We start from the raw sequence: 67,742 nt of genomic DNA, 5'->3' as shown, positions 1-67,742 counted from the left end.
CAGATTCATGCGGGCGCTGTGCGAGTACTACAGGGTGGAGCTGCACAACTTCGGCCCCAACTCCATCTCGCAGGCGGCGGTCTTCGTCGCTGTCTGCGAAGGGTATCTGGGGATCGAGGCGCACTGGGATCTATGGATCCATTTGTTTCGCGACGAGCTCTTCATCGAGAACGTGCTGGGCCAGCCGAAGAGGTTCACCCGCGCCGGCGGTCTGATGCTTCACTTGTGCCCAACCCGGAGGAATTTGTACATCCCCAACAGGATGATGACAAACAACGCCGGTGGACCCGAGGGTGGTTTTACCTGCGCAACTTCGGCAACCGGCTCCCGGCGTTCACCAACAAGGTGCTCCGGGAGAGTCCGGAGAAGTGGGACTGGGGTGTATCACCCCGACCACATCAGGCCAGGCTCGAGGTGCTCACCGATGCGTTACGGCATCTGGCGAGGAGGGGGTTGACGGCGGCAGCCGTCATCGCGAACTTTCACCGGCAGAGGGTGATTCATCTCACGGATAGGAGCCTGCCGATTTTCGACCTCACCCCCGAGGCCAAGGCCTCAGGCTCGAGGACGTCGCTCGTGCTGCTCCCCCGTGATGTCGCTGCCCGGAGGGCGAAGAACGCGGTGGCGGAGTTCCCCGATAACCCAAACAATCTCTGGGAGATCAAGATGCGCCCCGAGACAGGGTACCTTTCTGTGGTAAGTTCCAGTTTCAATTCGTTGCTAATTTGTGCTACTCCTCTCACCACTCCCTGATTCTGACTTGGTTGTGCTTCGCAGGGGGTGAGCCGCAGGGGCTACACCTCGAGGCCTTCGGTCCCGGAGGAACGCGAAGTCAACCGCCTGCACGCAGAGGTGGTGAAGAAGCAGAAGGACGCGGCAGAGGTGGCCGCCGCCAGGAAGAGGAAGAGGAAGGAAAAACACGATAAGGCGTGCAAAATTGCACACGCGGAGGGAAAGCCGCGGCTCGCCATGCCTGTGTCCACCGAGGAGGAGGAGGGCTCCTCGGATGCCGAGGTCAACTTCTCGTAGGGGCAGGGCAGAGGTCGCCCATGCCAGCGGAGGGACGAAGGTCGCCCCCGCCGGTAGCGGGCGGGAGATCATCTACGCCCGTGACAGGACAGAGGTCGTCTCCACCGGCGATGGGTAGGAGGACACCAGCACCCGTGGTGTCGACGGGTGGCGACGGGTCCGCGGCAAGCGCGGAGACGCCCGCGCAGACAGCTTCGAGGCTCTAGGCCGATCCGAGGACGATGCTCTCGGGTCAGTCGTCGAGAGGCGTCAGTGTGCCGCGGGCCCGAAGGAGCGGCTCGGGCAAGCGCAGCATGAGCGCCCGGTCAGGGTAAGTGATTTTGATTTTATTCTTCGCATTCGTTTAATCGACCCCCCAATCCTGCTGACTTCAGCGCTTCTTCCCCGATTACCAGCTCCAGGGCCATCGCCAGGGATGCAACCCAGCTTGCGCCGACCAAGGCCCTCAAGACCGGGGCACGCGCCACGCCGCACACGGCTCCGCAGCCCCTGCCCGTCGTGGCCATTGTGGCGGAGGCCTCGAGGCTTCAAGAAGCGATGGCTCGAGGGGCCCAGAAGACCCAATAGGCTCGAGCGCCGGAGAGCAGGGGCGACGCCAGCCAGGGCAGCGCTGTAACGGCCGCTCAGGCTGACGCCGAGGGGGAGGTCGGCCGGGGCGGCGCAAATGACGCCACCCGGCCGGACGTCGAAGTCGAGGCCGGTTGGGGCGACGCGGATAGCGCCGCCCGGCCGGTCGCAGGAGAAGGAGAAACTGGTGGGGGCGTGCAGTAGCGCCCCGCCAGCCAAATAGAGGTGGAGACCCTCGTCCTTGAGCCCCCGAGGGCTGGGGTCAAGGGTGTCGCGGAGGAGGAGTCGGCGCCAAGGGCACCGGCAGTGGAGGAAACCTGCGTCCCGGGGCCTGCGGGGGCCCGGGACGACGGTGTTGTTGCAGCGGTGACGGCGCAAACGGCGTCGAAGAACATGGTGCCGGTGGTGCAGCTGCAGGAGAGCAGCGAGCAGTTCGGGGACTCGATGGACATCGACCCTGCTGCTGCGGCCAACACCTCCGACCGGATTGCCGAGTTCACGTCGGTCTCCGAGGAGGTACTCAACGTGGGGACGTCCGAGGGGCCCCGTCACGTTGCGATCATCCAGTCCGGGGTCCCCTTGGAGTTTCTCCGCAATGAGCAGGAGGAGGAAGCCGTCTGGAAGGCGTAGTTCGAGGCCGGCTCTCAGATTCTGGGCCACCTCGACCGCGCCTTGGAGCTGCATAGAATGACAGATTTCCAGATCAGCCAGGTAGGTGGCTCCCTCCCCGGAATCGTTTGTATTTAGCCTTGATTTTGTGCGTTTTATTCACGCTCTTCCACTTGCAGCGGCTGAGGGGCATTTCTCGCAAAAAGAGCGACGAGCTGACCTGGCTGTACTCCCAAATACGCTAGCTTGGGCAGCACAATGCCGACTTGGTGCTCCAGAACATCGATGACAACACCAAGATGACAGATCTGGGGGCGCGTCAGCGAGCGCTAGAGGAAGAGCTGGTGCGGACCGCCGGCGAGCATGACATCCAGAGGGCCGCGGCGGAGCAGAAGGCTCAGGAGGCCGAGGCGCAGACTGCCGAGCTGCAGCGTGTTAGGACGGCGCTCGAGCAGAAGGAGGCTGAGCTCCAGCACAAGGAGGCCGAGCTCCAAGGCAAGGAGGTCGAGCTCCAGCGCGAGAAGGCGACCGTCGCCACGCTCTCCGGGACCCTCGAGGAAAAGGACAAAGCCCTCGAGGAAAAGGAGGTGGCCATCCGGAACGTGGAGGCCGTCCTCAAGGAGAAGGAGGACTCCTTGTCCTCACTCGAGGAGGCCGCCCGAGTCCAGCAGGAGGAAGCGCAGAAGAATATCGCGGGTGAGTGCTCGAGATTTCGCTGTTGTTGAATTCTAATTTATCACAGCTTATCTTGGTTCCTTTGATCAGAGCTGAGGCAGAGAGTGACAGACGAGACTGCGGCGAAGGAGGCGGTCAACACCGCGCTCATGGCAGCGCAGGCTGAATACACTGACCTGGAGCGGACCGCTGTGAGCGTGTGCCAGGAGCTCGAGGGGGAGGGCGCCGTGTCTTGTAGCTCGGTGATCAGCCGCCTGCGAGCGCTAGGTGGCCGGATCGCCGAGCACGCCAAGTGCACCTTCCGCCTTGGTGTCCTGCGAGCCCTCACCGTGGTCTCGACGCACTACATCATGGACCTCCAGAGAGTGTCGTCGGGGTGCGTGGTCCCCAACGTCGCCAGCCCGGACACTGTGTCGGCCATAATGGACGATGCCGACGCCACCGTCGAGGGGTTCGCCACCATCCTGGCCGCGAAACTGGAAGCCGACATCCCCTCATAGCCGAATTCGATGCTGTAGAAGATCCGCAAGGGGGGGATGATAACCTGTAGGTAGTCTGGGCCTCGGAGCCCATGTCATAAGTTAGTACTTTATTGTAATAGTACTCGTGGATGTAAGAAATTGGTAATTGTAAATCGATAGTGTGGCCCATCGAGGCCTTGTGCGTTCGAGCCCTCGTTTTCTTTACTCTATTTCTGTGTTCTCGTATGCGACTTTGGTAAACTTCTGCGAGGAATTTCGCGTTCATAAGAGACTTAGGCGTGAGGTGGTGAGCGGGGTGCCGTATCCCGGAGGCGTAGGCGGCCCCATGGCTCGGCCGGACCCGTACTGCAGTTGCTTATGCCTCGCGTCCGTTTTTTCCAAGTATACGAGAAACTTATAAACAGAAATTTTTCGAAAAAACGTTGGCGATTTTTTGGGGACGTTTGGGGGTTCCCCCCCGTAGTAGCCCCCGAGGGAGGCTTGGCTTTGCCGAGGGTAAAGTCAGGCGTACCTCAGTGTTCGTGCGCCTCCGAGCCCCCGAGGGTCCGGAAAGTTCCCAAAAAGTAAACAAGTAAAGCATACTCCTTTATTGTTTCGGGAAATCATAAATGCGAGTACAAACGATGTACAAATAGCTTGGAACTCTAAGGATAGAAGCGACGTAGCTGCTGTATGTTCCAAGCATTGGTGAGGACTTCGCCGTTTTCGTTCGCCAGCTTGTACGTGCCGGGCTTGAGTACCTCGACGATTATGTATGGGCCTTCCCATGGTGGTGAGAGCTTTTGACGGCCCCTGTTGTCCTGTCGAAGCCTCAGCACCAAGTCCCTTTTATTGAGGTCTCGGCGCCAAACTCTCTGCGCTTAATATCTTCGCAAGGACTGCTGATAACGCGCATAGTATAGGAGCGCCACGTCTCGAGCCTCGTCCACTTGATCCAGCGAGTCCTCGCGGGCTTGCTAGTTCTGCTGCTCTTGATAGGCCTTGAGCCTCGGTGACACGTACTCCAGGTCTGTGGGGAGCATGGCCTCGGTGCCATAGATGAGGAAGAACGGGGTAAAGCCCGTGGCTCTGCTTGGGGTCGTCCTCAGGCTCCAAATAACCGAGGGTAGCTCTGTGAGCCACCTCCGGCCAAACTTGTTCAGCTTGTTGAAGATCCCTGGCTTCAGTCCTTGGAGGATCATGCCATTAACACACTCCACTTGCCCTTTCATCTGTGGGTGCGCCATAGCCGACCAGTCCACGCGTATGTGGTAGTTGTCGCAGAATGCCAAGAATTTCTTGCCTGTGAACTGGGTGCCGTTGTCGGTGATGATCGAGTTCGGGACCCCGAACCTGAAGACAATGTCAGTAAAGAACAGAACAGCTTGCTCGAATCTAATCTTGACGATGGGTCGAGCCTCGATCCGCTTGGAGAATTTGTCTATTGCCACCAACAAGTGGGTGTAGCCCCCGGGCGCCTTCTGCAGCAGGCCAACGAGGTCCAATCCCCACATGGCGAACGGCCACGTGATGGGGATTGTTTGCAGAGCGTGGGCCGGGAGGTGCGTCTTTTGAGCGTAGAACTGGCAACCCACGCAGGTCCGCACGACGTCGGTGGCGTCGGCGATCGCGGTGGGCCAATAAAAGCCTTGTCGAAATGCGTTACACACGAGGGTATGTGGTGCGTCGGGGGGACCATAGATGCCAGCGTGGATGTCACGGATCAGCTCCTTGCCCTCGGGGATGGGGATGCATCGCTGCAAAACGCTCGAGGGACTGCGTTTATACAACTCGTCGTCGATTAGGACAAAGGACTTGGCCTGCCTAGCGAGGCGCCGCGCCTGAGCGCGGTCCAAGGGTAGGATCCCTCGAATCATCCAGTTGAGGTACTGGGTGCGCCAGTCTCGCGAAGTTGGGGCCTCGTCGATCTCTTTTTCTTCTGCCTCGTCCATGGAGGAGGTATCGAAGTCAATGTCCATGGGCTCGGCCTCGTCCGCCGAGGGGTTCCCGCCGGGGGGGGGCGACGTTCGAGGGGCCTGGTTCCGCCGAATCCTTGAAGTCGACGGAGGGCTTGGCGATGTCGCGAGCAAAGATGTTCGGGGGACGGTGGTCCGCCCTGACGCGATCTTGGCTAGTTCATCGGCATCCTCATTGTACTTGCGCATGATGTGGTTGAGTTCTAGGCCGTCGAACTTGTCTTCGAGGCGGCGTACTGCATTGCAGTATGCCTCCATCTTTGGGTCGTAGCAGCTAGACTCCTTCATCACTTGGTCGATGACGAGCTGAGAGTCATCGCGTATGTCAAGGCACTTGACGCCAATCTCGATGGCGATGCCGAGGCCACTGAGGAGGGCCTCGTACTCCGCCATGTTGTTAGACGCAGGGAAATGCAGGCGTATTATGTAGCGCATGTGTTTTCCGAGGGGTGAGAGGAAGAGGAGTCCAGCGCCGGGGCCGGTTTTCATCACCGTCCCGTCGAAGTACATGGTCCATCATTCAGCTTGGATTTGTGGTGGGAGTAGCTGAGTGTCCGTCCACTCAGTGACGAAGTCGGCCAAGACTTGGGACATGATCGCCTTGTGAGGGGCGTAGGTGAGAGTTTCTCCCATCAGCTCTACGGACCACTTGGCAATTCTACCCTCGGCTTCCCTGTTGCGGACTATCTCTCCTAGAGGGAAAGATGAGACCACGGTGATGGGATGGGCCTCGAAGTAGTGGCGCAGCTTGCGCCGAGCCAAAACCACTGCGTATAGCAGCTTCTGGATCTGCGGATAGCGTGTCTTGGTTTCGGACAACACTTCGCTGATGTAGTACACCGGCCGTTGGACAGGTAGAGCATGGCCCTCCTCTTGTCTTTCGACAAAGATCACCGTGCTGACCACTTGGGTCGTCGCGGCTACGTACAGATAGAGGGGCTCGCCGTCTATGGGTGGTGCGAGAATGGGGGCGTGAGTGAGCGATGCCTTTAGCCTGTCGAGGGCTTCTTGAGCCTCGGGGGTCCATGTGAAGCGCTCAGTTTTCCTCAGGAGTCGATACAGGGGCAAGCCTTTCTCGCCGAGACGCGAGATGAATCGGCTGAGGGACGCTAGGCATCCCATGACCCTCTGTACCCCCTTTAGGTCTCGGATCGGTCCCATCCGAGTGATGGCCGAGACTTTCTCAGGGTTGGGTTCGATGCCCCGCTGGGAGACAATGAAGCCCAAGAGCATGCCTCGAGGGACTCCGAACACACACTTCTCAGGGTTGAGTTTTACCCCTTTGGCCCTTAGGCAATCGAATGCGATCCTGAGATCGGCTACCAGGTCGTCCGCCTTTCTGGATTTTACAACGATGTCGTTGACATATGCTTCTATGTTCCGCCCGAGATGGTCCCCGAATACATGGAGCATACACCGCTGATATATAGCTCCAGTGTTTCTGAGGCCAAAGGGCATCGTGACGTAGCAGTACATGCCGAAAGGTGTGATAAAAGAGGTCGCGAGCTGGTCAGACTCTTTCATCTTGATTTGGTGGTAACCGGAATAAGCATCAAGAAAGGATAAAAGTTCACATTCCGCAGTTGAATCTACGATTTGATCAATACGTGGCAAAGGAAAGGGAACCTTCGGACATGCTTTATTTAAACTAGTGTAGTCTACGTACATCCTCCAACTTCCATTCTTTTTCTTCACTAATACAGGATTAGCTAGCCACTCAGGATGGAATACCTCCTTGATGAATCTGGCCGCCAGAAGTTTCTGCAGCTCCTCGCCGATCGCCCGGCGCTTGAGCTCGTCGAAGCGTCGCAGGCGCTGCTTCACCGGCTTGGAGTTGGGTCGGATATCAAGGGAGTGCTCGGAGGCCTCCCTCGGTATGCCAGGCATGTTCGAGGGGCTCCACGCAAAGATGTTTGCGTTGGCGCGGAGAAAGTCGACGAGCACCACTTCCTATTTGCTGTCGAGGGTGGCGCTGACCTGCAATGCCTTGTCGTCGGGGTGATTCGGGTCGAGGGCAACCTTCTTGATACCCTCGGCGGGTTCGAAGCTGCCCGTGTGTCGGTGCGTGGAGTCCAAAGCCTCGCTTGCCATCTTATCGAGGGTGGCTGCGAGGGCCTCGTCCTCCACTTGAGCCTCCGCGTGCTCGACACACTCGACGTCGCACTCATAGGCGCGCTCGAATGAGGAGCCGACGGTGATGACACCCCTCGGGCCCGGCATCTTCAGCTTGAGGTAGGTGTAGTTGGGGATGGCCATGAATTTGGTGTAGCAGGGGCGACCAAGGATGGCGTGGTAGGCTCCCCAAAACCCCACCACCTCGAAGGTGAGCACTTCCTTGCGAAAGTTGGCTGCCGTGCCGAAACAGACGGGTAGGTCGATCTGGCCGAGGGTTTGGACTCGCTTCCCCGGCGCAACGCCATGGAATGGCGACTTGCTTGGGCGGAGCTTGTTCAATCCGATCTCCATGAGCTCCAAGGTGTGGGCGTACATGATGTTGAGGCTGCTGCCTCCGTCCATGAGCACCTTGGAGAAGCGGGTGTTGCCGATGATGGGGTCGACAACAAGCGGGTACCGTCCCGGGTGTGGGATGTAGTCGGGGTGGTCCTCGCGGCCGAAGGAAATAGTGTCCTCCGACCAGTCGAGGTAGGATGGCGTGGCCTTGGTGACGGAGAAGACTTCCCGGCGCTCACGCTTGCGCTGCCGAGAGGTCATATTTGTCGTCGGTCCTCCGAAGATGAAGAAGGCGTTCTCCACCGGGGGGAACTCGTCGTCTCCACCTTTGTCGCCAGCATCCTTCTTTTTGTCCTCGTCGCGATACGCGACGCGATTGTAGTATTTCCGGAGCATCTCGCACTGCTCTAGGGTGTGGTTGACCGAGCCCTTGTGGTAAGGGCACGGCTTCTTGAGCATGTCGTCGAACAGGCTGCCACCGCCTCGAGGGGGGCCTCGAGGTCCTTTGCAGTCCAGGGCAGCGACGAAGGCCTCGTCGGAGTCTTCCGCCTGCCCCGGTCCACGCTGGTTTGGTGGGACCGGCTTCTTCCCTTTCCTCCCCCGCTTTTGTTTCTTGGCGGGGGCGTTGGTCTTGGCGTTGCTGCCCTCTCCGGGCGCATCTTCCTTGCGCTTGTTCGGCTTGTCGTCGAAAATGGCACCAACGGCCTCCTCGCCGGCGGCGTAGATGGTGGCAGCGTCGAATAACTCGTTGGTGTTGGCGGGACGGCTTTGCGCAAGCTCGTGCACCAGGTTCCTGCACGTCGTGCCCTCGAGGAAGGCGTTGATGACCTCAACGTGGGTGACGCTGGGGAGTTCGGTGCATTGCTTGGAGAAACGCCGCACGTAGTCGCGTAGGGACTCATTGGGCTTCTGCCGGCACCCTTTGAGGTCCCATGAGTTCCCAGGGCGCACGTACATGCCCTGGAAGTTGCCCACGAAGATCTGGACTAAGTCGGCCCAGTTGTGGATCTGGTCCGCGGGCAAGTGCTCGAGCCACGTTCGTGTGGTGTCAGCAAGGTGAAGGGGAAGGTTGCGGATGATGACCGCATAGTCCGTCGCACCGCCCAGCTGGCATGCTAGGCGGTAGTCTTTGAGCCAGACTGCGGGATCGGTCTCGCCCGAGTACTTGACGAGGGTGGTGGGCTGTCGAAAGCGAGGGGGGAAAAGGAGCGGTACGAATCTCCCGGCTGAACACACGGGTGCCCGGAGGCTCCGGTGACTCGCCCCTATCATGTTCGGGGTCGAAACGTCCACCCCGTCGAGGGGTGTACTTCCTGCCATTGATGATGTTGCAGGCGTCGCCGTCGCCGGTATGTCCGCGCGTGTCATGGAGTCGCTCCCTTGCGGGAGTCTTTCCGATGCGGTCGTGCACCGAGGGTGCCTTCGCACCGTGCGCTGCGGCTGCCTTTCCCTTCCCTCCTGGCAGAGTGTGCACCAAAACCTCGTGGTCCTGCCGTGCAGTCCCACCGGGCTGCTTCAGGACTATCGAGCGCATGCGAGACGCAGAGCTCTCGGCCTGCTGCACAGCAGCTTGCTCGATGAGCGCCTGTGCCTCGCGGCACAGGTTGCGACCCGAAATCATCGACGGCTCGGGCATTGCTTGGAGTAGGTAGGCCGCAGCGACGAGTTTTTCGCCAGCCATTTTCAGTTCCGGAGGTTTGTCGACGTTGTCATCAGCTAGGATCCGCTCCCGGGCAACGTGTGCCGCCGCCTGGGCATGTGCGCCACGCGCGGTGCACTGCTGCTCGAGTGCGGTGCGCAGATCCTGTGTCTGCCGTTGCTGCTCATCGAGTTTGGCTTGAAGCTCCTTGAGCTGCGCCAGCTGTGCCTGCCGCGCCGCCGAGCATGACGAAGAAGAAGGGGTCACGACCGGCACCACTGGTTGGTTTGCCTGTGCGTCTGCCCCGCCGTTCCTGTCATTGCCCGGAGCGTTGTCGTTTTGCCCGTCCGCGAGCTCGGCCATGAAGCACTCCCGAGTGGGATCGTAATCCCCCTTGCTGGAGTCCCCGGAGCAGGTGAGGCAGTAAGCCGCCGCAAGCTGGAACGAGCGGAAAGCGTCGGGGTCGCGGACCCCGGAGTAGTTCTCGGCCTTCTCGGCCGTGAAGTTGTCCATGAAAAAGCTGATGTCGTCGGCGATCGAGCTCGCCGTCTCGGGGTAGGAGTCGTCAGGAGATGATGCGATGAGGTTGCGGATCGACAGGAGGTGATGACCCGGTAGATCCTCGTACTCGGCGAAGTCGGTGCTGGACGAAGAGGCGTAGGTGGCAGTGTTGCGCAACCCGAAGGGAAAGGGTGACGGCGCAGTCGCACCCCCCCTGGGAGGCACTGGGGCTGCAGTCGATGATGGTGCCGGCGTAGATGACGCCGAGGCACGTTATGACGAAACGGTAGCCCTGTCGGCCGCGACGCTGAGCTGCGACATGGCAACCTCAACCCACGTGGGGGAGCTGAGGCGTGCCGCCCGGCGCCGCTCCATGCGCGCTTGTCAGGAGTGCTGGCCCGAGTGCCTGTTGCGCCGGGCTGGTGAAGTCGGAGTGTCAGGGTTGCATCTGGGCGAGAGGAGCTCCACGAGGTAACCGTTGCCGGTTGCTCTGAACTCAAGACTCCCGAACCAAATCACGTATCCCGCTGGGAGCGGATCCGAGGAGCCCATGGGGAATGGGTTGGATCTGCTCGCCATCCCTGGAGATCAAATGGGAACAAAAGAGAAATGTCATGCAGCGGCCCCTACCTGGCGCGCCAACTGTCGGTGTCCTGACCCAGTGGTCCGGATCCAACCAGTGATGATGCTGCGTGTTCCTCGTCCCAGATGTTGATGCAAGAGGCAATATAGTAACGCACAGATTTATCCTGGTTCCGGCCGTGGGGCCGTACGTCCAGCAAAGGGGTGTGCGAGAGCACTGTACTGTCTTGCACTGGGGGTGCCTGTAGTAGGGGGTACAAGCGAGGCGAGAGAGGGAGGGAAGCTCCCAAGTCTCTGCTAGAGGTGGAGTTGATTGAGGCGAGTGCCAATATCGGGGCTCAGAAGAGCGTATGTGCTCTGTGAGTAGTGCTGAGCAATGTGTTCTACCGAATGGGCCGACCCCCTTAAGGGAAAGCCCGCTTGCTCCTTTTATAGACACAAGGAGGGACGGTGTACATGCACATGGGATCGTGGAAGTCGTCATCTTCTCCCCGAATCGCGGGGGTGCAGTGGTCGAGTACTGTGGGAAGTACACTGTGGGGAATGGCGCCGGGCGTGGCAGTCGTCCTGGGCATCATCCTTGGTCTTGCGGAGATCGCGCCGGCATCCTGGCGGCTCCAGCGGGCGGTGTGATCGTTGCTGTGGGGGGTACCGTCCTCCAGGCGTGGCGTGGCGGCGTTCCGAGGGTCCTACAGGCCAAGGTCTTGTCCTGGTCAAGGCCGGAGCCGCTTCCGAGGGTCGTGCCCATGCCATTCGAGGGCTCCGCGGAAGGGAAAGTACGAAGGAGATATGGGGAGTTGGCAGTATAGTAGCTGGAGCAGTGCCGAGCACATCTTGCACTGCGTCGCAGGTTCCCACAGTGTCGCCACAGCGTCCGGGATGGCGGAGCATTGACCGGAGTTTGCGGACGAGACTTCGGTCACAGCCACTATGGGGAATGGCGGCATGGCGCCGTCTGACCCGGGCGCTGTGGAGGAGTGGTTGGCATTTAATGCCTCCATACGCCAGGTGGGTGAGCGGAAGGACCGTTTGTTTTTTCCGTCGAGGGGTGGCCTCGAGCGAGGCGGAGATGATTCGCCCCTCCGAGGGTAGGCTCGCTACCCTCGACCGAGGCGGAGATGATCCGCTGCCCCGAGGGTAGGCTCGCTACCCTCGAGCGAGGCGGAGATGATCCGCTCCCCCGAGGGTAGGCTCGTTACCCTCGAGCGAGGCGGAGGCGCGGGGCGCAGTCGAGGGCTTCGGCGGGGAGCCCTCGAGCGAGGCGGAGATCACCCGGTGGGTCCGAGGGGGGTGCGGATGGGCCGCACTGCGTACGTGGGCCGTGTGTTGGGCTTCTTTGAGTTCTTTCCTTTCTTCCAGATTGGAAGGAGGCTGTAGGCCTTCGTGGGTCCGGTTGCCCAGCATGTGTTTGCGTTTTTAGGGCGGTTTTAGTCCCCTGATTAGGGTGGCCTAATCATGGTACCCGACAGGCAGTAAGGCATGCTCCCTCCATTCTAAAAAGAATGCAACTTTCGCTTCTCGAGAAGCCAAATACTTTTAAATTTGATCAAATTAATAAAAAAATTACTAGCATTTATGTCTCCAAATAGATTAAATATAAACATATATTACATAATTAATGTAATTATACTTATTTTGTAGTATAAACGTTAATACTATTTCGTATAAATCTGGTTTGAAACAATTTCGATCCAGAATGGCCATACTTTGTAAACTGGATGGGTTCCGAACTGCTGTTGAGATTGAGCGTTTGAGCTCAATAGAGCCAAGGCGGGAAGACACCAATCCATGGAGGCCAAACGTGTTTTGCAGCCGAACTCGACCACTTGCTACGACTTGGAATATATATGGGTAACCTGATCCGAGGCCTATGATGCACTCTCTGTAACCAAAAACAGGCTAGCCATCGTCTAAGGCTAATAAAAACCATACATATTCGCTGATTTGGCATGTCATGTAAGCGTGCCACATCAGATTAGAGGTGAAATTGCATCGAAATAAGATGTTTGAAGACTTATACTGGGACCAATTTGATAGGTGAGGGACAAATTTGATCCTTCGATAAGGGAAGTTGAGAGTAGTTCAATTGGAAACCCATTGGAACCATTGCTTTCAAGGTGAACCGAGTTGAACCGATACTGCAAATAATCAACCAATCTAAGGTCCAAAAAATATTCAAGATTTAGTACATTTCGGTTTAGTTTTTTCTTTGGGAAATTCTGTGAAGCAACTAGCCCGGACCCAAGTTGTTTTCGAGGCTCATCTTTTCGGCCCGCATTTCGCTCGGTTCTTGGGCCATACAGGCTTTGTCTTTGTTGGGCCGTAGGGGCCCGAGGGCCACAAGCACAACGCCGGCCTACGTCCAGGCCCCCGGGCCGCCCTTCTCTCCTCTTGTCAGTCCGGCTCTCCCCGGAAATCCTATACATCTTCCGAAAGATTTTTTCTTCTTCACCTTCCAATGCTTGAGATTCGTGCAAACTTTCTCAACCATTAGATTTTTTCAATCCCAACCTTCTTCCTCTTCCTTCCTCCTTCCTCGCAATGCCCCGCCGCCGCCCCGCCCGCCGCTCCTGCGCGCTGCCGCTGCGCCATGCTGCTGCTCCGCGCTGCTGCTGCTGCCGTGCATGCTGCTGCTGGTCTGCTGCTGGTCTGCAACGCTGCTGCTGGTGCCGCGCATGCTTGCTGCGCCGCCGCGCATGCTGCTGCTGCCTCTGCGCGTGCTGCTGCTTTGCTGCGCTGCCCGGCTACTACTGCTGCCGCGCTGCCGCCGCCACCGCTGCGGTTGCTGTGCTGCTGGTGCGCCGCACACCGCCGCCCCCACTCAACGCCGGCGCCGTTGAAGATGAATCGAAAAAAAATGTTGATCCAAATTTTAGTTTGTTGAATCTATATTTTTGAGATGTTGAAATAGTCTGTAAAAAATATTGAATATACTATTTTTAAATGTTCAACTATTTTTTCAACATGCTCAATTTGAGCCTAATGAGCTTTATACACTACCGGACTCGCATACTTTACCGAGTGTCACAGACACTCGGCAAAGGCCGAAAAACACTCGGCAACTTCTTTGCCGAGTGTAGCACTCGGCGAAGTGGACACGGCCTTTCTTCTACCGGCGAAACCGGCTTTGCCGAGTGCCTTTTCTCGGGCACTCGGCAAACCTTCGCCGTGTGCCAAGCCGCACTCGACAAAAAAAGTTGAAACGGGACGGACGAACAGGCGAACGCGACGAACGGGACGGCCGAACGGGACGGGGTCCAAAACTTTGCCGAGTGCCAGACGCGTGGCACTCGGCAAAGATTCAAACTTCGCCGAGTGCCAAGCTAGCAGCACTCGGCGAAGTTTAGAGCTTTGCCGAGTGCTGCCACACTGGCACTCGGCGAAGTTTTGCTCTTTGCCGAGTGCCACGCGTATGGCACTCGGCAAAGTTTCAAACTTCGCCGAGTGCCTAAGTAAATGCACTCGGCGAAGCGTTTTTCCAGTAAATAGAAAAATAGTTGCTTTGCCGAGTGTCCGGGTAAAAACACTCGGCAAAGCGTGCTGTTTTTTTATTTATTCTGTTTATTGTGTAATAACCACATTCATCATCACAAATACAGCATATATACATTCCAGACATTTAATACAGCATATATAAGGCACGTCCATCACAAATATCACATAATAACACAAATATCTCACGCTACATCGCACGAATATCACAAATAGCACAAGTCCAACATCGATGCCATAATTTTAACGTTCAACAAGCACAAGTCCAACAAATTAAACAAGTCTAGTCCAACAAGCACAAGTCTGTAGAACAAATACCATGAAAAACTCTAAATTAGCTAGGTGGCCACTGCGATGCCGCCGGTGCCGGTGAGTTCTCGTCCGGAGGCTCATTTGCCCCCCAATCGATTGATTCTGCAAAAAAAAGGACATATGATTACATCTTGAGAAAATTGTAAGAGTTCATGTCCCTCTTGATAGTATGACATTCCTAAACTCAATTTGAAAAGATAAAATATGAAATGAATAGCCGCTTTTCAACTTTCATATCCTTGACTTAGCTCATGTATATATCAGCTGTGATACCTTCTAATCATTCTTATTAAAGCATATGTCATTAATCAACCAACCACTAAGTGAGTCTAGATGTTCTTTCAGATATAGCACATGATATATTGACATAAAGTATCTCAAAATTTGAATATGTATGTGCAAGCAAAGTAAATCTATATATCATACTCACAGGAGTGCCTGTAGCGCCAGATGGAGGAAAGATAGAAGGAAGGCCTAGCGGTGGCAGCGGTGGTGGAGGCCAGGGCATCGTTGGCGGCGGTTGATAGTTGATTGTCGCGCCAAGGCCTTGGAGGTATGAGAACATGGTCTGCATCTGTTGTTGCGCGGCCTCTCACTCAGCAAGAAGCGCCTGCTCCATCCTCTGCCGCTCTTGCATCCGCTCTTCCTACCACCTGCGCTCTTGCTCCTGCCTTAGCGTCCGCTCCTCCTCCAGCCTCGCCTCGATCTCCTCCCGCCTCTTCGTCTCTTCGTCCATCCGGGCCTATAAGATTTCACCCAAATGTTACAATGTAAACAAAAGATAACTAAAAGCAACGAACGACAAATGGAGCAGAAATAACCTGGATTGCACGCACGCTGGCCACTGAAGTCTCAGGCCGTGGGCGTATTGGCGGGGTCGAGTCAGTGGTCCTTGCCCGAAGCTGGGAGAGAGTCGGCGTACTGGCTGTGTCGACAAGGCTGTTGGCGATCCAGTAACGGCCGTGCTTCTTCCCTCCTCCTGCCCTCATGATGGCTTCTCCAGAAAGGGGCTGGGTGGCCGGATCCCATGTGTCCCCATGGAGCGCCTTTCCCATCTCCGTGTACTCAGTGATGCGCGTGTGGACGCTCGGGTTGTAGGAGACGTCGGACGTCGCCCTGCCCTTGTGCGCCATACAGTATGCCTGGAAGTCGTTGCATTCCTGGTCTTCATGTGACTCCGACTGCAAGCAAAGCGAAAGAATACAATGATTAGTGAGAATGCAGAATTTAGAGTTTGAAAGTACCAAAAAGTGTAATGACTTACCCAAACATCCCTGTACTCGGGAAGGCCTCGGCTGCCTTGATGGTGTGGTGCACCTTGCATCAACAAGCGGCGCTCCCGGCATAAGTTGTGCCGCTGAATCCACTCCTCGCTAAGCCACCTGTCCAGCATCATTTCCCAGCACGCACCCTTTCCGGCGCACCAGTTCGGAGGCACCTACACGTAATGGAAGTAAAGTGGATGACATTTTCGAAAATGAAATTCAAAAGAAATGAGTAGTGATTTCATCATTTACCCTCAAGTATTGTTCCCGCGTGAGGAACATATTTCTTGCTACGTCCTTGCCGACCTTCCCTTTTTCCACATCGGCGCAGTAGGTAATTACGGCCTGAACACGTGCCTCGTAGTGCATGTCCTTCACTAGTTTGCGACATGCTGTGTCAGCCACCTGAGCCGCTATGGCCTCATATCCTGGCTCGCACCTGTAGAAATCCTGCATATAGACTCGATAATTGCAGTCAATATTCAAAGAGTTTCAAATATATGGTAACTATTCACCAATATAGTGCGACGACTTACCCAGAATTCTCCCACCACCCATCTCGCCTTGTTGCCGAAGGATCTCCCTTCCCGATCTTCTGCATCTGGGACGGCGATGTAGTGGTCCCACGTGTATGCCGGCTCCAGGATCCCGGCATGCATCACCAGCCCAGGGAAGAGCTCCAAGTATAGGGTTCCCAGGATGCCGTTGGGCTTCCTTTTGTGGGCACCCGCCTGCACGCGCATCCAATACCTATAAAAGTGTATAACAAAAAGTATTAGTGTCTTGTCATTTTGAACATATGAATTGAAAAATAAATGCCATTGTGCATAACATAAAGTATTACCTGTCCGGTACCGGTCGAATCATCGGGCGTCTCGCAAGAGGTATCGGCCGCTGCGGCAATTGCGACGGTCCTCGCAACCACACCGCCCTCGTATCTCCTGCTGCCTCCTCCTCCTCCTCCTGGTCCTCCTCCTGTCTCGGCTCCTCCTGCTCCTCCTGCTCCCGCTCCTCCTCCTCGTCCTCCTCCTCCTCCGCCGCCGCCGTCGTCGTCAAATCTGGAGGTGTCCTCTCCCTCCTGCTCCTTCTCATCCTCCCCTGGCCTCCACCACCTGTCTTACCTCCTCTCGTTCTCCTTGGCCCTCGTCCCCAACGCCTCCTGGACCCCTCTGAGGCATTGGACCCCCCTGCTGCACTGGACCCCTCAGGAGCCTCTTGCTCTCCACCACTACTCCTGTACAAGGCGCTCAGGAAACCAATCTTGCCCCCGCCTGGCATTTCGAATCAATAACCTGTAATGAATAATTGTAAACGAATCAGCAAAAATGAACAATATGTACTCAACAAATTATAGAATTAATAACCTGCAATGAATAAATATATCTACAAATATGCAAAATCAGTTCATAGAATTAAACAATTCGGTTCATAGCAAATTAAGCAAAATAAAATAATATATATACATAGAATTAAATAATTCAGTTCATACATGTACTAGAAATAGTCATCATGATCGGGATTAGCTGGATCATAATCCTCATCATCACTATTAGGCTCCTCGACGTAATCCGCATTATTCGAAGGAGGAATGTCATCTTCACTGTCTCTGCCCAAACGCAACCGCTCGAGTAATTCTAAGTCATGAGCATTTTCAACCTCGTCTCCAACTTCCTCGTCAGCAATCATTTCATTGTCCACTTCCATTCCCATCACGTCACTTAAGTCTATCTCGGAACTCCCTTCTAGTCCTTTTTCTTGAAAGAACTCTCTGCCATTGTTGTAGTCTTCATTGTTTGGGACAGGAAGTTTGCCGTGTGGCGATACCTTATACACAACATCCCAACCCTGAAGACGTTTGTCGGTTTGGCATGGATATGAGAGATAATAAACTTGTGTGGCCTGTTGAGCCACAATGTAGACATCGTCGCCTGGTAACTTTGAATCCTGACGAATTTCGACTAGGCCAACATTTGGGGTCTGCCTGGTTAATGTAGGATCAAACCAATGGCATTTGAAAATAACGGGAGTCAGTGGTACGGAACCTTTAAACTTGAGTTCATATATTTCTTCAAGTCTTCCATAATACTCGACCCCATCTTGGCCTAGCGTAAAGACTCCAGTATTAGTGGTTTTTCGATTAGGCCGACTTTGCTCGTATCCTGTTGTGTGAAAGCGATATCCATTCACGTCATAAACATTAAATGACTTAACCCTATAGCTAAATCCATCAGCCACTTGTCTCAACTCGGCACTCATGGACGAATCGGTTTGCCCCTGAAAGCGAAAGGGACAAAGTTCATCATATTGTTCGAAACGTTAAATGACTTGAACCTATAGCTACAGCAAAGATCCTGTGAATCGGAGTTTACCTTTTGTTGCAACCAATAAATGAAATCGGGCTGAGAATTTCCGGTGCCATTTTTAAGAAGAGAATCCGATTCGTTCTGGGTCGGAGACCTTGAGCGACGCCAGAATTGACGAAGAAATTGCCTGTGTGAAATATGATCAAGGGGTTGGATGCTGCTTAGTGCAAAAGCAAGAAGATGTTAAATGAGATGCTGAATCGTGGAACATCGTGAACACATTAAATGAGAACTTACCCTATGTGCGGCTCCACCTCAGAAAGGTTGGTCAACAAATAAAGCATGATACGGCGCCACTCTTCATGGTTCAGGGTCTTGTACCTCGCATCACTTGCACTTCCAAGTTGCCCTCGGAAAATGCTGAGACTCGATTCATTATCTCCAGCATTGTAACGAGGAGGTGGATTATGCACGCTGGGAAGCTTCTCACCATAGTATTTAGTCGTGAAGTTTGACACCTCCTCCAAAATATATGCCTCAGCAATCGAAGCCTCAAATTTGCATTTATTCTTACATTTCGTTCGAAGAACCTTCTGGCATCTTTCAACTGGATAGCACCAACGGAACTGCACAGGCCCTCCCATTCTTGCCTCATAAGGCAGATGCAGAAGCAAATGCTGCATTGGATTGAAGAAGGCTGGTGGAAAGATCTTCTCCAACTTACAGAGCAACACGGGAGCCATTTTTTCCATGTCCGCAATAACAGCCCGAGATAACTCCTTAGCACAAAGCTGACGGAAAAAATTGCTCAACTCTGCAAGCACGAGCCATACATTATTAGGTAAGTAGCCTCGAACCATCACCGGAAGAAGCCGCTCAATCCATATATGGTAGTCATGACTCTTTAGCCCGTTGATTCGCATAGTAGTCAAGTTCACACCCCTCCTAAGATTCGCTGCATATCCATCGGGAAATTGTAACTTTTGGATCCACTCTAGTGCTTCTTTCTTCTGGGCCCTCGTGAGGACGAAGTCGGCCTGTGTCTTCTTCCATTTCCTCCCGAGTCCAGGAGTCCTCATTTCGTATCTTGGTCTATCGCACAACTTTGCCAGATCCACTCTTGCCTTTACGTTGTCCTTCGTCTTATCAGAAATGTCCATGACTGTTCCAAAAAGTGCCTCCCCCCAATTCTTTTCAGTATGCATCACATTAATGTTGTGTGGAAGCAGAATATCATCAATATAAGGGAGCCTCCACAGCCCAGACTTCTGAGTCCAAGCATGTTCCTCGCCGTACCCAACAAAACCACCGCCATCGTTGACTCGGAGAGCGTCTATCTGAGCATGAATCGCAGCACCCGTCATGATCAGCGGTGCAATTTCTATAACTTTTACACCTTTCATGAAGCTCTTAACGTCTTGTCTAAAAGGATGGTCAGCGGGGAGGAATTGTCGATGTTTGTCAAACGATGAATACTTACCCCCCTTCCTCAACCAGATGAACTGCAGAGCTGCCTTGCATGTTGGACATGGGAACTTCCCTTGAGTACACCAGCCGCAGAATATGCCATACGCGGGTAAGTCATGCAGAGAGAATTGGTACCAAACATACATTCTAAAATTTGTCTTTGTTGCTCGGTCATAGGTCCACACCCCTTCGTCCCATGCCTTGACCAAATCATCAATCAGAGGCTCCATGTAAACACTCATTTTATTCCCCGGGTGCTCTGGAATAATCAATGACACGAATATGGACTGTCGTTGAAATAGGACCCCTAGTGGGAGATTCAGAGGGATAACAAACACATGCCAGCAAGAGTACGAGGCGGCCACCATCCCATAAGGATTGAACCCATCTGTTGCAAGTGCAATACGTACATTACGAGCTTCATTAGCCTTGTCACGATGAATCCTATCAAAATTCTTCCATGACTCACCATCGGATGGATGCACCATCTTGTCAGGGTTGTATCGAACACCTTTCTTGTGCCAGGTCATCTGTTGCTCGGATTCCTCGGTCATGAATAGTCGTTGAATCCTCGGAATGAAAGGAAGGTAGCGTAGGATTTTCACGGGAATCGTGAGCTGCTTCTTAGGCTGACCATCACCAGAGTCCACTTCGAGGAACCTAGAGGCTTTACATTTTGGACAGTAAGCGTCTTTCTCATGCTGCTTCCTAAATAAGATACACCCATTTGGACAAGAATGTATCTGCTCATATGGCATCTTAAGTGCACCGAGAATTTTCTGTGCCTGATACATTGACTATGGCAGAATGTGATTTTCTAGAAGCATGCTTCCAAACACGGTCAACAGACTGTCGAAGGCGTCTCGGCCCAGGCTAAACTGAGACTTCAAGGCCATTAGCCGTCTGATGCCGTCCAGCTGAGAAACCTTTGTATGACCGTGAAGTGGTTTCTGTGCAGCCTCCAACATCTCGAAATACACCTTTGCGGATGCCTCTGGCTCCTCCTCCTGCGGTCGTTCACCGAAATGTGCTTCATGATAGTCATGTAACATGTCTCCAACCCCACCATCAGTATCACAATCATCGATGCGTTGCCTCACGACCTCGTCCCTCATACGGTGGCCTTCACCATGAAAGATCCACCGGGTATAGTCCGGCGTAAATCCATACTTGCAAAGATGTTGGCCCATAACCTTCTTCATTTTCCGTTTCTTATTTCCACATCTATTGCACGGGCACCACAAGAAACTCGATCCTTCAGCCTGACTCCACGCGGCTTCCAAAAAATCATTGGTCTTTCGAATCCATTCATCGGTCATGGTAGCCTGACTTGGACGGCCCGTGTACATCCAATGACGGTCATCCATCCTCTAGACCGGAGTGAGTACAATAAAAATCAAATGCATCTACATGTTGTCCCTACATTCTAATAGGTGAAGGCAGGTCCTAATCCCACCCGAGGATGCGTAGATATGATCAGTTTTCATGATCCACTACCATCCGAGACAAAATTTCAGCAGCACCTCCCCGCTGTTCTCCAGATACACGTCCCGAAAGGGAGATTGTGTATCCGGAGAACAACGGGAAGGTGATGCCGAGACTATCTCAGATAGAATTGGACCATGAAAACTAACCGTATCTATGCATCCTCGGGCTGTCCAAAAAAAACATGGACAATTCGGAAAAGATACAGTTATAGATATGCAAAAAACCGCATATCTTCAACTGTATCTCTTCCAAACGGGAGACATCTAACTGAGTTGCGGTTGCATGATCTATGAACATTATCAATAATGGGAGTAGTTGCATTGCTTACCGAGAGTCGGCGGTGTAGTCGTGGCCGGCATGAAGTGGACTCGTGGTTCCGGCTTTTCACCGAACACGTCACGGGCGGTTCCGGTGCTCTCGATGTGCTCTCGCCGAACACGCAGTTCTGGCGCCGGGGGCGGGGACGGAGCCCGATACCCCTAAAGCCCAAAACAGCACACTGGTGATGTTTCACGTCCTTTTCATAGCGAGATACTACACTAAATGGAAACAAACTCATCCAATCTACCACAGGCAAAGCAATCTGTGCCAGACCATCTAATAATTGCCATCAGGGGGAGGGCACGTACCTTGAGCAGGGAAATCACAACCTGCCTTGGGCGGGGGCAGGCGCAGGGACCGGGCGGCGGGGGCAGGCGCCGGGGGCAGGTGCGGCAGGGCCGGGAGCCGGGGCGGCCGTCCAGGCGGGGACCGGCACTCCGGGTCGGGGGCGGCCGCCGGGGGCGGGGCGGGCACGGAGGCCGGGAGCCAAGCGTCGGGGGCAGGGGCTTCGGGAGCCAGGGGCGCCGCTGCTACTCGTGCCGGGGTCCGGGGGCGGGGCGATCTCCGCTCGGACGGGGGCGGGGCGAGCGCCGGCCGGGAAGGGAGGTGGCGGCCTTGCGGGGGTGTGGCGCGCACCGGGGCGGGCAGCTCCGGCCGTGGGCGTGGAGGCGGCGTGGAGGGGCTGCGGCGACGGGGAGCTGGCTCGGCGGCGTGGAGCGGCGGCGCGGCGGCATGGCTGGCCTGTGCGTGGGTGTGTTTGTGTGTGTGCGGGTGTGGCGGCGCGGCTAAGTTATTTGCGAGCTGGCGCCTCTATGCCGAGTGCCGAGATGTGGCACTCGGCAAACACTGGCTTTGCCGAGTGCCGTGATCTGGCACTCGGCAATTCAAGAAAGCTATGCCGAGTGCCCTAATCTGGCACTCGGCAAAGTCATTATTTGTTTTAACTCAACTCCTTTGAATACAAATTTTGTTTTCACATATTCCTTTGAATGAAATTCGACATTTCATTTCAAAATTTATATTTCACGAAACAATTCTTATTTCATGCTTTAACGAAAAATATTATATTATTTCAATCACTATTAGCTATATTTCCATTTATATAGACTAATTCTCTACATTTGACAAAATAAATTAAAAATTATGAAACAATTTAAATACCCAAAATTTAACAATAATTAATTTATGATGTCTATTGCATATATAAAAAAATGTAACATGTTTTAGCGAAAAAATTCCATTATTTCATGTAGTATAAGTTCATATTGATATTACATACATAGATGCAGCGGAAAAAAAATCTAATATTATCAAATGGCCACAAAAATAATGAAAATTAAACATACATCATTCCATCATGATCATTGCCTACACAAAAAGTTTGAAGTCAAAAATCAATTTGATTGTCACTTGGACTCAAAATCTTAACTCTACCATTCACAGCTCTCTTGAACCTTTTACGAGAAACTTCATCTTATAACTAACATATGTGATAACTTTTGTGAAATGTCCTCAATTTTTTTCACAGCATCGACATATGATATCATGATTGCAAGACAAATTTCAAAATTTTAGGACAACGTTTGAGTTTTATAGAATTTAAAATCTATTCGGCCACAAATACATTGCCATATCTCCTGAATAAGATGGTCGAATTTTCCTTGGAATTCTTGGACAACGCATCAAATTGGACTCAATAACATGAATATACTTTTTCCATTAATTATCCACGAATTGCACTACATTTTGTAGTTCAAATTTGAATTATCCACAAAATACGCTTTTAATGAAATAAATAATGTAAATATGGTAAACTTCAAGGATAATTTACCAAAATTATATATGATGTCCATCACATACTATAATAACAGAGAAAAAAGTTTGGAGGGTAAATGAAAATGTTTTTCTCTAACTTTGCCGAGAGCCAAAAAAGACACTCGGCAAAGGTGACTCGATGCCGAGTGCCAGCATAATGCACTCGGCATTGACAGAACGTTGCCGAGTGTCCTACACCTCGCACTCGGCAACTAGTAACTTTAACGGACGTGGTAACTGGTACAGGTCGGGGTAACGGAGTAACGGTCGTGGTAACAGTCGTGTACGGTGCACGTGACATTGTTTGCCGAGTGTTTACTGTCAGGCACTTGTAAAATCTGGGTTTGCCGAGTGTCCCGTAGCCGGCATTCGGCAAACAATAACGGCCTGAACGCCACCCCACGGGAACGGGCGCGTGCAGGGCATGTGAGGATGTTTGCCGAGTGTCTCATCAGAGGCACTCGGCAAAGATTGATTTTGCCGAGTGTCGGATGAGCGGCACTCGGCAAACATTAATTTTGCCGAGTGTCAAGTTTTTTATGAGGGCTTTTTGTGAAGCACTCGGCAAATGTAAACTCTGCCGAGTGCTCGATATTATGCACTCGGCAAAGTATCTGGCACTCGGTATACGTGTTGTTTCCGGTAGTGATAGGAGCATACTAGGTAAAAGGCGCGCTGCGCTGCGCGCGTTTGGGAAAGTGAACTATATGGGCTGCAGGTTTTGCTAGGATGGGCCGCTGTATTCCATGTGGGCTTTGTTTGTTGTTCGTCGGACGCTGCTATCGGTAGAACAGAGGAAGGCGGTCTCAAGAAGGTCGGTTTCATGTTAGCGTCAGAGGAGAGCCGGTTCAATTGAGGTCGGTGCGCGCCGGCGCTTTCGTCGCGGCCAAGGCAGCGTACGCCATTTAAATGACTGAGCCCTTGCGTCGGTAAGAAGCATGCGTTCTTTTGTGCGTGGCAGCGGCGTAAGTTGTTTTTGCAAAGATCGTTTGCTTGGAGGCGGGCACTGCTTAGGAGATGGCTGGTTTGTTAGGTGCAGATATCGTGCGTTTTCCTCGGCAAACAGAAGGTGAAACGGTTACATGCTGCTTTTTGATTTGCCAGCCATTTGATGTGTTCTTGTTTGGGTGTAGGAGCAGGTGCCGTTGCTTTTGTTTCTGCTCGCATGATTTTGGATGGTGTGGTCAAGGCTTTAGAGGGTTCCACGCCTTTCTATTCGCTCAGTACCTCTGATGGGCTTTATGTTGCGACTGGTTTCGTGGTTGTGGTCTTATCAGATGAGGAAGACGATTTTTCTCTTCTCGAGGCAACTGGCCAACCATCGGCAACGAAGGATGGAGCAGAGGAGTCTGCAGCGAAAGCGCTTATCTTTGCAGCACAGCGCGATTTTGGTGTCGTGGTTAGCGATTTCAATCTTGCCGAGGCAGAAGCTCTCCGGAAGGAGAACGAAGCTCTACGTAGGAAGAATTCGCTTCTTAGTTCTGGTTGGGTTCAATCAGTAGATCATTTGGAGATGGTTCAGAAGACTTTGGAAACCATCACAATCGACGTTCTTGGTGGTTGTTCAAGGATTTCGATTGGCCAGCTTGCTCACGATGCTGCTGTTTGGGCCGAAGAGAGTGTTTGGGGTGCTACTGCTGCAGTGCAGGAGTTGGCCTGCGAGGCCATGACTGAGAACTGAAGTTGTTGGAGCCTGATCGCCGTGTTTGTGTTTTTGTGATGGCCTGTTTGTTAAAGGCAGTAGATGCTCCATTGTTTTCTATGTTCCAGATTTCCTAGTCAGCTTTAGCAGCCTCTGTATTACATGTTTCCTATATTATCATGTAAGACTCTATGTATATGTACCTATGTGTTTCGCTATCCGAGCTGTTGTTTCAGGGCATGCTAAAATGATCTTGAATTGCAGGCACACAAGATAGATAGTAGGCAGCACCAAGCTGATAATAGATAGATACATAGGGTAATAGAGGCTTAGTTAGAAATTTTCAGGTCCATGGAATAGTGACAGAGTACATTAACTGTGCTACAGAATCACCTAAAAATTTCTAGCCGCATCCAACAGCCATAGCTGCGATGATGAGATAATATATGGCAGCACAGGCAACGTTCCCTATAACACATAGCTGTAACACCATTTCCTGTCAACTAAAGGCACACAAAGGTGAAACCAGCAAGTAGTTCACTACCATGTTCAGGTTAGGAGTCTTTTGAGATGGCTTGATCCAGTATGGTTTCATGATTTTGAAGCTGGTTTCCGAGACCCTGTCTGCAAAGTTGACACAAAGATGTGCTCTGAATCCTAGCTTGGATCAGTGCTATAGGTGGTGTCCCATTATGGAACACCCAAAAGAATATTGGTTTACTTGCTGTGGTGCTTGTTGAGTTGCTGCTAGCAGACAAAGGCCACAGCCAAAAGAATTGCTATACTTTGCTTAGCATCCATAGGAGCTTAAGCAGTCAAAAGTATTCGGTCTTAGGTAGTAGGAACGGTGGGGTATATACAATGGCCGGCGGTCTGCCTCCTCCTGCAGGGACAGATAATGTGATAATGGATTAGGTAAATGTGCACAGATCATATAAGTATATAAAGAAATGCTCTTGGATAAGTTCAGCAGCATACAGAGCGGAGTGGTGTCGTGCTTGATCTCATTGAGCATTCCATCTCCAAGGATCTTTAGGAGGGACAAAGCAAGCTCATCAACGCGGGATGGATTGTTCTGGTTGCCGGTGAAGCTGAAACCAGTTTGAGTGTGTTCAGAGAGGGTCTGCTCAGCTTTAACCTTTTTCAGTGGCAGAACATCACCAAATTTGTCACAGACACTATTTATGTCATGGATCATGCTGCTGTAGCGAACTTTCTGAACACTACGATCCCTAAGAAGAGTAGTTATCTTGTCCTGCAGAATTTCATAGTAGCAATCATTGTTGAGTTGATCTTGTTTCTGTTTGATGATTGTCTCACTTAAAGGCTGAAGCTTGACATCTATGTTCTGAGCGAGTTTTTGAACAGCATCGACAGCAGCATTCCTTTCTAGGACCAGCCGAACCACTTTATCTTGCATGGCAGCACAAAAGAATTTGCTTGCATCCAACCCCTCTTGCTTTTTCTTGAGAACAGTACTACTAAAGTCATCAATTTTCACATCTCTAGCACTGCAGTAGTAGTCAAGGACTGCCTGGCATGCACTCTCAGCAGCCTCATTGCGAGAAGGCTTTGGATTGCCAAAGATCACAGTGCCCGAATCTGCACCACCCTTGTTTCCGCATGGCAGATCAACATGCAGCCACGCTGTGTTCCATGTTAAGGGTTTCCAGGGTGGAGTCAAAGCCTGAGCCGTGCACTTTCAGTTTGAGATCATTCATAACTTGTTTGAGGATGAGCTGTCTAGAGATGTAAACAGTACCGCGCACCTGCAATAGGGGCTTTTTTTTCAGTTCCCCCCTAGCATTTCTATAAGAAAATGTAATGCGAAATGTGGAAGTTAACAAATAAAACATGTTTTGTATGACACTACCAAGCAGAAGCTACCAAACATCTATAAATTGTGTACTGTAAAGGGGAGCACATACCTGACAAACTGCAAGAGAAAATGACCAACGGGAGCGCGGCGAACAGGCTAAGCACCCAGACCTAACGAAGCGCAAGAGGAGATGACCGACAGCAACGCGTCCACCAGGCTGGACACCTACTGATAGCAGGCACAACTATCAGGAACAAAGAACACAGCTACAGGAACAAAGGTGCAGAAGCAAGAAACCGTAAAGTAACAGGTAGGAGATTGGCAGTAAACGCTCTGAGATGAACAGGGGCAAATGAAGAACACAACAGGCAAGGTAGCAGGACGAACCCGATGCAGACACCACAGCGGTCGAATCAGGGACCCCAGGAAGACGAAGCAAGTCACAGGAGCGCAGACGGAGCCGGCAGCGAACAGAAAGGCACAAAACGGGTACACGAAATAGGAATGCAAGCATTAGCAAGAAATAGGAGGACAAACGCAAAGGCCGACGGATTCGGATTTCGCAAAAACGCACAGATCTTGAGAGATTTGACCTTACCAGTGTGAAGAGCTTAGACGGAGAATGCAGGGATCGTTTGGGCTGCGGGAGCGCAGCCGGAGGACGGAGAAAGCGGCGGGGCCGGCGGGCCGAGGCACCAGCCGCGCGCTCGCCGCCGACGGGCTCCCCGAACGAAAAAGGCCCCGTTCACGGCGACGGCGCCCTCTCCCGAAACCCTAGCTCGCCGCCGGGAGATGGGCTGGAGAAGGAGAAGTGGCGCAGCAAAAAGCCGCGGCGCCCGTGGAGGCGGGTGCGGGTTCACGGGGCCTGACCTGCGGGCACAGGAGCGAGAGGCGGTGCGGCTGGAGCACCGGGCCCGCGACGCAGCGACCGCAAAAGGCGGTGACACGGAGAACAGGACCAGTGTCGGGCGTCCCCCACCCGTGGCGCCACGTGTCGCTCGCTGGGCTACGGAGCGCTCCCAGTGCGGCATCTTCACGGTGTATAGGGGTTAGAGTATAGCTGGTACATCTTCCAGAAGTTATATAGCAGCGCCCGGCTCTCCCAGACTCCCATCACCTCGTGCCCGTCGCCGCCGACTCGCCGACCCGTCCGTGCGTGCGGCCGCCGGCGCCCTGACCGATCGACCCACGCCGCGCCCCGCCCCGCCCCGCCCTGATGGAGGCGTCAGCAGCCGAAGGTGGGGGAGGCAGCGCCGCCGCGCGGAGCAGCCCCGCCGCCGTGCAGGCCACCAACGACGACGCCGCGGCCAGCAAACTGTAACCCCCCATCCTTTCCCCCGGAGAAACTGTAACCCGCATCCCTCCCCCGTCTCCGCGAGGGATGGTTTCCGCTGCGCGTTGTGCGCCTGTTTGTTTCGTTTTGTTTTTCCCCTTTCCAACTGCCTGGTGCGTAGCGTAGAAGAGGCACGGCTGGTTTGTTGTGGCGATTGGTGCGTAGCGTAGAATAGGCGCGGCTGGTTTGTTGTGGCGATTGGTGCGCAATTTTCCCCTTTTACAATGAATGGAGGTAACAACTAAAAGCACTAGGGACAGGTTAATAAGCACGCAGGTTCGCAGCATGATGCGCAGTTATCTTCTTAAAAAGGCGAAGTAGGTTTGCACGTTGATCCAATTTTCGTATGAAGTTCTATATGCCTCTTTGCTGCAAGGGATCACACAATCAGAGTGTTATAGAAACATTCCATTTTTCTCCTCAATAAATGAATGCAAAGGTAAGATTCGTAAGAAAGAGTGATACCCCAATTACCAATTTGTTGCCAACTGAACTATATCTTGTCGTCTGGCTGGCTGACTGCTTATATAAAGTTTCTGAGTGAATTTATGTTCAGCGTAACAGCTAGTGGATAGCAAGCTAAAACCAAAGCTTAAGTACTTGTATGGGCTGGCCTTGGCCTTGCTAATTGATACGCAAAGTGGCTAGAATGTCAACACTGAACACTTCAGCAGGCTAATTTGCGGCTGTAGCTGTTGCTATTGAGATAATGAGATGAAATCAATCTTACAGAACCCGCAAATCCTCTGCAACCTATGCTAAATGTGGGATATCTGGTTGTAAACTTAGATGCCATTCTAATGGCAAATTTGGTATTTGCCAGAACATCTGTTACTAACATGACATATTGATTTGCGTTGCAGGTCTTGTGTTAACAAAGGATACATGAAGGATGATTACGTGCGCTTTTTTGTTAGGCGTGCAACAAGGAGGGCGCCGATAATCAATCGTGGTAGGGACTCTGTATTTTCTTTGGTATGGTGCTCTGAAATGTCAAGTATTTGGGAAATCTGAACCTTTTCTTTTCCAAATTTATGCAAAGGGTACTTTGCACGTTGGTCTGTTCTTAGGAAGCTTCTGAATCAGTTCCTTAATGCTGGGAAGAATAGTAATGATGAGAAGCCGAAGCAAGTATTGTCTCTTGGCGCAGGCTTTGACACAACATTCTTCCAGTTGCAAGTTAGTCTGTTAGTTACATGACTCCTGCAGCTTATAAAATTCGATTGGTGTTTATGCGATTGATTGATCATTTTTTGTTCTTGTGTTGTATTTGTTTCTGTAGGATGAAGGGATTGCTCCACACCTTTACGTAGAGTTGGATTTCAAGGAGGTACTGGAATTTCTCATTTCTGAAATGTAATGCCTGTATTGAGATTCAGAATGCTTGTTATTCAGAATCTTCCCCGCATGTGTCCCTTACCTTTGTGCACGCTAGTAATGTCTGTTAACTTTTAATGTTTGGCAGGTAACCAGCAAAAAAGCCGCAATCGTTAACCACTACAGTGAAATGAAGGAGAAGTTAGGCTCAGAAGCTTCAATTTCGATCGGTACTTCTCTCACTTATTATATTTGTACCACCAGTTTTTACTTCTTGGGCCTATTTGTAATGGAATTGACCTGTGTTTAAAACACAAGCAAAGAGGTGTTTACCGACTAGTAGTAATAATCAAGTCTTACATTCCTTACAGAAAGGTCAACTTTTTGTCATGTTTTCTATAGCAGCTTCTCAACATTCCTGTCAAAGCTCTTGGATCTGTTGTAATGGCCCATTGGCTGACATGTTTACATTGATTTGTAGCATGTAAGGGTTCTTGGATAAGGATGCCATGTGCGATAGTAGAAAAGTTTCCATTTCATTTGGATTTAGAGGTGGTTGTTCCATCCTGTTTGGAAGAAAACTCTCTTTGGCTCTTTGCTAGAAGTTTAGAAGTTAAACTGAAGGGACAATGGGCTTTTCCAAATACTGCTTCAGATTTCAGATGGAGTTGCAACTTGGAAGTGATGATTTCATGTTACAGAATTCAGCATTTTTTTTCTCTCGATCTGACTGTAGCCTGTGCAATAACTGATTCATATGTTTCAGAAAAAGGTGAAGTGATAAGTACACACTACAAGCTATTTCCTGCCGATATTCGTGACATACCAAAACTGGATTCAGTTATTCGCATGGCTGAAATGGATCCTAGGTGAGCTTCTTTTCTACACTATGTATATCTTTAATTCAACTCATCTGATATGAAAATACGTTGAACTAGAAATTATGCTGCATGATATAGGAGCACCATCAAGTAGGATACCGGCATTATGCATTTTTTATTTCTTATATAGTTTGATGTAAACCAGACTTTCAAATGTTTGATATAACTTTCTGTTGTCATCAGCTTGCCGACCTTTATAATTGCAGAGTGTGTACTTATATACCTGGACCCAACTGCCACGGGTGCCATTGTTAGTTGGGCTTCTGAAAAGTTCTCCACTGCCGTCTTTTTCTTATATGAGCAGGTCAAATGATTCCATAGTGCTCTATTTTGCGTCCTATATGTAGCCTTGGAATTGCTGACTATGTTTTGATGCAGATTCATCCTGATGATGCATTTGGGGAGCAAATGATTAGAAATCTTGAGGTACCTGTTTAAATCTGTATTTCCACGAATCATTTTGAACTTTATTTCGCAGTGGCACACGAACCATTTGGCTTGAGGTTCATTTGAAGCCTTAGGTTCATTTTGCATGATCCCGGCATGATATTTTACACTGTTGGTGCTTGTATTTGATTAGCTTCTGTTCTTACCTGCACTGTTCATTATAGATACAGGGCTGCCTTTTTACTCATAGCATTAGTATATCTTATCACCTAATCCCATCTTTTGTCCTTCTGACGCAGAGTAGAGGATGCCCCCTCCTCGGTATAAATGCTACACCGACCCTGAGTCACAAAGAGAAGCTTTTCCTTGACAATGGATGGCAGGTATTCCATTTGATCACTCATACTTATTCGAAAGCTGTTATTGTTCTTAGGGTTCGGATCTTCTATTCATTCAATGGAACCTCTTGTTGAATATTCACCAGATAAACTCATAAAAATCAGAATATGATTATTATGGGTGGTTTAGCAAAAGATATTACGATCACCTTAACTACTTTTTTGTATCTTTAACATGAATAAAATATTAACATGTCAAAACATTAGTTGCTGGGGTTCTTATGATCATTTTTTCAGAGAGCTGTTGCATGGGATATGCTGAGAATCTATAATGACTTCATTGACAGCCAAGAAAGACGCAGGTAATATTTCTGGTAATATCTGAAAATGTACTGAGATACAAAATAATGTTCCGAATTCTGAGTCTAAAGTAGGATCGATGTTTTTTGTTACTTGAAATATTTTGGTTGGGTGATCCCAATTGGTACGATTATGTGAACTGAAAAGCATGTTACCTATTTAATGGAATTTTCACCTCCATTGAGCAATGTTCTAAGTGCTCTAGAGTTTTGAATTTTGAGCTTCCTGGATGAAGCAGTTTCCAGCTTGTGTTACGTTGCACCTTTCATTCATGTCACAACTCACAAGACTGCCTGCTCTGGATACAGGATCGAACGATTAGAATTGTTTGATGAGTTTGAAGAGTGGTACATGATGCAGGTGAGAATTATTGTTAGATAATTACCCATGCTCATGCTTGCCTTTCTTTCCTGGTAGTAGTAGTAGCACTTGCACTTTGACCAGCCAAGGCTTGCCACTTGAATTTGGGCGGCAAAGACTGGTGCATATAGTTGCAGCTGCAAGTAGCAGCATGGTAGCAGTAGCAAGTAGTAGCAGTAGCAGTAGCAAGTAGTGGTAGAGGCTGCAAGGCACTATAGAAGCCATACCTTGTAATTTAACTCACCTTGACTGGCTTGGCTATATAGAGAAGAGCAGCTGCAGCTCAGAAGTTTTTAAGCAGCAACACTCCTCGTGTCTACCCCTCTGCTTCTCTTCCTCTCACCAGTTCATACTCTACCTCTCGTGTGTGTGTGTGTGTGTGTGAGAGAGAGAGAGAGAGTTCAGGGAGGCTAACAAGTGGTATTCAGAGCTTGAGTTCTTGAGCCTGGTGGCCATGGCCTCCCTTGATCGTGAGCGTGGGCGCGGGCGTTCCCCGGGGCGACGTCGTGGCGAGACGACGTACGTCGTGAAGAAGACGGTGCGGGACGTCGGCAACGCGCAGTACCCCATGCTCACCCGCACGAACTACGCCGAGTGGGTGGTGCTGATGAAGGTGATGCTCAAGGCGAGGCGCCTGTGGGCGGCGGTGACCGTGGGCACCGTCGACGAAGAAGACGACCAGTCGGCCATGGAGGCCATCCTCAAGTCCATGCCGGCATAGTACGTCGCCCCGCTCGGCGCCAAGGACTCCGCCAAGGAGGCCTAGGAGAGCTTGGAGACGATGCGGCTGGGCGGCGACCGCGTGCGCAAGGTGAAGGCGCAGCAGCTCAGGCGGGAGTAAGAGGCGATCGCGTTCCGCGATGGAGAGGCCATCGAGGACTTCGCGCTGCGGCTCACCTCACTGGTAAGCCAGCTAGGGCAGGTCGGCGTCGACATCGGGGAAAAGGAAGCGGTGGCGAAGTACCTGCGGGTTGTGCCGCCCCGGTTCGCGCAGATTGCGCTCTCGATCGAGACGCTGCTCGACATGAGCACGCTCTCGATCAAGGACGTCACCGGGCGGCTCAAGGCGGTCGAGGACCGCGCGGAGGCCCCCGCCCGCACGACTGCCGGCGCCCGGCGGCCAGCTGCTGCTCACGGAGGAGCAGTGGGCGGCGCGCCTGCGCGAGAGGAAGCAGGGAGAGGGCTCCTCTGTTTCACGCGGCGGCGGCAGAGGCGGTGCGCGCGGCAGGCGGCGCGGCAAGCCGTGGCGGAAGGCTGACGGCGGCCACAAGGAAGGCGGCGATCACGTCGTCGACAAGGATCGTTGCCGAAATTGCGGCAAGATCGGGCACTGGGCCCGCGACTGCAAGGAGCCGTGGCGCCAGCAGCGGGCGCATCTCGCCCAGGATGAAGAGGAAGAGCCTGCGCTGCTCATGGCGCAGGTCTGCGCCATCAACCACATGATCGGGAACCGCGCGGCCTTCTCCGAGCTCGACACCGGAGTCGTCGGAACGGTGAAGTTCGGCGACAACTCCGGCGTGGACATCCAGGGACGCGACACGGTCGTGTTCCAGTGCAAGGCCGGCGAGCACAAGGCTCTGACGGATGTGTACTACACCCCCAAGCTCCGAAGCAACATCGTCAGCATTGGCCAGCTCGATGAGCGTGGCTGCCAAGTGCTGATCCACGGTGGCGTGCTCCGGATCAGAGACCGCGAGCGGAAGCTGCTCGCCAAGGTGGAGCGCAGCAAGAACCGCTTGTACACTGGCGCTGCGCATTGCGCGCCTGGTGTGCCTGGCGGCGCGGTGCGACGACGAGGCGTGGCGCTGGCACGCACGCTTCGGCCATTTGAGCTTTGATGCTCTGGCACGGATGGCGCGGCAAGGCATGGTGCGCGGGCTGCCGCTGATCGAGCACGCCGGCGAGCTCTGCGACAGCTGCCTTGCCGGGAAGCAGAGGAGGTTGCCGTTCCCCAAGAAGGCGAGTTACCGCGCCGGTGACATCCTCAAGCTCATCCACAGCGACCTCTGCGGGCCAATCACGCCGGCAAGGCGGCAACGCACGGCGGGCGGCGCTACTTCCTCTTCCTGGTGGATGACTACAGCCGCTTCATGTGGCTGCACTTGCTGTCAAGCAAGGATGAGGCGCCGGCGGCGATCAAGGAGTTCTAGGCGCAGGTGGAGACGGAGACGGGGAAGAAGCTGCGCGTGCTGCGGACGAATCACGGCGGCGAGTTCACCTCGGTCGAGTTCGGCCTCTACTGCGTGGGACAGGGCGTGGAACCCCACCTCACGGCGCCGTACTCGCCGCAGCAGAACGGCATTGTGGAAAGGAGGAATCAGACGGTGGTCGGCATGGCGAGGAGCATGCTCAAGGCCAAGAGGATGCCGGCGGCATTCTGGGGCGAGGCGGTGAGCACAGCGGTGTTCATCCTGAACCGCACGCCCACCAAAAGCTTGAAGGGCAGGACGCCGTTCGAGGCGTGGCACGGGAGGAAGCCGGGCGTGTCCTTCCTGAGGACGTTCGGCTGCGTCGGGCACGTGAAGAAGACGAAGCCCAACCTCTCCAAGCTGGAGGACATGAGCACACCCATGGTGTTCCTGGGATACGAGCGCGGCAGCAAGGCCTACTGGCTCTACGATCCGCAAGCACGGCGCGTGGTGGTGTCGCGCGATGTCATCTTCGACGAGGTGGCGAGCTGGAATTGGGAGGAGTCCGGCGATGGGGAAGCAGTGCGCGATGCCTGGAGCGATTTCATCATCGAGCACGTGGAGTACCAGGACCTGGAGGACGGTGACGGGGAAGCAGCGGCGAGCCCAGGTGGCGGCTCCCCTGTTTCAGGTGCGGCGGCGAGCCCAGGCGGCGGCTCCCCTGTTCCAGGGTCCCTTGTTTCGGAAACAGGGGAAGTCGCGCCAGACCCGGATTCGCCTGCCGGGCAGGCATCACCGGCCACACCTCCAGCACCAACACCGAGCTCAGCCGCGCCGATCCACTTCGTCACGCCTTCATCAAGCACCTCCACGAACGTCGACGCCGAGTACTCCGGCGAGCCACTTCGGTTCCGCGCGGTGGACGACCTCGTCGGCGATTCTAGTCCGCCAGGGCAGGCGGCCCGGGTGCTGGACGACCTCGAGCTGCATCTGGGCAGCGCAGAGGAGCCGCCAAGCTTCGCCGCAGCAGAGCAGGAAGAGTGCTGGCGGGCGGCGATGCTGGAAGAGATGGCGGCGGTGGAGGAGAACCGCACGTGGGAGCTGGTGGATCCGCCGGTCGGCTGCCGGCCGATCGGGCTCAAGTGGGTCTACAAGGTGAAGCGCAACGAGCGCGGCGACGTGGTGCGGCACAAGGCGCGGCTGGTGGCCAAAGGATTCGTGCAGCGCGAGGGCATCGACTTCAAGGAAGTCTTTGCGCCGGTGGCGCGCATGGAATCCGTGCACATGGTGCTGGCTCTGGCAGCGACGAGGAACTGGCGCGTCCATCATCTTGATGTGAAGTCGGCCTTCCTCAACGGCGAGCTGGAGGAGGAGCTGTACGTGCAGCAGCAGCCGGGATTCGCCGTCCCTGGCAGCGAGCACAAGGTGCTCCGCCTGCGCAAGGCCCTGTACGGGCTGCGGCAGGCGCCGAGGGCTTGGAACGCCAAGCTGGACACGACGCTGGCGTCCCTCGGCTTCACCAAGTGCGCCGCCGAGCATGCGCTCTACGGCAAGTCCACGGCGCACGGGCGACTGATCGCCGGCGTGTACGTCGACGACCTGATCATCACCGGGTCGGAGCAGCATGACATCGACGACTTCAAGCGCGAGATGAAGGGTCGATTCCGCATGAGTGACCTCGGCCTGCTCACCTACTACCTCGGCATTGAGGTAGAGCAGGGGAGGGACGCAATCACGCTCCGCCAGAGCTCGTACGCCCGGAAGCTGGTGGAGCGGGGTGGTCTGAGCGGCTGCAAGCCGTGTCAGACACCCATGGAAGAGAAGATCAAGCTCTCAAAGGAGAGCACGGCGGAGAAGGTGGACGCGACACAGTATCGCAGCATCATTGGCGGGCTGCGTTATCTCACGCACACTCGGCCGGACATCATGTTCGCCGTCGGCTATCTTGGCCGATTCATGGAGGATCCGCGTGAGGACCACTTTGCCGCCATCGAGAAGCTCCTCCGCTACGTGGCAGGGACCAATGGGTACGACATCGTCTACCCAAGGCGGAGAGGGGCTGGGCTGGAGCTGACTGGGTTCAGTGACAGCGACATGGCCGGGGACATCGATGGTCGAAAGAGCACAACTGGTGTTCTGTTCTTCCTCAATGGCTGCCCCATCTCCTGGCAGTCACAGAAGCAAAGGGTGGTCGCGCTGAGCACTTGTGAAGCCGAGTACATTGCAGCGGCGATGGCAGCAACTGCCAGAGAGTATGGTTGAGCAGGCTGCTGCAGGAGGTGATCAAGGAGAAGCCCTGCACGCCTGCATTGATGGTGGACAACAAGTCCGCCATTGCTTTGGCAAAGAACCCTGTCCTCCATGACAGGAGCAAGCACATCGACACCAAATTCCATTTCATCCGTGACTGTGTCGATGGAGGACAGATCAAGCTCGAGTATGTCGAGACAGCTCGGGGACATCCTCACCAAGCCACTTGGACGCGTTCGACTCACAGAGTTGAGGACCAAGATTGGGGTTGAGGAGATCAAGCAAGAGCAGTGTAATTAGGAGAAGAAATGTTAGATAATTACCCATGCTCATGCTTGCCTTTCTTTCCTGGTAGTAGTAGTAGCACTTGCACTTTGACCAGCCAAGGCTTGCCACTTGAATTTGGGCGGCAAAGACTGGTGCATATAGTTGCAGCTGCAAGTAGCAGCATGGTAGCAGTAGCAAGTAGTAGCAGCAGCAGTAGCAAGTAGTGGTAGAGGCCGCAAGGCACTATAGAAGCCATACCTTGTAATTTAACTCACCTTGACTGGCTTGGCTATATAGAGAGGAGCAGCTGCAGCTCAGAAGTTTTTAAGCAGCAACACTCCTCGTGTCTACCCCTCTACTTCTCTTCCTCTCACCAGTTCATACTCTACCTCTCGTGTGTGAGTTCAGGGAGGCTAACAATTATTTCTGAAGACGTGTTTGGTGGTTAAGGAATACCAGAAGTAGTTAAAGTAAATGATCTGTGCTCTAACTTGCAATTTCTTCTTTCAGGAACACTACTGTGTGGCTTATGGAATCAATGATTCAGAGGTAATTACATTCTTATGGAATCAAATTGCATTTGAACTGTTCAACCCTTCTGTTTATAGTTGTGTTTCAAGCTAAGCTTACTCATTTTTAGGGCATATTTCACAATTTTGGGTTCGACAAGGAATAGCGTCTTTAATGCCCCTTCGTTCGTTGGTAGCCGTGGCAGTTGTAAACTGATACGTTCTAAGCGTACATTAGAGGAACTTTGTTGTGAATGAAGTGAGTCGTTCCAGAAAAAATAGGTGTGCTTATTTACGTCTCAGCTTGCCTGATAAACTTCGCAACGTTGTGCTTATTTAACCTTTTATGACACTTGCTATGGTGTTTGGCCTGAGGAAACTCCATCTCAAGTTTGTGATGATGACACCTGTAATATACAGTACTATGTTGTGCGTGTTTTATCAATTCTGTAATTTGCAAGTTTGTGTGATCCCTCATGCTTGTTTTTTTTTTTCAAATTTGTTTGGATATGCAAACAATTTTGTCACAAACTAATATTAAGTGTCTAATATTAGTTTGTTATTTCTGCAACGGATCATATGTGGCAATTTTGGTCTGAATTTTTTATATTTTCCATGGAAGAAGCAACTGTGGCTAGCATTATAAATATTCTGTTGGAAAACTACAGGTGGACATGGTTGAGTTGTTATTTGCATGTAATATTTGGCACGGGCCTTGCTGGAACTTAGGCTTCCTTGCCTGATGAAAGCGTTTCAGCAGAGTGCAGAGAGTCAGAGACTGCCGCCATGGCTCCCTTGTATATGCTCGTGGGTGAATTGGGATGTCTCTTTCATGTTTTGTACACAAATGTTTTTCTCAATTGTTCCACCTGGTAATCTCTAGATTTGCATTGATCGAATCTTGAATCGCTACTGCAAAAGTTTGCAATTATGTATTTGACTTCGTTCGAGTCTCTGATCAACTTTCCAGCATTTTCCTCTCTGAGCAAACAAACCAAACTAGCTGCTCTGCAACTTGTGCTTGCCTACAAAGAAGCTGATCCATAAAGTGTTGTTTAGCAAAACTTGTGCTTGCCTACAGCAAGCTGATCCATAAAGTACGGTAGAGGGGGATGCGAAATAGGAATTGCAGAAAGAAGATCCTAGAAATTTAAAACAGAATTGCACAAAGAAAACCCTAGAAATCAAAACATGTTAAAAGGATGCACCCGTAGAAACAGCACTCAAGCAGCTAATTATGGCACGACAGTGTAACTTAAAAGGGAAATTTGTTTGTGGCACACTCTCAAAACGATGATTTGTGCGCTGCACACCAAACTTCTTGATTTAGTCTGCAACACATCCTGAATTTGTGTTTTTGTGCACTGCACATTGGCCCCTTTAAACAAATCTTTTACAGCTTGAGAGGTGAGAGAAGGCCGGATAAAAAGACCAAAATACCCTACAGAGCCTTATCTCCTCACCCTATCCATTCGCCGCGCCCTCCCCCCTGGACCCGCGACGGCGGCGCCCCGCTGCCCCTCCGTCTGCCCCCGTGACGGCGGCGCCCCGCCATGAGCGCGGCCGCCGCCCCTCCATCCGCACCCGCGACGGCGGCGCCCCTCCCTCCTCTTCCGCCGCGCCATGGCGGTCTCCCGCGGCCGCCCCTCCCTCCCCTTCCGCCGCGCCATGGCGGTCTCCCGCGGCCGCCCCGCCCCGCGGCCTCCCGCCGCCGGCTGTGCCCCGCCATGGCCCCTCGACGGATCTCCCTCTCCATCCTCCCTCCCTCCCCTGCCCCGCGCCCTTCTGTGGTAGCCTGCCGCCGGTTTGGCCCGCCGCCGGTCCGCGCCTTGCCGGTCCGAGCCGCCTCCGCCGAGGCCCCGCACCGCCGCCGACCCACGCCCGAGCGAGGCTTTTTGACCGCAAGCTATGGCTGCGCCGCTAGTCTACGCCTCGCTGGTCCGTGTCGCCTCCGCCGAGGCCCCGCACCACAGCCGACACACTGCTCTGTGCCATGGCCGCGCTGCTCGCCGGCGCCGTCTGGCTCGTGCTCGCCACCACGAACGCCGCTGCGCACATGGAGGCCGCCGTCATGGCGAGCTTCCTGTGGATGCGATGGCTGGCGCAGTCGTGGTCTCCTCCAGGGGCGGCGTGGTCGTGGCTTTAGAAGGCTCCCTTAAACAACTAAGGGTATTTTGGTCTTTCCACATAACGTTCTCTCACCTCCCAGGATGCAAAAGAGTTGTTTAATGGGGGTGGTGTGTCACACACAAAAATGAGACATTCAGAGGGTGCTGCAGACTAATTCAAGGAGTGTGCAGGGCACAAAATCATGTTTTGAGAATGTGCCACAGATAAATTTCCCAACTTAAAACTACCGATTCCATGCAAATCCAGAACGTAGCACTACAGACGCATGCAGCACATGTTACCAGACTTCGGCAACATAACATGTACCCACAAGTTACTTCTACCGCCTCAAACCAGCAGCAATGTGGAGATTGCGAGACAGATAAGTGTGTGATTGCATCTAACGGAACATGACTTTCTCTCCATTTATATAGGTGTATTTAAAGTAGCCGTTGTTGTCGTCGTCGTCGTCATCATCATCATCAGATTTATCCTCATCCAAATAGTCAGGATGGCGCCAACATGGCATGGCACAGGCCACCTGCAAATCAGTCCAATGAAATAAAGTGAAGGAGAGTCGAGAGGATATCACATATCAACAAGAAAGCAAGGAAAATTTTCTGAATATCTAAGGAAAGCACATCTATGGATGACGAACTAAACCCAACACTAGTTTTCAATCTATACCAACCATTCACATATCATTATGAAAAATGGAAGAGGATATCTCATATCAACAACATGAAAAAATAAAACTTATCCACATCATGTTGCTTTTTCAAAGCATATCTTGAGTCTAGGGATTACGAATTAGACCCATAACCAATATTTTGAAATCACTCGATGCGATTAATCGAGAAATAGTTTCCTGGATGTCGATTAGATAATTCGATTCGATTTTATTGGCTAGTCAACTGATCAGGCGACTAATCGTTGATTAGTCACGATTAGTTCTAGTCGGGCTATGCTAGTCGAGCGACTAGCCCCCAGTACTTGTTGAGGGTCGAGGCCCACCTGGCCAGCTGCTGAGCATGAGCCTCTGCTCTCAGGTGGAAGACTTCAAGTGCAAGCACGGCACGGCCAAGATGCTGATGAGCCAGTCTTACTCCTCTTCTGGTGGGTGGTGGCGAGTGCACGAGTACCAGACCACAACGCCTCCATTCGATTTAGCCAACTACTCCTACTTGGATCCTATATGTTTTTTTATATACAGCATGGTGCCTTGGTGCTCTACCTGACTGCCTGTATTTCCCAATTTTAACTTGCAGAGGTAGGAACTCTGCCTCGAAGCGGAACTTGTATCATGGCAGAAATGGGAGTGGAAGAAACTGCAGCCTCTCTGTTGGTAGTGGTAGTGGAACTCAACTAACCAGGATGCTGCTGCATCCCTGATTGCTAAAGCAATCGCTCTTTTGACACCAGATGTTAGAGCCCAAGCTGAGGATCCAAAGAGGAAGCTGAATAACTACTTGATGAAAAATGCAAATGCAAAGAACTTGGTTATTGAGAACTTGGAAGGGACAGTTGCAGAGGGTGAAGAAGTTGAAATTATTGAACCAAATTCTACTGCTGTACGAACCTTTTTTTTTTCATATGCAGTTTCTGGTCCACCAGCAAATAAAACCAACACCAAATCAGTGGCTGCAATGCTTTGCCCAACACCAGAATAAGCCGTTGAGGAAAGGCATAGCTCCAATACGAAAACTAAGGAAGGAAAACAGGTTGTCCATAACCTAGTCGCGATTAATCACCTAGTCGGTACCCCCAGCAACTAGACTTGACTAAACGATTTGAAAAAATTCCGTAACTAGTTTCTATACCAACTATTTACATATCATTATGATACTGATCATGCATAACACCTCTAAGGGCATCACCACAATTCACTAACATGCATTCAGTAAATCATGGAACTAGGCAAACAAATGTCAATATGATAGTTAAATTTTAAATAAGATGTGTGTTGGTGTGCAAACCCACAGCCGGGTGTCGTAGTGCACCCGCCTAAACCCAGAGGGTGAGTACTCGGGGGTTAGCTAGGATTAGCCCAATCTCGGTGCAAGAACATGATGAACACAGCAAGTTTAGAGTGGTTCGGGCCGCCGGAGCGTAATACCCTACGTCCACTGTGTGTTGTATTGCTTGTGCTCTCAAGAGGTTGAGAACAGGGTTGTTCGGAGTGAATCCGAGATTGTGTTGTGTCTGGCTTCCCTTGGCTTCGAGAGTCCTTTTGTGTGCAGCGAGCGCCTCCCTTTTATATCTCAAGGGATGCGCGTACATGGCCGTTGAGTCCCCGACAGGTGGGCTCAACTATGTAGTATAAAATAATCATACTGTACAGACATTATGGCGTTGCAGGTGACGGAGATCTTATACCTAGATTTCCTTGCTCTCCCCATGGGAATCTTTCGTCCGGCATAGCCATGCCCTGTCTTGTCGAAACGGCGCCAGAGCGTAGCTTGCGGCGTAGCCTGCCGCGTAGCTGAACGGGCCGTGTAGCTTGCGGCGTAGGCGGTATGATGAAAAGATGACGTGCCATCGTATCCATTTAACGCGGCAGACGGGCTCTGCGCGGATGCGGCGCATGCGGCTGCACTGTGTACCTCGGTAATATGTGGTCTACAGTGAGGCCTAACAAAAGCTGTCCCGCGTGCCGCGGCGGCAGAGCACGCCTCAACCACCCGCATTGAATGCGGTGGGTGGGCGAGTCTTCCAGCGGAAGACTCGCGCCCGCGCCTGCGCCTACGGGACACATGGCGCCCCCGGACCCCACCCCAGCGGTATATTGGTTCTACTCGCGTGGGAGGTCCGGACGGACGCGAGGAGGTCTCGGACCCCTATGGGGGGTCCGAGCCCTCGGCTGTTGGTGCGGAGCTTCCCCTCCTCAGGGACACGTGGCGTCACCGGACCCGTCCCAGAGCGGGGAGCGGGTCCGGGGCCGTTGGCCCGGTGAGATAAGAGCCTGACCCGTGGGGCCTGGCTGCTCCGCCCCTTAGGGCATAGTTATGGATGACTACGCGAGTCCTGCCTTGCTGAAGTAGAAGTGAGTATCCCTGCTACAAGGTACCGACAGTGCCCCCCGTGCCCACCTCAGGAGAGGCGACGAACCCGCAGGTGGGGCCACTACTGTGATCTAGCTCTGCATAACTTGAAGCCTCCAGCGTTAGACTATGCACGCTATAGGAGTCTTGTCCGGTTTTGACAATCCATCGGGCCTTTCGCTGCCTCATCACATCGCAACGGCTTACTGACTCGTGGCCCCCACACACAGTGTACACCTAGTCACGCGAGCGACGCTCGACATTGTTGCTGCCGGGGTAAATGGAATCTTTACCACCAGCACAGTTCCCGAAAAGCCTGGTCTTGCCAGCGCTTCGTGCGCGCACGTCAGCTCTGCTTCCATCTCGCTTCGCACGCGGGCGACGGTTCAGATCCCGCCTTTTCACACCTTCGTTTGTTACCCACCTCTCCTGACAGGCGGGCCTGGGCCCCCTGGTCATGGACTGGATGGCTAATGCCAGGCGTGAGCGTCGCTTGGCTTCCAGCGACGGTTCCAGGGCGCGCCGGATGGATCAGGCTTCATAAAGGGCCGAACCGCATACCGCGGTTACTTTTCCGCATTCGCCTTCTTCCTTCCAAACCTTTGCGCCCCTTTGCCTTCGAACCTCCTCGCCCCTTGCTCTTCTGCACAGATTGTTCCTCGCCTCCATAGCAAGATGGCGTCCCTCGTTTGCCCCCGTCATTTCCAAACCGAGGAGGAACTGAACACGGTGCGCCGCCTGCTTGGGTGGAGTCCACAGGAGACTGCCTGGGGGATTCGAGCAGGCTCGGTTCCCCTCGGCGATCTGTGCGCCGGGGAATTTGTGTTGTTTATTTCGCACATTTCCACCGGCTTGGAGCTGCCGGTCTCTTCGTTCTTCCTCCTGCTGCTGGACGATTTCGGCCTCCAGCTCCAGCATCTCACACCCCACTCTATCCTCATGACGTCGATATTCATCCACCTATGTGAGATGTTCGTGGGGGTGCGGCCCTGCGTCATTCTCTTCCGCCACTTCCTCGTCCTGGTGAAGTCCGGGAAGGGTAAGGATGAAGTGGGGGCGTACTACTTCCAGACGAGGAGCGATTTGCGGACGCCCTACATTCCCGGGCTTACTGGCGGGAAGTGGGAGGATTGGCGCAAGGAGTGGGTGATCGCCACCACCGAAGCCAACGAGCGCCTCGTCATGCCAACCGGGGGACCCGCTTCCGACCGCCAGTCCTGGAGGGCCAAGCCGTCCCTGCCGTCGGATTTTGACCCCGTGCTGAGCAAGATCAGGGCACTGGCGGAGAGCGGCCTCACCTCGCTGCACGTGCTCGGGGACTTCCTGAAGCGCCGGATCGCCCCCCTGAAGCAGCGGCCGCTTCCTGCCTTGAGCTTCACCGGACTCCAAGACTGCAGCAGTACCCACCACGGGGAGGACAGCGATCTGACCCAGGAAGGCCTAGAGGTCGTGGTGCGGGTGGTGACGGGAGAGATCTTCATCCCGGAGCACCTGATCCTTCCTCAGGGTGTCGTCCCTCTCTGCAAGGACTCAAGCCTGAGGGCTGCGGTGCTGGCCACTCTGCCGACCCTCGATGACGGTGGGCTAGCGGCGCGCCAAACTGGGGGCGACCCGGACCGTGGGATCCGGATCCCCAGTGCGTCCGTGGAACAGGCCGTGCTGAGCGCCGCGGGGTCTGGCCCTTCTGCCAAGGGCAAGCAGGCCGCGACTGGTAGCTCCGCTGCGAGCGGTCCCAGCCAGGCCCAAAGCAGCTCCGGCGCATCGCCGGAGGAGGTGAGCCGGCGCAGGTTGCACCGTAGCGACGGGACCCAGTTATGGAGCCCACCGCAAAGCGTCAGAGGACCGCTGAGGACGCGGGCCAGGGTAGCTCCCGGGCCCCCGGCTCACGCGAGACCCCTGGAGTAGCCGCGCCGCCACCACCACCACCGGGAGGTGCCTCCCCCCGGCAGCAGCAGCAGCAGCAGCGACGAGGTGCGCCTCTGCCGCCGCCACGGCAGCCACCACCACCGCCGGGAGGTGCCTCTCCCCGTTAGCAGCAGCAGCCACGAGGTGCGCTTCCGCCGCCGCCACGGCAACCACCACCACCGCCGGGAGGTGCCTCTCCCCGGCGGTAGCAGCAGCAGCCTCAAGCACCACCGCCACCACCGGGGCAGCAGTAGCAGCCACGAGGTGCACCTCCGCCACCGCCATGGTAGCAGCAGACGCCCAGCCTTCGTGGACGCTGGAGACCCGGTGCTTCGGGGTAAGTGTTCTTCCATTCACTCCCCTGATTCCCGGTGCTTCGCTTTTTGCTGAAGGGCTTCTTCTCTTTGTTTGCCAGGGCCTCTCGCCCCGGCAGCTCTTCCGCAGCCGCTGGCTCGTCAGCGGGGGTCCAGGCGACCGGCGTCTCGGCGGCAACGGTAGAAGTGATGGCATATGTGGGGAGCTCGGGTGCGGCGACCTCCGCTAACCCGATGGCGCCCAGCGCGGCAGTGGCGGATGCGCCAGTGCCAGGCGCAGGAACGCCCGACGCGGTGGCCCCCGAGGCCCCGGCTACAGCGGCAGACGCGCCGACACCGGGCTTGGCGACGGCGAGCACAGCGGCAGCGGGCGCAGCAACGGCAAGCACCTCGATACCCGAGGTCCCGACGTCTGTGCCGGATGTCCCCACCCCCAGCTCCCAACCTGCAGCAGAGGAAGAGCTGGAGGTGGTCTCTGGTACGGGGCTCTTGCAGGGTCCCCCAGAGGAGGATGCGGTTCCCCTCCCCCGGGTGCTGGTCCAGGTCCGGCGGATGATAGAAGAGGCGACTTCAACCGCCGAGGCAGCATTCCGGCGGGAGTGGGCAGCTCTAGAGAGCGAGCGTCAGCGCCTCGGCGACTGGCACATCCGCCTGGAGGAGCGCACGAAGGCCGAGGCCTCCCGTGTGAAGGCCGAGGCCTCCCGTGTGAAGGCCGCCCAGTCCGAGCTTGAGGCCGACCTTGAGTCCTACAGGAAAGGGCTCCGGAAGGTGTTCGACCGGGAGCTCGCATCGGCGGGACGGGAGAAAGCCCTGGCGCTGCGGGAGGAGGCTATTGCCAAGGAGGAGGCCAGCCTTGCAACCCAGTGATCTGAGCTCGAGTCTCGCAGCCAGGGACTCGAGGTCTGCAAGCTGGAGCTCGACAAACTCTCCGAGTCCCTGCATCAATGGCGCCAGGAGCTGCAGGAGACCGCCAGCCAGCAGGCTGTTGCCAAGATGGAGCTCGAGGGGGAGAGGAAGTCCCTTGCACGGCGGGAATCCCTCACCACCAGCATGGAGCAGGCCCTTGCGCGCCAGCGCGAGTGTCTTAAGACCCTGAAGGAGTCAGCGGCGCGGAAGGAGGCCTCGCTCCAGGAGAAGACCCGCCAGCTGGAGGAGGCTCAGGCGGCACCGGACGCCCAGGTGCAGGAGGCGGTCCAGGAGGCAGCCCGGAAGCTGTAGGAGGACCAGCGCATGGGGGCCCAGCGAATCATCGACTGGGCGAGCGAAGCAAGCTCAGCTCTGTTGCCACTTGGAATGAGTCCAATCCAAGTGGCGGGGCCGCCAGCTTTAATTGCCGCCGCCCTCCCAGTGTTGAACTCTGCTTCAGATAGACTCCGGCGCCTGGAGCCGGTCCTCGTTGGCCACCTTGAATCCGAGGGCCGTGAGCTGTGCCGGATGGTGGCGGAATACATTTTGGTGATGAATACCTCCAGGTTCTCAGCTTCAAACTCTTGGTGATGAAGATCCATACATATATGCAGGCAACAGCGACCTTTGTAGCCCTCTTGTTCCTGAGAGCTGTGCTGGGAACAAGGAGAAACAAGTTGGTCATGAAGAACACACAGATGTCCACGATGTCTTATTGTATGTATTTTCAGGACTCGGCTTTGGAATTGGATTGGCAGCTGTATGGAGGGTACTTATATTCAGCAAGGCAGTGAGCATTGGCTACTTCCAGTTCGTCGACTCCATATGTGAGAAAATCTGTGATTGGATGATCCTACTGAAGATAAAGGTGAACGTGAAATTGATGGGAAGAAACCAGAGCCCAGAACCAAGGTGATTGAACTTGCTTGAACTACTGGCAAGAAGTGGACGGATGCAGTGATGCTTGCTTGTCATATGCAGAGCCTATGCATCCGTGATGGTTAAGCAAGAAGCTGTCATGCATGATCAAGATGGAAGCTGACAGTGTCCAAGTACGATGTGCAGTTTTCTTCAGTCTCAAATTATTTTTTGCGTGAGTGCGTGCAAAAGAACTAAGTAGCGCAAAGGCTGAACTATTGAATATTTGACGTATTGATAGCAATAGTAGTACTTGAAGCTTGTTAATATGTGATTCGCAGTTGTGCTGTGGTTAGCAGTGGCATTTGTTATAAATATTTAAACTAGAAATTCTGGAAGCCTTGAGTGCTTATATCCATGGAAGAATAAATGGGTGCAACGATGGACTGATGCAACGATGCTCTTGCTTCTTATCTGCAGAGACCATCTGCATGGTTAAGCAACATTGTGCATTGCATGGTCAAGATGGATATGTAGAGAATTCCCATGTATGATGTGTAATATTTTTTATTTTGAATTCTTTTTGCATGGAGTCTTGAATCTTTATATATATTGCCCTTTGCAGGAACTTAGATCAAGACAAATGATATATGGCGGATATATAGACAGTAATAGTGGCGATTTATGCTTGGTATATATGTCATTCGCAATTGTACCATGGTACTTGTAACTAACAATTTAAGCTAGAATTCTGCAAGTCTTGTGTGCTTGAAGTTTTAGTATTTTCCGAGAAAGAAGGGACGGGGCCTACCATACTGTATGTAATGAATTTGTGCAAAAGCATGGTTGAATTGAACGGTGTTTCTATCTTAAACCAACCTTTCGTTGGCATTTGTTGCCGTTTTCTATTTGATTCATGTGCCCTGTTGGAGCCTAAACAGCGTTACTAATTTATTACCTACGTGTTTGCACAAAGTTCAGAATTGTTGTAGCCTCCAAAGTGTGATCACAAAAATCCAGAATTAATTAAGTATGATGTGCTTGCAATGCGAAAGTGGAAATTCACGACCGAGATAGGGAGTATTTGCATAGTTTCGGATCGCGATCAATAATCGTGATCTAAATCAAGGTTTTTTTTTTGTAAAAAGTTGGATCACGTTTAATCGTGATCCAAATTAGAGTGGTGTTTGTAAAAAGTTGAATCGCCATCCAACGTAGGGGTTAATTTGCAGAATGGTGTTTAATAGTTTCCGACCGTTCAATTGATCTGTGCGGCTCAGATGGAGGTCTGCGAGGCAGTCAACGGGTAGAAAGTAGGTACATATACTAAAAGGCCAAGAATCGGCGCAAGCTCATGAGTCGTGGCCCCACAGGGGCTCGTGCATTGTTCATGCGGGTCCCACGTACTATTCAGGCGGGACCCATGTGGGGCCCACGTACTATTCAGGCGGGGCCCACGATTCTATTAAGTTAGTCTCTTTATCTTAAAAAAATATTTTCCTTCCACTATTTGACAATACAAAATATATTTAACTACTTCCTACATACAAAAATAATAACTAAACTTTGTATACTACATTTATATGTGGTAGTTGTACTAATTCTTGGGTTTTGATTTCCCTCCGTAAATCCACAAAATATAATTAAATTGTTCATTCATATCTAATTTTATTTTTTTCCTACTAAAGTAATTAAACTATACCTACTGACAAAAAAAATTTCTAAGGAAAAATTACCTGTACCTCTGTACTACAATGCTTGAGATTGGCGCGCTCTCAGACACAAAACTACTATGCCGTTTTACTGTAATTTTTAGATCTAACTCAATACATCGATACGATGTTGCTTCGAACATAGTAACATATAATATCTTCCTATTAATATTTTAGGTCCACGTTTTTTTATAGTCGCGCGTAGCGCGGTAACCTGACTAGTTTGCATAATAGACCTTAGTACTATTTATTTTCGTATGCCCCCCTCCTTTTCGCTCTCGTCCCCTCCCTTGAACACGGTGGCGGAGCTCCGGCGAGCCCTGCCTCCCTTGCGAGGTGGCCATGGGATTGGTTTAGGGAATGGGCATCCGCGTAGTATCCTCTTCCTCTCCTTGTTCCGGCAAGAGGACAAGGAAGACCCCAAGGCCGTAGCACTCCGCAGTCAAAGTGTTCGGCAACGCGGAGCAACCCCTACGCTCCGGGGAGGTCGGGGCCGTGGCCGCTTTGCAAGGCGCGGCATTTTTTTTGCGGAGGAGGACGCGCGGAGCCGCGGATGGAGACGGCGAGGCAGCGAACCTGGCCTCGGATGCGCCGCGCCGTTGCCTTGCCTTCCACTGTTTCAGGTCTACCCGCTAACTTCAACTAAGCTCCCACAAATCAGATGTTCCCGTTTCTGTTGCAGTGCGGTGCACCGTTATCTTACTCATTTGACGGGATTGTAGAGCAAATGTTGCCTTCCTTGTGTATAGATTTCTGACGGTTCAGTCAGAACACCTCAATTTATAAAAAATAGGTTTGTATTCATTCCATCTTCCCATTTATCTGATAAACCTTGACATAGCTAGCACCTCCCAATGGGTACAACAATCGTACTGCATGATAATTTTACTAAATTCATTATGGATGAAGCACAATAATAATAAGGAAACGATGTGGTCAGATTAGGATTGGGGACTTTCGGTTCAAAAAAAAAAAGGATTGGGGACTTGACAACGTTTCAGTATTTAATCAAGGAGTCATCCGCACACGGCACCCTGCTGATATCATTTGATTACTGCTGACTTGTGACTTCAAACCCTGCCGGCTGGCTGTGTTTTTTAGATTCCAATAATTGTGAAGTGAACGTCACATAGCAATGCTTGTAGATCAATAAGCATATTCAGTCAACTGGAAGCATTAAATCTTTTCAGTTACATTTTATCTGTACCAATCTACTCTAGAAGTGTTAAACGGATGGAAACTTGGGCTCTGGTAAGACGGAGTTACGTTTCTCAAGTAGTGCTTATTCTGTTCAGGCCTTCAGGTAGGATGTTTAGGCATTTGTTTTTTTTTCCATAGTACAGTGTTGGGATTCAATCAAATTTGTTCATTTTCTGTTTTCCTCTATGCTCATGCCTATTTTTTTAAAAAAAGAGTTCATGCCTAATTCTATCAGTCTTGCCAGATGTTCTCAGTGTTGTGGAGTTGAACTGGTGTTCGCCAGCCTCTCTAAACCACATGTCTATGAGCAGTGACACTATGATTATTGTGCATGGATGGAGGCCAGGGATGTCTTCCTCTTTTCATTTTGCTGATCCTGATCTTTGAGTTAGGAGTGAAGATCTAGTATCAGCTATAGCAAGTTTTCCTCTTTCTTCTTTCTGGAGCAGTTGAGTTGTCTTTTCTCCTAGGTGATAGCATTCAAAGTTATTGAACTGTCATGAACTTCAACCATGAAAATTTTCTTGTGCCAGCTTTCTTATAGTAGTTGGGCCTCATCCCAAAAAAGAATCTTATCTTGATAACACTAGGCCTCATCTCAAAATGCATCTGCAAGTTAATGGTTCATTACTAATTTTAATATGACCATAGGATAAAGCTGGCAGTGGACCATTCTTCTTGCTAATGTGGGCAGGTGTCTTCACTGGATAGTGTTTCACTTATAAACCCCCAAAGAGGCAGCACTTCCAACTTGACGAGCATCATGCGCCTTTCACTACTTCCATTGTTGCTCCTTTTGCAAGTGTTCACCAAAACCACAGCAGCAAGCACGTGTATTAGAAAGGAAAGAGATGCCCTATTCGATTTGAAGGCCACCCTTAAAGACCCTCAGGGCCTACTGTCATCATGGGCGGGTCCAAATTGTTGCAGTTGGTATGGTGTGACATGCCACAACAGCACTGGGCACATTATTAAGCTTGACCTCGGCAGCAATAACTTCAGCAAGGATTATGTTCTTACAGGTGACATCAGCCCATCGTTGACACATTTCACTCATCTGGAGTACCTTGATCTTAGTAGAAATGATTTTGGTGGTGCAAATATCCCTAAGTTCATAGGATCATTGAAGAACCTGAGGCATCTTGACTTGCATGGTGCTGGCTTTGGTAGGAAAATTCCCCCTCAACTTGGAAACTTGTCGAAGCTGAATTACCTTGATATTAGCTTTCCAAGTGACACCTTTAGTTCCAGTAGCTCTGTTGACGATCTCTGTTGGCTCTCTGGGCTTTCATCATTGGTTTACCTTGACATGTCATGGTGGAATCTTTCTGCTGCTTCGGACTGGCTGGAGTTACTGAACATGCTTGCTTCCCTTCAGGAGGTTCATTTATGTTTTACAAATCTTCAGCGTACCAACCTGAATTCTCTATCCCAGTCCAACTTCACGGTCCTAGATAGAATTGATTTGTCAAGCAACAACTTCAATTCTACCTTTCCGTATTGGTTAACCAGTATACAATCTGTCTCAGAGATCAACTTGGCCTATTGTGGACTTCATGGGCCGATTCCTAAATCTGTGGAAAATCTGACTCATCTGGAGTACCTTGATCTTAGTAAGAATGATTTTGGTGGTGCAAATATACCTGAATTCATAGGATCTTTGAAGAGCCTGAGGCATCTTGACTTGTCCAATGCTGGCTTTGGCAAAAGAATTCCCCCTCACCTTGGAAACTTGACCAAGCTGAATTACCTTGATATTAGCTATCCTAATGACAGCTATACTTCCAGCAGCTCTGTTAACAGTCTTCTTGGCTCTCTCAGCTTTCATCACTGGCTTACCTTGACATGTCATGGTGGAACCTTTCTGCTGCTTCAGACTGGCTGGCATCATTAAATGCTTTCTTCCCTTCAGGAGCTTAAGTTGACTAGTACTGATCTTCCATCCACAGACCTGAATTCTCTATCTCAATCCAACTTCACAGTTCTCAGTAAAATTGATTTGTCGGGCAACAACCTCAATTCTACCTTTCCATATTGGTTGACCAAGATACAGACTGTGACCGACATTGACTTGGCCTTCTGTGGGCTGTATGGGTCGATTCCTGAAGCCTTGGGAAATTTAACTGGCCTCACATACCTTATTTTGTCCACAAACAGTTTGTAAGGAACAATTCCAATATCAATAGGTAGATTATGCAAACTTGAGTACCTAGATTTGTCCAAAAACATTCTTGCTGGTGATATTGTCAACTTTGGGAAGGCCATGGCTACCTGCATGAAGCAACTATCTATAGTAAACTTGGGGAGTAATAATTTAACTGGTAGTATACCTGGATGGCTTGGGTCCTCCAGAAGACTCTTTTCAGTTGACCTCAGCAATAACTCATAATCGGGTCATGTACCATTCAATATCAATCAGCTCACAAACTTACATCACCTAGACATTTCTTCTAATTTTCTTCAAGGTGTCTTGTCTGAAGAACACCTAGCCAATCTATCCATGCTATCTACTCTTGCTATGTCCTCTAACTCCTTGAGGATTTCTGTGGGTGCAAACTGGGTGCCACCTTTTCAACTTATTGAACTCCAACTACATTCTTGTCCTCTAGAATCGCAGTTCCCGCAGTGGATTCACACTCAGACCAGCATTGCGATAATAAATTTGAGCAACACAGGAACTATGGGCCCTTTGCCTGAATGGGTTTGGACTTCATTGATGTCTCTCACTAGTTTGGATCTTTCCAACAACCAGCTCACAGGCAAGCTGCCAGCATCTCTGGAGCATATGAAGTCACTGCATTTCTTGGAGCTAAGTTCTAACCAACTAGAAGGTCAGATTCCTGATATGCCAAGAAGTCTTGAAGTCCTTGATCTCTCCAACAATTCTTTCTCTGGATCATTGCCCAACAGTTTAGGAGGCAATGACCTGCGCTTTATTTTCTTGTCAAACAATCATCTAAATGGGAGCATACCTGGGTACTTATGTGACATGGAATGGTTGTCGACAGTAGACCTGTCAAGTAACAACTTATCAGGTGAAATTCCTAATCAGTGGAAGCAGAGCACAACACTATTTGCCCTGGACTTCTCAAGCAACAACCTTGAGGGAGAAATACCATCAAGCATTGGGTCTCTTACTTCAATTTTTTCTTTGCATTTAAGCAGGAACAAAGTTATTTGGGATAGGGTTGGGGTGGCACCAATTGAGGAGAAACTTATCCAGCATCAGCTGAGATGGTTTGGACATGTTCAACGAAGGCCTCCTGAGGCGCCGGTGCGTAATGGGGTTTTTGAGCGGGTCGATAATGTAAAGAGGGGTAGAGGTAGACCTAAACTGACGTGGGATGAGTCGGTTAAGAGAGACTAAGGATTGGAATATCTCTAAAGAGATAGCTTTGGATAGGAGCGCTTGGAGACTAGCTATCAATGTGCCTGAACTTTGAATTTATTTCTTTCGGGTTTCATCTCTAGCCTACCCCAACTTGCTTGGGAAAAAATGTTATGTTGTTGTTGTTGTTGTTGTTGTTGTTGTTGTTGTTGTATTTAAGCAGGAACAAGCTATCTGGAGTCTTACCTGCCTCTCTAAGCTCATGCAACCTTTTGTTTATACTTGATCTTGGAGAGAACCACTTTGAGGGTTCCATACCTTCATGGATAGGAGATACTCTGCAATTTCTCATAATACTTAGGCTGCGTCAAATCAGTTCTCAGGAAATATTCCTGCTGGATTGTCACAACTACTGGGCCTTCAAGTGTTGGATCTTGCTAGCAACAAGCTTTCAGGACCCGTGCCCCGAAGTATTGGAAACTTCACCTTAATGGCTTCACAACAATCAAGACCTATTTCGCCAACGATGGCTTTTGATGGTTTTGGTGGCAGTATTGCCTATTACGAGAGTCTATACATTACAATCAAAGGAGAAGAAAGATCGTACACCAGGATCCTTAATCTGATGAAGAGCATTGACCTTTCTGATAATGATCTAACAGGAGAAATTCCCATCGAAATTGGAGCTCTTGTGGAGCTCAAGAACCTGAATCTCTCGAGAAATTTCCTCCACGGCCATATTCCAGAAACAGTTGGCAGTATGCGTTCACTGGAGTCCCTTGATCTCTCATGGAACCAGCTTTCTGGTGTGATTCCTCAGAGCATGGCACCATTACATTTACTAAGGCATCTCAACATGTCTTACAACAATCTTTCCGGGAATATACCACCGGGTTCTCAGCTTCAAACTCTCAGCGATGAAGATCCGTACATATATGTAGGCAACAGCGACCTCTGTAGCCCTCTTGTTCCTGAGAGCTGTGCTGGGAACAAGGAGAAACAAGCTGGTCATGAAGAACACACAGATGTCCACGATGTCTTATTGTTTGTATTTTCAGGACTCGGCTTCGGAATTGGATTGGCAGCTGTATGGTGGGTACTTATATTCAACAAGGCAGTGAGCATTGGCTACTTCCAGTTCGTCGACTCCATATGTGAAAAAATCTGTGATTGGATGATCCTATTGAAGATAAAGGTGAACATGAAATTGATGGGAACCAGAGCCCAGAATCAAGGTGATTGAACTTGCTTGAAATACTGGCAAGAAGTGGACTGATGCAGTAATGCTTGCTTCTCATATGCAGAGCCTATGCATCCATGTTGGTTAAGCAAGAACGTGCTATGCATGATCAAGATGGAAGCTGATAGTGTCCATGTACGATGTGTAGTTTTCTTCAGTCTCGAATTATTTTTGCGTGGAGTGTTGGATCTTTGTATCGCTTGTATGCAAAAGAACTAAGTAGCGCAAAGTATGAACTATCTTAAAAAAGATATGATGATGATACATTGATAGCAATAGCAGTATTTGTGATTTGCAGTTGCGCTGCGGTTAGCAGTGGCATTTTGTTGTAAAGGTTTAAACAAGAAATTCTGGAAGCCTTGAGCAGTTATATTTATGGAAGAAGAAACGGGGACTACTGACTACTTGTGTGTGCCCTGCTTGTATGGCACATCATCGCAGAGGAATCATCGATCGGTGGGGGAGAGGATTGCGTCGATGTGCAGCCAGTAGCCAGCAGCACACACACCTGAATCTTTACCAATGGCTTCGTTCCGGCGCCAACCACAGCAGCGCAAGCGACCACTGCACGAACACGAAGGGCAAAACCGCCACGAAGATCATGGAGAAGACGACAATAATCTGGGACTAGCTCCGCGTTCCTTCTTCCTCGTCACGGCGACAGGGCGGCGGCGTCGGCGGCCTCCGGACCGCTAGTCTCTAGACGCGCCGCCGCCGGCACGAGTACGATGGCAGGTCTCCGCGGCGAGGAACGCAACCTCTGCGCCGGCGAGGGAAACGGCAGGTGCCATTATCAGCAATAGCGAGGTCTTCAGGGACGACAAGCGGACATCGCCGGCGGCGTCGGCGGTCGGGCGGGTGCCGGAGAAGGCCTGGATAATGGAGGACTGATCAGCAGGAGTTAGGTCCAAATAGGGACTCCGACTCAAATGTAAATAATCGGATTGTGATTAATAATCGCGATCCGAATTAGCGGCTAAAATGTAAAAATTAGGGATTTTGATGGTCCAAATAGGGACTGATCAGCAAGCACTTGGCATTTCCAGTTCATCGGCTCCACATGTGAGAAAATCTTTGGTTTGATGGTCCTACTGAAGATGAAGGTGAGCAGGAAATTGTTGGAAATAAATTGGGATTCAGTCAACTGAAATTGCAGGAACTACTGGCCACAAGTACACTGATGGCTGTTTCTCATCTGAATCAGCGACATCATCATCTGGCCGCTAGATGTCACTTTGTCGTCTTGAATTCCTGCATGAGAGTCTGTAATTTCCAAGTACACTGATGTCCAAGAAGCACAAGTTACGCAAGTTCGACTGATGGGTGATGACAGTAGCTCAATAAGCAAAAGTAGCACTTCGTGCTTGTTATCACAATGTAATGATTGATGATAAGCTGTCGGTAACAGACTCACTGTTCAATACAGAGGTGCGTTGTTGAGCCTCCTGTGTAATCACAGTAACAGTTCTCACTGTCACTCTGTCAGTGGTTTAACACGGGTCGATGATGCCGGCTTTTTTTTTTTCTTTTTGAGTGGCGATGATGCTGGCTGATGGCCCGCGGTTTTTCAATTCTCCTGAGCCCAGTCTCCTCCAGGTCTCAGGCTGCAAACGAGCCCAACGTAGCCCAGCCGAGCCCGACTAGCACATGAGCTGATGCTTGGGCCCGGCCCAACAGGCCGCGCCACACACCAAACACGTCGTCGTCGTCGTCTCCTCGGTTTCTTTCTTGCGAGGGAGGCAGAAGCCGAGGCGTCTCGAGTTCTCAACCTCTGCGCTGCTGAATCGAACCAGACCAGACCGCCACCGCCCCACCTCGCCTCGCCGGCTAGCTTTTCGCCGCCGCGGATTTCGCCGCGCCGCCATGGACGCCGCGCACTCGAGCAGCTCCGCCGCCGCCGGCGAGGCCCCGACCACCGGGGAGCACCGGATGGGGACCACCATCGTCGGGGTCTGCTACGAGGGCGGCGTCGTCCTCGGCGCCGACTCCAGGACTAGCACTGGTACGGACTTCTGTTCCTATCGATCTGGGTATGCCGCAGGAGAGCCTGCCGCGGATGGGGGTAGATTTGACGTGGGGATTGCGTTGCGGGCCTAGGTTTTCGCTTGGATCGTTGGGATTCAGGCGATGTCTACTTCCTTTCTAGTTTAATAACTGTTGGGTTCATTGTTAGTTTCGACTTGCGAGATTAGAGGAGCTTTGTGCTAGCAGGAGGGGGGGGGGTATGCTGAGGCCTGAAGGAATTTGGCTGTTCTCTGCAGCCTGTTTGAATCGTCAGATCATTGATGGAAGAGTTTTGCTCTTTTTTCTGAGGATTTTTTTATAGAGTAGCCTAACTCTGAGCAGTACCTTGTTGTATCGCATCTGTGATTAAACTTAAACTAACATCCATTGTTGATTGAAGAATTTTGGTGTTCCTAAGAAAAACCTTGTTGAATAGCCCAACTCCGAGTCTCTGAATAGTACCTTGTTGTATTACTAAAAATGACATCCACGGTAATTAACTTTTTTGCTGTGATATTATTTGTTGTGACAACAAACGGTGAGAAGATGTGCTCACTTTTGTTTCAGGGATGAGTTTGGTGATTCAGTAAAATAAATGTCCACCATTCCATGATAGTAGTAGTTGTGAAAAATGAAAGATGAGATCGTGTGCTACTTTGGTGTACTTTTGTGTCATGTATTCTTGCAATTTAACTTAGGTAGTGTTTACTGTGAAGATGCCTCTGCAAGTTCTTGTGGTCTATAAGTAATTCCGAGAAATGCTTTTGCTCCTGTTTACACGGAATAAGTTCAATGATAAGCTGCTCCGTTCTTGTTTTTTCTAGGAATAAGTCCAGATTTCCCCCCTCAACTCTTCCAAAAGTCTAGAATTCAACCTCCATCTATAAAACCGGGTAGCTGACCCCCCTAAACTATCCAACCCGGGTATTGGACCCCTGAGCTCACCAAAGGCTGTTTTTCCATCTGATGTGGCGTCCACGTCAGCCCGGAGCAGAGGAAGAGCCGGGCGGCACCTGGATCGGCCTCGTCAACGCGGGAGGAGAGAGCCGGCCCCCGCACGCTCCAGCTCCGCTGGCTGGGCGGAGGGCGCAGCTGGATTTGGCCGACGGAGGGCGCGGCCGTGGCGGAGGGCGCGACTGGGCGGAGGGCGCGCGAGCTGGAGGCGAGCTTGCGGCATGGCGTGGCCGGAGGAGAGTGCGCTCGGAGGGAGCAAGGGAGGGCGCCGCCGTCCGGGCCGAGAACGGCCGACCTCGAGGCAGCCGTGGTGGTCCGCCTCGCCATGGTGGCCCGCCAGCGGTGCAGCACGCTGGAGGCGGGGCGGCGCGGCGTGCTGGATGCGGGGCGGCCCCTCGCCTCGCTTCGCACACCTTGCCGGGGGGGCGGAGGAGGCCCCTCACCGCTCTAGAGCTCGGGAGCTCCGCCCGCAGCGCCGCTAGGCCGCAGCCGGGCCCTAGGCCGCGGCCGAGCTCCAGGGCGCAGGGAGGAGGGAGGAAGTGCAGGGGCGCCGGACGATCTCGCCGTGGAGGGAGGAGGGGCCTACCACCAAGCTCGAGCCCGTTCGAGCGCCGCCGTCCGCCGAGGGAGGAGTGGCCGAGCTCAAGCGCCACCGTCCGTGCCGGGGAGGGCCGAGCTCGAGCGCCGTCGTCCCGCGCGCACCGGCCGCTGCTCGCCGTCCCGCGAGCTCGCCGGCCACGCCGGAGAGGGAGGTGCAGGGAGGAGGGGCGCGCCGGAGTGGCCGAGGCGAGCCGGCGACGGTGAGGTGGCCATGGCGGGTGGGGAATAGTTGATTCCCGGCCGGCCGGTGGCCGGAGCTCGGCATGGAGTACTTGCGCTAGCCATCTGCTTCCGCGGATTGAGCTTGGGGGAGACGAGCGAGAGAGAGAAATTGAGCCAGAGAGAGAAGACGCTGGAGGCGGACCGGCGTGGCGTGCTGGAGGCGGGGCGGCCCCTCGCCTCGCCTCGCGCACCTCGCCGGGGGCAGGGAGGAGGCCCCCTCGCCGCTCCGGCTGCCCGCTGCGACGGCGGCTTGCCTGCGCCCGCCCGCCGCCCGCACCGCGCAGCTCTGGAGCTCGGGAGCTCCGCCCGCCGCGCCGCCAGGCCGCGGCCGAGCTCTGGGGCGCAGGGAGGAGGGAGGAAGAAGTGCAGGGCGCCGCCGGATCTCGCCGTGGAGGGAGGAGGCCAGGGGCCTGCCGCCGAGCTCGAGCCCGTTCGACCGCCGCCGTCCGCCGAGGGAGGAGTGGCCGAGCTCGAGCGCCGTCGTCCGCGCCGGAGAGGGCCGAGCTTGAGCGCCGCCGTCCCGCGCGCGGCGGCCACCGCTCGCCAGTCGCCGTCCCGCGAGCTCGCCGGCCGCGCCGGAGAGGGAGGTGCAGGGATGAGGAGGAAGGAGGGGCGCGTCGGGGAGGCCGAGGCGAGCCGGCGACGGTGAGGTGGCCGTCTCGCGCCACACGCTCGCCATCTCCCTCCACTGAGTTCGCCGGCGCTAGGAGAAGAGAGAGAGAAATTGGTAGGATCTATTTTAATGCCCCCTTGCCACCGTGGACGCCAGTATGTCACGAAACCAGACTGGTTTGGACTAGGGGGGTTCGGTGTCTAGTTTTGGACGATTGAGGGGCGTTAATTGGCCGGTTTTGGACTTCAGGGTTGAGTTTTAGACTTTGGGGAGAGTTTAGGGGGGTAATGTGGACTTTTTCCTTTTTTCTAGCATCATGTTCACATCTTTTTGTTTCCTGCTTGGATATATAGGAATGTACGTGGCCAACCGTGCTTCAGACAAGATTACTCAGCTGACAGACAATGTGTATGTCTGCCGCTCTGGATCTGTAAGTGCCCATCTTATTTTCTAGATTGAATCCTTTTACTTGTTGTTTTATCATGTTATTGTCATTAAGATGTTTGAGAAGAAACTTTAATTGTCATATTAATATGTCCGAGTAGAAACTTTTTGCTCAGATCCCTTTAACATGTTAGTACTTTCTTTGATGGGACCAAGTTCAGGACAGTTGCTTATATTTGACTGTTGGTCTGACCCAGTCAAGCAACATTAAGATACTATAGTTATTCATATTAATGTTTTTTATTCTGCGTTGTCTTCTATTATCATAATAGAAAGGAATTCGCCATGCACAGTCCCCTGCGTAGGGGCAGAGATGGCAAATTTCTGTTTGTAAATTGTTTATTTCACATGTAAGAATCTTAGTATTTTCATTTTCTCACAGGCTGCTGACACACAAGTTATTTCCGACTATGTGCGTTATTTCCTCCACCAACACACGTAAGTTTGTTCTTCGTACATAAGTACATAACCTAATATTGTTTAATCTTCTTGTTGAATAATTTAATAAACTGTACAAGACTTGAGTTCTTTTTTATAAATACATGGTATACTGTTCTTGAAATTTCACTTGCACGGTAGCTGATGATAAAGTTGCCTCCCTGTGCAGAATTCAGCTTGGGCAACCAGCTACTGTTAAAGTTGCAGCCAACTTGATTAGGTTGCTTGCTTATCAGAACAAGGTATGCTTCATAGCTTTCTAGCACACAGATTGTTAAAATTCTAGGGATCATTTTTCACGTTTGTTGTTAAGTTCTCAATGAATTTCATTATGAATATTTGTTGTCAATGTCCAGAACATGTTGCAAGCTGGCATGATTATTGGAGGATGGGACAAGTATGAGGGAGGCCAAATTTTTTCAGTTCCCCTTGGCGGAACAATTCTGCGGCAACCATTTGCAATTGGAGGTATATTTCATCCATGCAGTTACATGGTTTCTTTTTTTTTAAAAGCAAGCACCCTTGATGTACCTTGCCATTTTTCTCCCAAATCACTTACTGTTTGCATTTTTGCATTAATTTGAATCTTCATCTCCAAATCTTGTTAAGAAAAAACTTGCTTTTCTGAGAAATATGAACCATATTATTTTACTAATCCTCTTTACTGTGTTATATCTTGTACTGTTTTTGACTCTTATGATGTTATCTCTGACATCTTGCAGGTTCGGGTTCCAGTTACCTGTATGCGCTTCTTGATCATGAATGGAGAGAGGGAATGAGCCAGGAAGAGGCAGAGGTGTATCCATGAGTTCCTTGTCTGGATACTAATACAAGATAATAGAACAAAATTGGGACCAATTTTTCTAACTGATCTTTTTTATCTTCATATTTACAGAAATTTGTGGTGAAGGTAGTTTCCCTTGCTATGGCCCGTGATGGTGCTAGTGGAGGAGTTGTTCGTACAGTTACTGTAAGTTCTCTTTTTTGTTCGCTGATTGTACTTCCCTTTGTTGAGAAATACTGAAACATCATAAACACCTGAACTTGTTGATGCCATGGATTTTCTTCTCTCATGTTATTTTTGGCACTTATACCTAGCACAATGGGTCTCGTGATATCTTTCAAAAGTAAAACTAATGAACTGTAATTCAAAATTGTAACTGTTCATTCAATGTCTTGGATGGTGTGATATCCTGCCTTTATCATGTAAGATTGATGTATGTTGGTAGCATTTTCTGAAATGTATTTGAATGGTGTTACAAGGGCAATTGGAATGCCTTAACTATGTGCTGCACCCTGTTTACACTGATGATGTTACTTGATTCACTTATAACATCCATTCAATGAATTCCCTGTTTTCTGATTTGATTATGCCACAGATAAATGCGGATGGTGTCAAGAGGAACTTTTACCCTGGTGACAAGCTTCCGCTGTGGCACGAAGAGTTGGAGCCCCAGAACTCATTGCTTGATATTCTCGCTGCTGGGAACCCTGACCCTATGGTGCAGTGATTTGCTCAAGTGTCTCACACACACCTTTGTGAAATTTCCTACTGTATGAATTGTTCAAGATTTTAAGTGAAGAATTTGAAACAATTCCTGCTGGTACACCAAAGTGTTTACTTTTATTATTATTATTATTATTATTATTATCACGCCTTAGTAAATTCCTATTCGGCAGATTGTGATAGGTGTTCTGAGTTGTGGTTAGTAATCAGAGTTAAATGATTAGCTGTTTACTGTGATGAGAATACGACACTGTGATCTGCCCAGCGGTCATATAAGGTGATGCGGAATTGCATATGGGTGCTGTGTATGACAGTATGAGCCTACTGGTATGCGGTATCAGTGATGCCTTCCCCATTAGCAGCCATTTGGTGAGGCGCGTTCTGACTAAATATTACCCTCAAAATCAGAAAATCGCTTACCTTTGCTGTGTTACGCTTCAAAGTTTTAGGACGCAACCCTGCTCGTTGAAACACTAAAGTGAAAATGATGCGGCCGTGTGAATTTAGAAACAGGGATGACCTGAACGTTTAAAGACACGACCAAATTACAAAAACTGAAAATTCTCACTCTATATTTTTTTTCTCAAATACGCATGAGAGATGTGTATAATTACATGCATATATACGCTGAAGTATAGAGGGACTGGCAGCAGCATTTTCAGTATAGGGTTAGAGGAGATGCATAAGAAACTTTTTTTTAAATAAGCATCAAGAAACATTAAACTCCCTTTCTGGCAGCTGCAAGCTCTGCAGAAACTGTCACCCTGTAGTTTTCACTTTTCAGTGCAGGGCAATACCGGAACCCCAATTATTCACAAAGTAACTCGTCGCATTTCAACCAATTATTCATAAAGTAACTCTTTGCATTTCGAACTTACAGACAATGTATGCAGTATACTACATGGAGCTAGTGAAGCTTTTGTACAATTTAAATTCCATTGCCAGATTATTCTCAGTTTCCATCAGTCAGCATGATGTTGAATTGGGCCTGGTGAAAAATGCATCAAATAAAACACGGCATTTTCACCCGCCCTATTTTCAGTATCTGTCATGGGATATAATACATTGGATTGGGGAGCTTGAAGGAGCGAACGCTCATGGGCGATCCCAGCAAATCGCTCCATTGGTCACCAGAGTTGCCTAGAATCCTGTACCCCTCTTCTTCCATTTCTTTCCTCTTTTCTGACTTGTAGACTGTCGCAGCTTTCTCGCGGTCACATGCCGCCCTGGAAATTGGGAGAGACACATTTCAGAGCGAACACCCAACATAATTGCATGAACATTGGAGTTCGTTGAAGAATAGTGAGTCATACAAAGTGCCGAGGCGACAAATTTGACTGAGCTTAGAAGATGTCAAGTTCAGCATTCAACCAAAAGGATTTTGACCCTTAGCTAACATTAGCTACTTGGATGGATTGTTGGACAGGCACATCAATAGCATAGTGGTAAAACATTTGGATCTCAAGCACCTCATTCAGTATTCAGTATTAAAGCAGGGCAGCCAGCAAGCAAGATTGATGTGTGCACTTGCAATGGTAAAAAGCAGTTGACTGAAAGTAATGTGCGAGGTATACCTGAGTATGAGCTTGTCCCAATCATGGAACCCCTGTTTCTTGAGGTTCTCCACGGTGACGCCCTGGTGCCCCTCGCTTCTGCCCGTGAGCAAGAAGGTCTTGAACCCAAGCTCGCGAACCTCATTGTACAGCTCCAAGCTGGAGGGGATCGCACGCGCCTCGCCCCTCTCCACCCACCTGTCGAACTTCTGGTGGTCGAACAATTCAAGCCTGCGGTTTGAAATCAAGAGCACCGTGTGAGCGGTGCATGCCTAACTTTTGCCCTGCCCTGTCTAAAGTTTTGCCATTTTGGGTGAGATGCGTCAACCAAGGATTTGATTCCGCGATGGATTTCGTGGCCTGCCAAATTGGGGATTTCGTGCTTACATTTCTGCCCTTTTTGACGATGGGAACGCGTGAGGCGAGAGCACTACTCACCCGTAGCCGTGGTCGGCGTAGTAGGGGAGGTTGGAGAGCAGCGTCTCGTCGACGTCGAACACCCAGGCGTCGCGGCCGTCGCCCCGGAGCGGCGCGGCGCGCGCGTAGGCGGCGGACTCCCGCGCGACGAGCTCGAGGTCGGAGCGGTAGGCGACGCCCGTGACGTAGTCCCGCACGTGCGCCGCGCACCCCGGCGGCACCGCCTTCCACGGCGCGAGGTTGTTGGCCTCCGCCGCGAGGCGCCAGCTCGCGCAGCGCACGTCTGCCGGCACGTCGTCCCCGCCCCGCGGCCCCGCCGCCGAGGACGGCGGGAGGTCGATGGCGAGCGGGCGCGGCAGGTGCTGCTGCTGCGCGTCCGCCGCCGCCACGTCCTCGGAAGCATCCTGCGCCGGGGCGGCCGGCACCAGGTCGAGCTCCACCTCCAACGACGCCGCGACGGCATCCGCCGGCACCTCGCCCAGCGCCTCCTCCGCGGCCGAGGACGGGAGCTCGATGATGAGGGGGCGCGGCAGGATGTGCGGCGGAGGATGCTCCGCCTCCGCCTCCTCGGACGCGTTCTGCGCCGGCGCCGCGGCCTCGGCGGCGGCGGCGGCGAGGAGCGGCGCTAGTAGGAGGAGGATGAGCGTCACGAGCAGGCGGACGAGGCCGCCGCGGCGCGCCATGCCGCGCTTGCCGTTACCCCCCGGCGGCGCGGGCGAGGCCTGGTCGTCGATGCGGCGCCGCGTGGGGCCGGGCCCCCGGCGTCGGGGGACGGGCAGGACGGGGGGGCGGGGCAGGCGCGGGGCCAAAGCGAAGGCGCGCAGTCGCGGGCGGTAAATAGCCGGTTGACAGCGAAGCTGGGAAGGAGGAGGGGGCGGGGAATGCGTGGCTCCGGCGGAGGGGGATGGCGCCGCGCCGACCGGTAGGCTCCGTTAAATAGGGAGGCGTGCTTCTCGTTTGGCGCTGGGGTGGGGGGAGAGAAGGGAAGGCAAGGCCGAGGCGGGTGTGGGCGGCGGAGGAAGTCCGGCCGGCGGAGGGGGAAGAGGAACAAGGATTCGAAATCTGAGGGAAGCGGATCCTTAGCGGTGGGGCAACCGTGTGTGGTTACGTGGCGGCCACGGGTTGGTTGTGCGCGCGCGTCGGGCGGGGCAAGGTCTTGGCGCGCGCGTTCCGTGCGTGCTCCATGCATGATGACGCTGCCTTGGGGCCCGTTTGGATGCGTAGCACAAAACGTGTTAGGAAAAAAATCTTCAATGCATGATCCATTAAATAAAATTTATTTGTAAAATTTTTTTATAGATGTGTGTAATTTTTCGCAACGAATTTAATGATAGTAATTAATCCATGATTGACTATACTAATTGTCGGGTACCACGATTAGGGGCACCCTAATCGGGGTAATAAGATCACTTTAAAACATAAACACCTGTTAAGGCAACTGGGCCCACGAAGGCCCACGGCCTGCTTCCCATCCGGAAGAAAGGAAAGGACTCAAAGAAACACAGCATGCGGCCCATTCGCATCCCCCTCGAACCCGCGAAAACGATCTCCGCCTCGCTCGAGGGCTCCCCTCGGGACCCTCGACCGTGCAACACACCTCCGCCTCGCTCGAGGGTCGCGGATCTACCCTCGAGCGGGTGACTCATCTCCGCCTCGCTCGAGGCCGTCTCTCGGCACAAGGGACAAACAGCCCCGCCGCCCAACCGCCCGTCGTACGAAGGCATTAAAGGCCAGCCACTCCGCCACGGCTCAAAGGACGGGCTGCGTCAGACTGCCACTCCCACAGTGGATGTGACCGGAGTCCCATCCGCTGATTTCGGTCACCGCTCCGCCGCCCCAGTTGCTATAGCAACACTGTGGGACCTGTGATGCGGGACAAGACGGGCCCGGCACTGCTCCCGTACTGTTCCGCCGACACCGACCATCCGGACTCACCTCCCCACTAGGGAAGGGGTCCGGCGATGTCACGTGTCCTTTCGAGAGGGGCACTCAGCATGCACGGGCGGAGCCCCGGACCTCCCCCCTTGTGGAGTCCGGGACCTCCGCGCGTCCCCCGGACCTCCTAGTGTGCACGCCCGCACTCCGACCAGGGGGTCCAGGGCCGCCGCGCGCCCCGCTACCACTGCCGCTGGTGCATGCAGGACCCTAATCCGTAGGGCCCACCGAATGCCACCGTGCCGTATATAGAAGACCATACATCAGCTACGACCACGCCGCCTGTAAGGACACTGTAGGACGACTAGCGCGATCTTCGCAGAACCAAGGACGAAATCCAGGACGACAGCGATGCGCGCCGCCTTCCCATAGTGTACTTCCTATAGTATCCAACCACTGTACCCCGCGATTCAGGGGAAAACAACGACTTCTATGCCCCCACTCATGTGCACCGCCCCTCCTTGGGACTATAAAAGGAGGAGGCGGGCTTCCTTTTAGCCAGGCTGGCTGGTTGGTCTCTGGCTCTCTGGCTTTTCTCTCTTCTAAGAGGACGTTCAGGGACTACTGAGCACTCATCTCCGCCGACTCCACTTCTAGCAGAGATTTGGGAGCTTCCCTCCCTTTCTCGTCTTGCTTGTATCCCCTGCTACAAGCACTCCGGGTGCAAGATAATATAGTGCCCTCGCACACCCCCTTTGCTGGACGTACGGCCTCGCGACCGGAACCAGGATAAACCGCGCGTTACTGTGTTGCCTCTTGCATCATCATCTGGGACGAGGAAGCACGCCACATTTACTAGTTGGGATCCGGGCCCCCTGGGTCGGGACACCGACACTAATGTTACAATAACTATTCTCTAATCGTGTGGTCAAATACCTCATTAGATTCGTCTCGCGAAGTAGCATAGAAGTTGTGGAGTTATTTTTGTAAAATACTTTTATTTAGTACTTCTAATTATTAGTCAAAATGAGCTATAGTGTTTTGTGCTACCCAACCAAACGGGCCCAAGGTGACGTGGCCATTGATTTTCCTAGTGGATTCTTTGACTTCCTAAAGCGAAGTCACAGCTGACATCCTCCCTCTTTGATGCCATTCGTTTTATATCTAACGGTTGACAGCATCTTCCAGCTTTTTTGGCCAGCCCAGACATAAGTCTCGGCCCATGTAAAGGCCCAGTTCGCGGATAGGTTTTTACCTTTTCTCCATGCTATGCTTCTGGCTTGTGCTTATGGGTAACAAAAAGAATCTTGTATCCTTCCCTCTCCTTGTTCCCAAAAGTGAAAAATATACTCATATTTGTTCATAATTTGTGCAGTATTCACTGATTTTTTGTCTTCTAGTTAAGATTCAATGGCACAACCCAACAAGTAAGTTCCGTTTACATTCGAAATTTCTTTGCTTTGTTTGTATCCAGTAAGTTAGGTTTACGAGATGAAAATTTACTTGGTGCTGCACGTCTAAAGAAAAAGGAATTCAATAAAAAAATTAAGGAGACATAGAACTTGGCTCAGAAGATACTTGGTGGAGATTATTTATTATTATTTTGTGCATAAAATAGTTCAAAAAGACTAAAGTGAAATGCTTATTTAATTTTGCACTAAAATATTGTGTTAAACTCGAGGGCAGATCATTTGTGTCATAATTTAAATTCAAGCTAAGCTCATTTGCGCCATAAGTTGGGCTGACTGTTGTGCACTAGAAAACTAAGAGATGCAGCCACCGTAGGATGTAAAATGGGTGGCATCGGAGAGGGAGGAAGTCAGCTGTGACTTCCCTTGAGCAAGTCAGTGAATCCACGCCGTCATTTTCCACCGCCGCGTCCATTGGATGACCAGACCTCCAGGCTCGCGTCGCGTTTGGAGCTTTTGAATGTGACCCACGCAACGCAACCGGAGTTAACTGCCTACCGGCGGCCAAAATCGGCTAAGGCGACTTGATTTGAAAAAATTCATGTGGATCTGAACGTTTTCATCAGTTCTCCTCTAATGACCTACAAACTTGACCAAATCTTTTTTTTTACCTATGGTGAATGGCAGCAACTTCCTAACTTTCTTTAAGGTTGCTTCAAAGACAGAGGCGACGCCACGTTGAGATGTGCACCATATAAACTTCTTTTTTCCCACTCACCAAGGTTGTATTCACAATATTTTTTTAAGGAGGCTGAGATTCTCCTTTATCTAAAAAATATTTTTTTGAGGGGTAACACAGGAGAGAATCCCCACCAATATATTATTGTCGCTGACCGTCGCGTGAGGGACCGCGCCACGTGGCTGTGCAATGCCGCCGCTGCGGTCCCTGCGTATAGGAGCATATTTACAGAAGATTTTTTTTTGCGAGGAGTTTACAGAAGAATTTATTTGCAGCATCAATTGGTGATTGGTGCCCAAGCTGAGTGGCCCGATCCAACACAAGCTGCAACGGTTGTTCCATGGCGAGGATGAATGAATAGCATTGGAGAGAGGGTATCGTAGTCCACGACGGTGTTTGATTGGTTGCAGGCACAGGTTTGCCATTTCCATGATCCTTGAGGCCGGATGTTGTAGCCCATAAAGTTATTCTGAATGTCAAGTCAAAAATTCTCAAGAATCCCGGGTATCAGGGGCCTTATTTTCTTCCTAGCTGCATCTACTGACATGCCCATTCTTCCATGGGTGAAGGCTTGTTGATGTAGCCCATAATTGATAAAATTATAGGTCACTGTTTCACAATTATTCATTATCGGTGTAATAGGCCATGCAAGAAAAGACACCTCAGGAATCGACCGAGATGGGTCATGGGTGAAGGCTTGTTGCTGAGTCCAGACATTAATCAAAGGGACATGGTATGACTGACATATGCCAGGCATGGTGAAGTTTGTACAGACGGAAAACATATTTATGCGCAACTTTTGTTTTTGAATGAATATTTCATGGCGAAGTTTGTAGAAACCTTCCTTTCCCCCAGCTGGTCTAAACATTCGCTTAACACTCTATAAGGCTGGGCATAGTAGTCTAGTGGAGTTAATCAGCTTAGTCAATTTTTATATGTTTATAGACGTCCTGTTTTACTATCCTGAAAATACATGTTGTGTTATGCAAAGAAACTAACTAGACACTATGCTAAAAAGGCAAAGATATAATTATAAGCCATGTTTTTACAAATAAAAAGAAAAGTGCGACATGATGCGGACATTCCTCATGCTAGGGTTCCCTCCGGTCCGTTCCCGGAAGATTACTATCCATGATAAAAACACAGATATTTGGGGAAGATTCATTACTTCGGGAGGACTGAGGATTCGAGGTGCGTGTAATCTCTAGACTAAAACTTTTCTAGCTTCAATCAAGATTATAGAAAAACATCAACATCTACAACATCACATTAATTTCATTGTATTATATTGACATTTGTTTAGTATCCTACACGTTTGTTATATTTTTCTATTAGGACAATACAATTTGATTTGAAACGGGAGTATAACGCGCGGCCACATTCCGTCCCCGAGCTGCCGAGCAGGACAGACACCTGAGTAGTGGGCACACATAAAAGCAGATGTATCTGAAACAGCGGAGAGGTTACACTGTTCAGTACATAAGTGAGCCAAGCAGGTTTCTTTAGGCTCTCAATGAGGCGGAGGTGAGCGAAAGCTTGTTCAAAAGTAAAGCAAAACAAACACAGATACAAAGGGCATTTCCCACAAGGAGACCCAATCCAGAAACACACAATCGGACTTCATCATTAGCCCAGCAGTCTTGGTCAGGCCCTCATGCTTTCCGCATCGCACCTACATAACAAAGGAAAGTGTTGCAACCAAATACTATCCACATAATAACATTCTTCCTAATTATCAATACGCACCTTCCTCATCCGCAGCATCGGACCACTGAACACTTACTAATCGATCCTCCAGAGGAATGATCG

General features: G+C 51.7%; 7 protein-coding genes and 1 long non-coding RNA gene across 11 annotated transcripts; 4 read left to right on the top strand and 4 right to left on the bottom strand.

The window, feature by feature from the left end:
• Positions 1 to 14,356: 14,356 nt before the first annotated feature.
• LOC120704989 lies at positions 14,357 to 15,383 on the bottom strand. 2 transcript variants are annotated; one of them, XR_005687746.1, is made up of 3 exons: positions 15,116 to 15,383; positions 14,725 to 15,036; positions 14,357 to 14,396 (listed from the first exon to the last, which is right to left on the bottom strand). XR_005687746.1 is itself a non-coding variant. In XM_039989539.1 (2 exons), exons 1-2 carry the CDS (start codon positions 15,347 to 15,349, stop codon positions 14,941 to 14,943), a joined length of 330 nt encoding a protein of 109 aa, XP_039845473.1. In that variant the 5' UTR covers positions 15,350 to 15,383; the 3' UTR covers positions 14,512 to 14,940. The 2 variants fall into 2 exon arrangements, 1 of the variants encoding a protein (XP_039845473.1); XM_039989539.1 differs by lacking the exon at positions 14,357 to 14,396 and having other exon boundaries at positions 14,512 to 15,036.
• Positions 15,384 to 15,778: 395 nt separating this feature from the next.
• LOC120704955 lies at positions 15,779 to 16,234 on the bottom strand. The gene is made up of 2 exons (XM_039989508.1): positions 16,096 to 16,234; positions 15,779 to 16,009 (listed from the first exon to the last, which is right to left on the bottom strand). The coding sequence occupies exons 1-2, from the start codon at positions 16,216 to 16,218 to the stop codon at positions 15,779 to 15,781; spliced, it is 354 nt and encodes a 117-aa protein (XP_039845442.1). The 5' UTR covers positions 16,219 to 16,234.
• An 8,680-nt stretch (positions 16,235 to 24,914) lies between these two features.
• LOC120702549 lies at positions 24,915 to 27,467 on the bottom strand. The gene is made up of 4 exons (XR_005686450.1): positions 26,802 to 27,467; positions 26,524 to 26,639; positions 25,574 to 26,364; positions 24,915 to 25,478 (listed from the first exon to the last, which is right to left on the bottom strand). It is a non-coding gene; the product is annotated as an uncharacterized LOC120702549 (long non-coding RNA).
• A 56-nt stretch (positions 27,468 to 27,523) lies between these two features.
• On the top strand, positions 27,524 to 37,027 carry LOC120702548 (leucine carboxyl methyltransferase 1 homolog). Of its 2 annotated transcripts, XM_039986407.1 has the most exons (13): positions 27,524 to 27,731; positions 28,611 to 28,699; positions 28,790 to 28,926; positions 29,030 to 29,077; positions 29,213 to 29,294; positions 29,831 to 29,933; positions 30,129 to 30,249; positions 30,324 to 30,371; positions 30,632 to 30,715; positions 30,968 to 31,032; positions 31,339 to 31,390; positions 36,547 to 36,585; positions 36,677 to 37,027. In XM_039986407.1, exons 1-13 carry the CDS (start codon positions 27,631 to 27,633, stop codon positions 36,710 to 36,712), a joined length of 1,005 nt encoding a protein of 334 aa, XP_039842341.1. In that variant the 5' UTR covers positions 27,524 to 27,630; the 3' UTR covers positions 36,713 to 37,027. The 2 variants fall into 2 exon arrangements, with proteins under 2 accessions (XP_039842341.1, XP_039842340.1); XM_039986406.1 differs by lacking the exon at positions 31,339 to 31,390 and having other exon boundaries at positions 27,548 to 27,731.
• A 10,637-nt stretch (positions 37,028 to 47,664) lies between these two features.
• On the top strand, positions 47,665 to 54,203 carry LOC120702546 (receptor-like protein EIX1). 2 transcript variants are annotated; one of them, XM_039986404.1, is made up of 3 exons: positions 47,665 to 51,762; positions 52,149 to 53,153; positions 53,223 to 54,203. In XM_039986404.1, exon 1 carries the CDS (start codon positions 49,354 to 49,356, stop codon positions 50,482 to 50,484), a length of 1,131 nt encoding a protein of 376 aa, XP_039842338.1. In that variant the 5' UTR covers positions 47,665 to 49,353; the 3' UTR covers positions 50,485 to 51,762; positions 52,149 to 53,153; positions 53,223 to 54,203. The 2 variants fall into 2 exon arrangements, with proteins under 2 accessions (XP_039842338.1, XP_039842337.1); XM_039986403.1 differs by having other exon boundaries at positions 52,149 to 54,203.
• Positions 52,445 to 53,161, top strand: LOC120704954 (receptor-like protein EIX2). The gene has a single exon (XM_039989507.1). It carries the CDS (start codon positions 52,445 to 52,447, stop codon positions 53,159 to 53,161), a length of 717 nt encoding a protein of 238 aa, XP_039845441.1.
• Positions 54,204 to 54,881: 678 nt separating the features above from the next.
• LOC120702547 (proteasome subunit beta type-6-like) lies at positions 54,882 to 60,099 on the top strand. The gene is made up of 8 exons (XM_039986405.1): positions 54,882 to 55,160; positions 57,905 to 57,981; positions 58,378 to 58,433; positions 58,603 to 58,675; positions 58,790 to 58,901; positions 59,156 to 59,229; positions 59,329 to 59,403; positions 59,813 to 60,099. Exons 1-8 carry the CDS (start codon positions 55,022 to 55,024, stop codon positions 59,942 to 59,944), a joined length of 738 nt encoding a protein of 245 aa, XP_039842339.1. The 5' UTR covers positions 54,882 to 55,021; the 3' UTR covers positions 59,945 to 60,099.
• A 649-nt stretch (positions 60,100 to 60,748) lies between these two features.
• On the bottom strand, positions 60,749 to 62,977 carry LOC120702545 (acid phosphatase 1-like). Its single transcript, XM_039986402.1, has 3 exons — positions 61,932 to 62,977; positions 61,515 to 61,724; positions 60,749 to 61,166 (listed from the first exon to the last, which is right to left on the bottom strand). Exons 1-3 carry the CDS (start codon positions 62,591 to 62,593, stop codon positions 60,989 to 60,991), a joined length of 1,050 nt encoding a protein of 349 aa, XP_039842336.1. The 5' UTR covers positions 62,594 to 62,977; the 3' UTR covers positions 60,749 to 60,988.
• Positions 62,978 to 67,742: the final 4,765 nt, after the last annotated feature.

Source organism: Panicum virgatum, chromosome 4K (assembly GCF_016808335.1).
Source record: "Panicum virgatum strain AP13 chromosome 4K, P.virgatum_v5, whole genome shotgun sequence".
Lineage (NCBI taxonomy): Eukaryota > Viridiplantae > Streptophyta > Magnoliopsida > Poales > Poaceae > Panicum > Panicum virgatum.
Note: the sequence above shows the minus strand (reverse complement) of the source record. Positions and strands in the feature narration are given on the sequence as shown.

Excerpts from the sequence above, each read along its gene's own strand:
- LOC120702545 (XM_039986402.1), bottom strand. The coding sequence starts at position 62,593 with ATGGCGCGCCGCGGCGGCCTCGTCCGCCTGCTCGTGACGCTCATCCTC. Across the intron at positions 61,725-61,931 it reads TACGCCGACCACGGCTACGG|GCTTGAATTGTTCGACCACC; the intron begins GTGAGTAGTGCT and ends TTCAAACCGCAG. Across the intron at positions 61,167-61,514 it reads TGGGACAAGCTCATACTCAG|GGCGGCATGTGACCGCGAGA; the intron begins GTATACCTCGCA and ends CCCAATTTCCAG.
- LOC120704954 (XM_039989507.1), top strand. The coding sequence starts at position 52,445 with ATGGCTTTTGATGGTTTTGGTGGCAGTATTGCCTATTACGAGAGTCTA.
- LOC120702546 (XM_039986404.1), top strand. The coding sequence starts at position 49,354 with ATGCGCCTTTCACTACTTCCATTGTTGCTCCTTTTGCAAGTGTTCACC.
- LOC120704955 (XM_039989508.1), bottom strand. The coding sequence starts at position 16,218 with ATGCATGCCGGGATCCTGGAGCCGGCATACACGTGGGACCACTACATC. Across the intron at positions 16,010-16,095 it reads GGGTGGTGGGAGAATTCTGG|GATTTCTACAGGTGCGAGCC; the intron begins GTAAGTCGTCGC and ends GTCTATATGCAG.
- LOC120704989 (XM_039989539.1), bottom strand. The coding sequence starts at position 15,349 with ATGGGAAAGGCGCTCCATGGGGACACATGGGATCCGGCCACCCAGCCC. Across the intron at positions 15,037-15,115 it reads CCAGCGTGCGTGCAATCCAG|GCCCGGATGGACGAAGAGAC; the intron begins GTTATTTCTGCT and ends GAAATCTTATAG.
- LOC120702548 (XM_039986406.1), top strand. The coding sequence starts at position 27,631 with ATGGAGGCGTCAGCAGCCGAAGGTGGGGGAGGCAGCGCCGCCGCGCGG. Across the intron at positions 29,295-29,830 it reads AGAAGCTTCAATTTCGATCG|AAAAAGGTGAAGTGATAAGT; the intron begins GTACTTCTCTCA and ends CATATGTTTCAG. Across the intron at positions 36,586-36,676 it reads ATGGAATCAATGATTCAGAG|GGCATATTTCACAATTTTGG; the intron begins GTAATTACATTC and ends ACTCATTTTTAG.
- LOC120702547 (XM_039986405.1), top strand. The coding sequence starts at position 55,022 with ATGGACGCCGCGCACTCGAGCAGCTCCGCCGCCGCCGGCGAGGCCCCG. Across the intron at positions 58,676-58,789 it reads TGCTTGCTTATCAGAACAAG|AACATGTTGCAAGCTGGCAT; the intron begins GTATGCTTCATA and ends GTCAATGTCCAG. Across the intron at positions 58,902-59,155 it reads GCAACCATTTGCAATTGGAG|GTTCGGGTTCCAGTTACCTG; the intron begins GTATATTTCATC and ends GACATCTTGCAG.